General features: G+C 51.8%; 1 protein-coding gene across 1 annotated transcript; it reads right to left on the bottom strand.

Moving 5' to 3' along the window:
- Positions 1-30,564: 30,564 nt before the first annotated feature.
- LOC148220700 (olfactory receptor 14J1-like) lies at positions 30,565-31,497 on the bottom strand. Its single transcript, XM_088154808.1, has one exon. The coding sequence runs from the start codon at positions 31,495-31,497 to the stop codon at positions 30,565-30,567; it is 933 nt and encodes a 310-aa protein (XP_088010934.1).
- Between the last annotated feature and the right edge of the window lie 39,751 nt (positions 31,498-71,248).

Raw genomic sequence — 71,248 nt, forward strand, 5'->3', positions numbered from 1 at the left:
AACATCAGCAATTGACTTCATTTAGGTGGAGATGGACAGCATGTAGAGTTTTCTGCTGCAGAGCCACTCATGGGTGGGTAGCAACTGGTCTTGTGCTGCCACCGACAAAGATACTGATGGTGATATTAGTCCCTGTCTTGTCCCCTTCTAATAAGGTCGCCTATTCCCATCTAAAATTGTATAATACCATCCAGTATGTTGCTCTCTCCAGCTCTGTGGATGTCCTGGCACTCTGCTCTTGATAATACTTTGTCCATGAACTGTCATAGTTTGAAAAAATGACACACAGATGTGGGGGAAAAAAGTCAGCTTTGTTCGAGCAGAGACAGTCTGCCTGACCTGTATATTTGCTGTACACAGGAGAATTAGGAGGTCTGTAATGAGTAAGTGCTTTAAGAATGATTAATTTTGCTGAACATGGAAGCAAGCCACAAGCAGTTTCCTAGAGGGATTGTATTTGATTCTCAGCTGGATGTTTAAAGTTTCCTCCTGATAACAAATCAGAGCTTCTGCCTGTTGTTGAGCAGTTTTTTACTAATGAAACCAGTAGTAAAATAAACAAAACCCAACAACCCATCTCCCCTCCCTCCTGAAACAACAACAACAACAACAACAACAACAACAACAACAACAACAACAACAACAACAACGAAACAATCAACCCCCCCCCAAAAACCCCACCCAAAAACAGCAAAAAGAAAGAAAACAGGGAAGTGGAGGGGCAGCATCACCATCCATTGTCCTTTTCCCTGCTCCTCTCTGCTGTGCCTCCTCCAGGTGTGCATGGGCTTTTCACGATTCCCTTGGGACCCACACTGTCACTGGGGTCATTCTGGGGCTCTCAGGCAGCCATGGGTCAGAGCCCTTTTGGGGCTCTCCGATGGCCGTGGGGTAGCCCCATTCCAGTGTGGAACAGAGGCTGACTGAGGCTGCAGGGCAGGGGGTGAGCAGTGACCACCCCACCTACACAGAGCTTGCCCTGTTCCCCACCACTTCCCACTGGGCTGCTTTGAGCCAGTGCCAGCTGCTCCTCTGGTCTGCTACTCCACTTGGTCCAATTCAAGCAGTGAGACAATTAAACCAGTTTAACTAGATAATCCAATTAAACTTGTTCAATTTCATGAACCAATTAAACCAGTTAAACCGGTTATGAACTTATTGTCAAACCATTTAAATAATTTAAAATATTTAAACCAGTTGAGTTAGATCTGATTAGATAAATTAGATTAAATTACTTGAATTACATAAATTAGAGAAATCAATTAAACAAGTTGCATTAGACAATTCAGCCAGTTAAACCAGTTACACCAGCTAAAGGTGCCAGGCCCCAGGGGACTTTGCCCTGGACTCACCACCAGGAAGTCGCTTCCATTTTATAACCAGGAAGTTGGAATTTAGGATTTTTTTCAGCCAGGGGAGGGATTTCTCTGCTCCAGGACATTCCCAATCCCAGTGGAGACCCAGAAGGTGCTCAGAGGAGGAGACCACAGGCACGGAAGGGACTGATCTGCTGAGGAAGGTCAGAGGCTGGGGTGGATATTCTGGATCCAGGGAGACCCCAGTGCTGAGGAGACCCCAAACCCAAGGAGAAGATTTCACTGCTGACAAGACCCTGGGTCCAAAGAGACACCGAATCTGAGAAGATTCCAGATCCAAAGAGATTCTGGATCCAAGAAATTTCCAGAGACAAGAACAAGATTAAAGAGCTGAGAAGATTTTGAATCCAAGGAGACCCCAGAGCTGAGGAAAAGATCCTGGATCCAAGAAGAAGATTCTGGAACAAAGAGAGTCCAGATCTGAGAAGGAGACCTTGGAGTGAGAAGATTACGGATTCAAGGAGACTCCGGAGCTGAGAAAATTCTGTCTCCAAGGCCAAGATCCTAGAGGTGAGGAAACCCCAGATTAGAGGAGTAGATTCTGGCCCTGTGGAGCAGCCAATCCCGTGCCAGGATGTGGAAATTCTTGGAGCGGAGTGTGGAGATCCAGATATCTAACAAGACCCAAAATGTCACCTTGGAGAACCCCAGGTGAGAGGACAACATGGGAGGAACCCTGGGGTGCAGGGGGGAGGTTTGGGTGGGGTCATCATCCCTTGGTGGGAGCATCTCCCAGGGGTTGGTCCATCCCCTGCTGGTCTCCCAATGCTCTCACCATCTCCCAGTAGTCCCATCATTATCTCACATTGCTTCCAGCACCTCCCAGTGGTGGTGAGATTGTTTCCTACTGGTTCCACCACCTATCACTTGCTCCACCACGATCTCCCATCCTGCCCTGATCGCATCCCCCCCATTTCTCCTCCCCAGGACCTATTTCTACAGTGGGCACAGCTCCTTCCCCCCCAGCCCTTTCGTGCCCCCCGGCTCCTCTGACACCTGCCAGTTCTCCAGCCCCCCATTCCGTGGCTGTGTGGGAGTCCTGGTCTATGAGGCCAAGACCTTCACTGTGGCCATCTTCTTCTCCAACCCCCTGGACTACAACCTGTTCCCCATGGAGCTGGGCCTGGAGCTGTCCTTGGTCAAAGCTCACCTGGGCAGGTTGGAGGACACCTACACCCGCATGTCCCAGAGGGGGACTCCCCCAACCTACAACGGGACAACTGTGTGCTACTGTGTCACCCTGGACACCTGCCAGGACCCCGTCCAGGTGAGTGTTGGCCATGTCAAGGTGACAGCCACCATGTCCAACACACGGAGGTCCATTATCAGGGTGGTTCTGCAGGAAGAGGAGTGATCAGGGAAGGAAACCGGAGGGAAACTTCCATTCAAGGTGATAGTAAAAGAATTAATTTAATTTTTACTGTGCCTGTGAACTTTTAGCTGAGAAACAAGGCATGCAAAATCTGCTTTCCTAGCAAGAAAAAGAAGATAAGAAGAAGACATCTGGCTCAAGAATGTAGTAATAGACAAAAGAAGGACTGGATCTGGGAACTTGGGGTGGCTTTATGGTAATGGGTAAATTGTAATATGCACTTACTTGTAAAACTGTGTGTGCTCAAATGGTTAGGAGTATCCTTTGTGGGACCTCAGGCCTGAATAAATGATGCCTTCTTTAAACCAAATTAGTGTTAAGGAGTCTTATTCCAATACTTTGGAGATTTTGTGACAGTAAATTGGAGAGCCAGCCAGAAGATCAGCCTAGAGCTTCCATGAATCTACAGTCAACAGATCTCCAGCCAGCACCGAGGAATTTTCGGGGAGAACCTCAACTTTAGATCTTCAGGGACTCAAGGCAAGATCCCTGGGGTAAGTAAAGATATCATTTAAATTATTTTTCTTGGGGTTATTGACAAGGGATGCAAATCCCCACACAGAGTTATTGGTAAGGGGGTTTTGAGTCTCCCCTGACGGGGTTTGAGTCCCTGGGTAAGTTTATCTGGGGGAGATTTGTGCTCCCCACCTCAGGGAGTTCGAGTTTCCCCTCTCTAGGCTTCAAGTCCCCAAGAAGTATTAGGGGTTAGGAAGTATTAGAGCTTGTCCCTGGGAGGTATCAGGAGCTGATCAGGCCAAGATTGTAGTTTCATGAAAAATCATTGTTCTGCTGTCTGGTAGCATAGGCTGCCACATCTTGACTTGGACAGAAGAAGGAAGAGAGGAAAAAACAGACTCTCCCTTTACAACTGAATCCTGGCCTCGACTTTGTCTGGAGATGCCTTTGTGGTGAAGATTGGTTAATTCCTTTGCATTCCTCGTGTTCTTTGCATTCTTCTTGAACTCTGAGAGTTTCTTCATGAAAGAGTGGTGTGTTGATTTGAGTTTGCCATCATATCAATATGGGGATGCCTGTGATATAAAAATTAATTTGCAGAGAGAGTGTTGGAGTGTGATAGAGTGATTGCTGGTGTTTTGGAGCTGCTTTATTTTTGTGTGCATGGCTGAGATCGCATTTGTGGACTTGAAGCACCCTCTTTTGTCAGTTTTAGTGATTGTAGGTTTGGCAGTCCCCTTTCTTTTCCCCTTTCCTGCCTCCATTACAAACCTGGAAATACCGTTAGGACTTTCAGAGGTAATAGCCTGTATATTTGTAATTATTGAATATGAGGCCGCTTTCTTCTAAAGCTAAAGTGGGAGATGATATTCCAAATTCTCCATTGAAATGTGTGGGGTTAAATCTCCGGTGCTCTAGGCATCAATTCGTCAGGTTGTCTTCTTTAATGAGCCAAGCAGCTAATAGTTGCTATGAAGTTGTTTATTGCAAAGGCACATCAGTCTTGAAAGGCAGAGTCACAAGTGTTGAAGTCCATGCTAAAATTTTGGTGTGAAGTCCCCAACAGAAGCAGAAGCTGCTCCTGGTGGTCCCGGCAGGGCTGATGTTGGTGTGACAGCTCCTGTCTTCTTCTTGGGTGTTGATGATGGCAGTGAGGAGAGAGCAGGAGTAAAAGCAAAACAAAAAGCAAATGGCAAGAAGTGAAGCTCTCCCCAATGCATAAATTCTTATATAGAAACTTCCCAACAAGCTAAAGACACAAACTCGAACCACTACTACTTAACTGATTAGAATTCTAGTTCCTTAGCACACCAGGTTACGTATAAACTACACATATGGTCTATCTTGTTCTACCTGAAAAATGTCAGCAATATTCTTACTATAGTTTTATTGTGTCTAAAACTGTGTTCCTGGAGCCTCCATGGAAACAACTGGTATCTAGGACTATGTTTTTCAGCCTTCACTAGAACTTGCACTTCTACTCTGACATCTGAGACCTTTATTCACTAAAAGCACTTAAAACTTACTCTTAATTACTTACGTACTTGCTTACTTATTCTAAAACTTAAACTTACACCTCTATTTTATGTGTGAGTGGCTTACCATACTTCAGTCCATCCAAAGTTTTAATTCAATCCCTGCACTCTGATTTCTCTCTGAAGAATTCACAGAGACTCTTGATGTATAGACTTCAACAACATATATATTATTTATTCATATAATTTTCATATATTATATATATTTATAATCTATATAATTTATGCATCCTGTTTACTAGTATAAATTATATATATAAGGTAATTCAGGTTCTAGAACTAAATTTGGTTCAGAAAGGCCTGTGGTTGGGCTTGGATCCAGCCACACTGACTCCTCTCCAAGGATTTTAGACAGCCAGGTCCGAGTGCCCAGGATCCTTCTCTCTGGCCTGCAGTTTCAAAACCTCTGTGACAGAAGCAGAGCCCACGTGAGCCCCCGTGTCTGCACACAAGGGGCCATGGCAAGGCCTGGGAAGATGAGCAGATGCATCGGGGGCACGTGGCTGTGTGCAGGGATGCAGCCCAGCACAGCCTCTCTTACCTTCCTGCTGACAGGTGAACTTGAAGTGGCTGCAGAGGCCATCCAGAGCCATAAAGCAGCCTTGTCTGTCTTGAATGACTTGAAAAGATGTCCCAGCAGCTTCCCCAGGCCTGGGATCTGGATCTCTCCTCAGGCAGCACCTCTGTCCTCATTGTGACCAGCCTGGGGGAGGCAGGCAGAAGAGCAGAAGGGCTGAGGGTGGGCAGCTCAGGCTCTTAGCAGGAGCCAGGAGGGGACTGGCCACGACCCCGGGGTTATTCTGGACCACCTCACACCATGCTCAGGGGCTGTGGGGAATGGGTCCCTGCCGGTCAGGGCGATGGTGGAGTCAGCAGTCATGGAAACGCTGGGCTGCACTTTGAGAAGGACCTTAGAAAGCCAGGGCATCCTTCCCACTCCTCATGGGTCAGCAGGTGTTGGAGTTTGTGTCCCTTCCTTATGTCAAGGTCCCTCTCTGCTCAGCGGCACCAGCAGCACAGCGTGCACAGGGAGGATCTTGATCTTCGCTGCTGTTTTAGAGACTTCAGGATCAAGCTGGTCTGAGCTGCCAGGCAACGGATGGAGGCATCCTTCTCTCTTGCTTGCAGCATTTCAAGTTCTGCAACACAGAGAGAGCCCAGATGAGCCCCAGTGTGTGCAGAGACCCCCCTGGCTCCCCCGAGCCCTGGCTCCCCACTCACCCAAGAGGATCTCAGCCAGGGTGTCCTCACTCTGCTCTCTCAGGTGCCGCGCAGCCAGCCCTGGGCACAGAGCTCCATCAGCCCCTGCTCCCCAGCGTGCTCCCAGCAGCGTGGCCCCCGGCCCTGCCTGACCCCCTCAGCAGTCTGGGGGTGGCACTGGGCAAGGTGGCCACCAAAGCCCCTCACCTATGTGAGCACAGTGGGCACAGGGAGGCCGAGGCCCTGCCCATGGCAGCCCCAGGGCTGGGGGGACGGGGCCAGGCTGCCCCAAGAGGGACCCTGGGGACTGGGACTCACCAATGAGCCTGAGGGCCGCCTCTCGCATGGGGGCCTGAGGGCTCAGCAGGTAGGGCTGGCTGTCCCACACCAACCGTTCAGCCCTGCTCCTGTCCTTGGCCAGCTGCAGACAGCACAGGGCTGTGGGCATTTCTAGGAGGCCCCCAGGTGGCCACAGCAGCCCCTCCTGCCAGCACCCCTGTGTCTCACAGCCCTTCCCCATGCTGGGGCCATAGAGGGGACATGGGCCTGGAGGAGGCTGCTCTTCTTGAGACAGGGGCAAGGGTGCAGCTCCAGGCTTTGGGCCCAGCTGCAGAGCTCACAGCCCCAGCACAGTGTGCTGGCCAGTCCTCGCCCAGCCTGGGGCTCATCCTCACCAAGCACTCGCCCATCCTCCATGTCTGCTCTGTCTGTGCCAGGTGCTCGAGCTCTTTCCACTTGAGGAGCTCTGCTATAGCCAGGACGGCTTCCTTGGAGGCCTGTGGGTCAGAAGCTGGGAGGTGGCACCAGGGGCTGTGGAAGGAGGCCTCGCCACAATGCCCAAGAGCCCCAGGGGGTGTCAGCCTCCCCTCTCTGTATCAATGCCCAGCCTGGACATCGGTACCTTGGCCACACCAGGGGCCTGGTCACTCATGTGAAGGATAAGCCGGACCAGGGCCTTCCAGGAGTTCCTCCTCATGGCCTTCTTGTCCCTCCACACTGTTTTTCCCAGCACGTCTCTGAAGAGGCAGATGGAGCGCTCCCGTACACACTCTTCCTTCTGGTAGGAAGGAGGAAAGCTGAGCTTTGCACACAGCGGCTCCCTGCCCACGGCCAGGAGGGGCTGAGCTGAGGTGGCTGAGCTGAGGTGGCTGAGCTGAGGTGGCTGATGCTGCAGGGTCCCAGCCCAGAGAGGGCAGAAGCAGCTCTGGGCTGCAAGGCCCGGAATCCATCCCAGGAGAGCCCAGGGGAGCGGGGCCTGCTCCCAGTGCTGCTCGCAGGGCTGGGCTGTAGGGCAGGGGTCATTGCCCAGGGTCCCTCTGCGGGGCTCAGGCTCCCACATCAGCCTTACCTCATCAAAGAAGTGCCAGAGCTTCTGCACCACCTTCACAGCCATGGGGCTGGCCTCACTCTTCTTTAGCTGCCCCAGCACGTTATGGCAGGTGTCCATGGCCATCACTGAAATGTCCCAAGACCGATGCCAAAGGCATTTCAGAAGCTCGGGCACGAGGTCCTTCATTTTTCTTGCCTTTTTTGAAAACAGTTTCCATTCTGTGAGAACTCCTGTGGCTGGTTGGTCCCTAGGCAGCCCCAGGCCGCACCATGGCAGGCAGGGCATTTGGAGCAGTCACCCCAGCACCTGACTCCCAGCCCAGGCCGAGCCACCACCTTCCCTGAGACCTCAGAGTCCAGGTGCCACATGTCTGCCCCCCACAGCGGCCTGCTCACTGTCTCAGCTCTCTCTGACAGTGTCACCAGGGCCCTGAGCACCAGAGGGACCATTTCCCGTCTCGGAGACCTCAGAAGACTCAAGTTTTTGTACAATGGACCCACTTTGTTATCCAGCACATCACCATGGGCCAGCATCTGGAAGAAAGCAGAAAAGGGCATGGGCAGAGTTGGCAGGGTTCCCTTTGTACAACTGAGGGAAGGGCACGTGGGCCTTTCCAGATGACTCACAGACAAGAAAGCGAGGCAGGACTTCTGCTGCCGAGTGAAGATGTTCTTACGCAAGTCCTGCAGTTGGATTTGCAGCTCCTTCAGAACCTTCTCCAGAGTCTGGCGCACAGAGAACATGGCCTTCCACAGACAGACTTTGTCACTGCAAGGCACAGCGCTGTCAGCAGGGCTGCCCCGGCCACTGCAGCACAGCCTGGGCTGGCCCTGCTGCCCAGGGACCCTGCCCGGGCAGGTGGGCACGGCTGCCAGGGTGTTCCCCATGGGGCTGGGAGCAGCGAGCTGGCTCTGGGCTGCCTGGCCAGCTTTGGCTGCTGTGGGCCTGGGCTGGGAAGTGTGCTATGATGGAGGGCACTGCTCCCTTTGGTGATCCTGCAGTGTTCCTTGGCTCTGGCAGCCAGAGTGTCTCGGCTGTCTCTCCCCAGAGGGATGAAGCCCTCCAGACTCTCAGGGCCAGTACCTGATTCTTGGTGCAACGTCCAGAGCTGTTGCAACGACTCTCCCAGGCCACTTATTCGCCATCAGGGCAAGCAGTGAGTAAAAGCTGTGAGCTGCTGTTGTGTTTTTCTCATCGCAGTAGGCAAAGATGTGTCTCACAATCTTTGGCACCTGGAGGGAATACAGGTGAGGCTGGTGCTGCCACTGCAGTGCAGCCGTGTCTTGGGCTGCCCTGCCCATCCCTCTGTCAGGACCTAAAGGACGCAGTTAACTCATCTCAAAGCGCTGCCAAAGAAGGAAGTTCACATAAGATAAGCAACCACAGCAGGCACAGATGGCAAAAAGGGAGGCGTTAATTACAGGCCTGAACGGAGGATTGGAATTAGCACATTGGACAAAATGCCACTGTGCAGATTGTGGGAAAAGCTCAGACAGCAACCACAGCAGGACGCCACGCCTGGTGGGGCAGATCTGGGTTACCTGTCTGGACAAAAATTCCTACCCTGGCAAACTGTGGGAGAAGGAAGGAACTGCTTACAGAAGGCCAGCCCCAGTTGTGCCAAGAGCACAGGTGCCTTGTGGATACCCAGGACTCGGACAGATAGAAGTGGTACCTTGAGAACAGCTGGGGGAATCCCTGCCACCGTGAAGATCAGAAGGGCCAGTGCAATGTCACCATGTGCTGGTGACTGTCTGTGTTTGTAACCTGTGTTTGTGTGGTTGTCTCTCTTCTCCTTCCCCCCTCTCTCTACATCCCATTTATTCTTATATTTAATCTGCACTATTGACCTTGGCATATGGTCTTTTTCGTACCTTAACTTTGGTTTAGGCATCTTAAAATGACCAGATCCTAACATTATTTGGATGTCAGAAGTGGGATCCTAACACCCTCTCTGCTGCCTCAAGGTGGCTTCAGGAGCCTCACACAGCTGGCTTTGGGAGGGCAGGAGGCAGGAACCTGACAGGGCTCAAGGGCAGGGCAATCCAGCCCCAGGCCACTTACATCCATCAGCCACAGCTCAGGGGATTTCATGGCCACCTCCAGAAACTCCGTTGGAGCTTTCTTGTCCAAGAGGCTGGAGCGTCCCAAGATCTCGATGGCTGCAAGGACAACGCCTGTCCTCTCAGCAGGCCTGAGGTATCTCCCAAAGGCCTGTGGCAGGAAGGAAGGGATCAGAGGCCAGTGCCAGCCAGTGTCCCGAGGTGCTGCTTGGCTGGGCAGTGTCAGCAGCCCTGGCCAGAGGTGCTGGGCAGTGCTGGCAGCAGTGGCCACAGGGAAGCTGGCAGCAGTGGCCACAGTCCCCATGCAGGGGAGGATGAGGATGGCCCCGGGGCAGGGAGGAGGGCTGGGCTCTCGGGCATGGGGCGCAGGCCCTGCAGAGACCCAGGGCTCGCTGGTGGCCAGCAGGGCTGGGGAGCTGCTGCTGCTGCCTGGACACCACAGTGTTCCCTGCTCGGGGACAGTGGGAACCTTCTCACCAGGGACAGCCCCACTGGTTCTGCACCCTTTGCACACACAAATGCCCTGCTGATGCCACAGGTGAGAGTCCCAGCAAGGGGGAAGGCTCCTTACCTTAACTGTCCAGGTGCTGGGCGTATTCAACAAGGAGATGGTCTCAGATTTCCAGTGTGCTGGGGACTGGGCATGGCCCTCTGGCAGTGTGGCATCTAAAGAGAGGGGAAACACAGACCCATAGGTGAGTCACAGCCACTGGGCCATCAGGGGACCCCACCCTGACAAGAGTTGGGATGCAGGAATGGCTGGGGAGCAGTTGGTCACGGGAAGAGGTGCTGGGCACTGGTGGCAAGGGGGACCTGTCTCCAGTGTCTGTACCCACTGCTGCTGGCTCGGGAAGCTCTGAGCCCCTGGAGCTCTGCATGCAGCCCCCAGTTACACCGTGGCTGCTGGACTGGTCAGGGGAAGGGCTGGCAGGGCTGGAATGTGGCAGGGTGGGACATGAGCTTGGCAGAGGCCATGGGGAAGGGGCAGAGTGGGGCTGAGTCCTGCACGGAGGAGCAGCTCAGCTACACAGAACCATCCAGAGCCTGGCAGGAGCAGAGGGGACAGCAGCACTGGGGACATGATGGCACCTGCACCAAGGACAACAAGGGGCTGTCACAAGGCCCAGGAAGACGAGCAGGTGTATCTGGGGATGTGGCCGTGCATGGGATGCAGCCCACCACAGCTTCTCTGACCTTTCTGATGACAGATGAATGTGAAGAGAGAGCAGAGACTATCCAGAGCCATAGAGCTTGTCCTTTCTGTCCTGAAGGACTTGAACAGGAGATGTCCCAGCAGCTTCCCAAGGACTGGGATCTGGATCTCTCCACAGGCAGCAGCACTGTCCTCATTTTGACCAGCCTGGGGGAGGCAGGCAGAAGAGAAGGGCTGAGGGTGGGCAGCTGAGGCCTTGCTGGCATCTCAGAGCTGTGGCTGTACCCCAGCAAAGGGAAGGGGAAATGGCCTGGCTGGAGGGTAGCAGGTCCTTACCAGCACATGGGAAGAGGAGTGGGCAAGCAATTGGCTCAGCTGCCTAACCCTGCCCATGACCCTCTCCTGCACTGCCACTCTGTCAATGTAGTCCAGCAGCTCCTGGGAAGAGAGAAGAGAGCAGCTGCAGGTGAGCCCCTCAAGCACACACCCACTCCAGCAGCAGCAGGAGCTTGGCCCCGCTCCTGAGACACACTTGCACCGTCCCTCCAGGCTTCCTGTGCCCTCAAGCAAAGCCTGCCAGGGGGCTCCTGCCTCTGGGCCACCCCCTGCTTCCCCAGGGCAGCTGGGCACCCTCCCTGCAGCGTGCTCTGCCTGCAGGCACTGGGGGTGTCCTGGTTCTGGCTGGGACTGGGTTCCTTTGGCAGGAGGCAGGACAAGACTGGACACAACCCCGGGCTCCTTCCTCTCCAGAGTGAGGAACAGCCCCCTGACCCCCGACTCTGTGCACGGGCCAGACCTCCAAGATGTGCTGAAGAATCCAGATGATTTTGGAGGCAGGAGAGCTGAGCACCATCACCTCCAGCATGGTGTCCATGGAATGCAGAGTCTGCAAGGATGACACAGAGCAGTGGCTGTGATTCTGCTGTCCCTCCCATCCCCAGAAGACTGATCTGAACTCCCAGGGTGAGGGGAGGGACACAGGAGCAGGCTTTGTGCTGGGGGCAGAGCAGCCAGCATTGCTGGATGTGGCTGGCGCCTGGCAAGGGATGAAGGGATGAGGGTAGGAAAGTGAAGCTTAGACAATGGCCTGCCCCGGATCTTTGGTGCTAAGGCAGCATGGGGTGGCCAGGAGCAGCCCAGAGGGACTGGAGGCTCCTCCAGTTCATGCAGCACTTACCGAAGAAAAGAGGGTTGCTTCCAGTCTCTGCATTTCCCTCTTTGGAGGAAGGAAAAAGATGCTGTCAAAGCAGAGTCTTAAGAGTTTTCTCTTCTTCTCCAGCACTGCCCCGATGGTGCTGCAAAGAGAGAGGGGCCCCGTTGGACACTGGTGCTGGGAGCAGGGCCTCAAGGTCTCCTGCAGCTCTGGGGCAGGGCTGCCAGCAGGGATGGGCAGGTGGGCACGGAGCATTGGGAGGGCTCTGCAGGCCCTTGGGCCAGTACCTCAGTCCAGCGAGGGCGAGCATGGCGAGCTGCCGCACCTGGGTACAGATCTCGTACTTGGGCTCCAATTTCAGCAGCACCTGCAGGGCACAGCTGGGCTGGAACCTGGCAGCTGCCAGCACCCACAGCCAGCAGAGCTTTGCCCTGCCCGAGTGGAGCCCTCACAGGCTGTGGGGGTCCTTGCCCCCTTCCCCAGAGCGCTGCGTGCCTCCTCACCTGGATCATCTGTCCCAGCTCGTATCTGCTACAGAAATCATTCAGGACCTGGGAGAAGCCACTGTCCTCGACATCTCTGCACAGGGTGCAGATGCTTTCAAGGAACTTCAGCTTCAGGTCATTGTCCTGGAGCTGGGGGACAGAGACAATGGGGCAGCGTGAAGTGAGGAGAGCCAGGCAGCGGGACCAGAGCCCTGGGCTGCAGAGCCCTGTGGGAGCAGCTGCTCGGCAGAGCCAGCACCCCTGACCAGGCACAGCCACCACCCAACGGGCCTTGGCTACCTGCTCGGGGCTGCTGACAAAGGCCTGGATGAAGTCCATGGCTCCCTGTACATGAACAGGTACCCAGCTGGCATCTAATGGAGGGGGAGAGAAGTGTTATAAGTACGTATTATGTACTTTTCACAAATATTCAAATGGATGAATGGAAAATGAATTTAAATGAAAACTTTGCTGAATTAATATCGTTTCTTTTAGTTCTGCTATTAAAAAAACCTTAGAAACAGTAGTGTGATAAATATTTTTCTTGGACTTGAACATGGTGATGTAAAAGCTTTTGTTCATATAACTGACAGAGAATGATAAAAAGATAATCAGGAAATTCTTCACATTCTTGGATTATCCTGTCTGGATGAGGACGGGGTGACGAACACCAGAACTCCAGGGAAAGGGTTTATTGATCACCGTTATTAAGGAGTGCACCAACAAGAAGGAGCCACAAGGAAAAAAATTAAAAAGTGAAAATGCTGATCTTCAGGTTGGGGGTGGATTTTGAATAATGCATGAAAGGTCTATGAATATGTGAGTTATGGTGTGTTCTTGGTGGAATGCCAAGCACCCGACACTTGTAACCTTTTGCTTTATTGTCTCTTACTGTCTTTTATTAAACTTATTAGAATCTACCAGGAAACGGAACCTAGTTTTTCACAGAAGGGAGAGCTGCAGAGGCTGCTGTGACAGGACAGAGCAGAGGAAGGAGCAGGAGCTGGGGCCCCTCTGCTGTCCCCCTCCTCAGCAGAGCCTGTGCCAGGGCAGGTGTCCTACCCTGAGCAGCCCTGGCACTCCAGCATCACTCCCAGCCCTGCAAGCCCCGCTGCCCTTGTGCCAGGGAAACCTGATCCCAGCACGGGGACCCAGCCCTGCCCAGTCCCACAGGGCCCCTCACTCACTGGGCTGCAGTGGCTGCACCAAGGTCACCTCGGGGGGCTCCGCTGCAGAGCTGCTCTCCTGAGGAGCCGCCACCTCCTCCCAGGCCACCCTGGGCTTTCTTGGAGGCCTCTTCTCCATCTTATGGAACAGAGAAAATGTATAAAGATCGGTAAGGGGAAGGCTGGGTGAAATATCTGTCTGCCTTCTGCGGGACAAGATGTGAGCTGTGCTCGCAGGCTTGTCGCCAGCTGCGTGCTCCCGTCCTGTCCCGTCGCTGTCCTGCCGGACACTGCAGCCTGGGGGCTGGGTCCATGCCAACAAAGCCTGGGGGCTGTTGCCAGGGGCAGGTGGCAGGTCACAGGGAGCCCTTTGTGACACCCCGGTTATCCCCAGTGTGATGCTCCCACTGAAACATTCCAAACCACGCACTGCTCCCTTCTCCCACTCTCCCTCCCCTTCCCTCTGCTGGGGGATGGAGAAGAGAACTGCAGGCAAAAAAATGAAAGGTCACAGGTTGAGTTAAGAACAATTTACTAAAAGCAGCAATGAAACAAAGCGAGAGCCCTGAGCTGCCGAACCTCATGGAGGACAAAGGAGCCCAAGGCCGGGCAGCTGGTCTGTGTTACTGTGGCCACCTCTCTCAGAAAGGCATCTCCTTGCCTTTTTCCCTTTTCTCCAGTTCTGCCTGTAGGTATTGGAGTTAGAAAGTCACAGCCCACCTGCAGAGTGAGGACCACTTGCCACCAGTTCAAGGGCTGCTCCTTGTGCTTGGTGTGCCCTCCCCAAGGGATGGGCACAGGGCAGGGTGGCATGTGTCCCAGCACGGCCCTGTCTAGCAATGGCCAGTGTCTAGAAATGCTGTAAGAAGATGCATTTACACTCAAGTTCAAGCCTCCCAGCTGGAGCTGGTGGGATGCTCTCCAGCCACAGATGGATGTGGTTCAGTTCCTCTGGTTGAGAGGGGCTGCATTTTTGCCCTTTTTGGAGTTTTCTTCTCTCTTATCAAGCAGGAAGGGCTGCTGTGAATGACACAAGGTTACAGAATTGTTTAAGTTTATAAATATATGCACACACATATATTTAATATAGATATATATGCAGAGGTTGTTCAGATAATACTGTATCTTTGCAAAAAAAGAATGAAAACCCTGAGGTTTGAAAAACAAGTTCTATTTTAAAAAATGAACAGTTTTCTTCCAGCACAAGCCTTCTTCTTGCCTGTGGGGAACAGGGGAGTGAAGGGAGAGCAGGATATCTTCAAGTGAGGATGTGACCTGGATGTGCTAATCCCAGGAGTTATTTGTGAAATTAGTGTGGCTTTGGAATCCTCAGGCAGGCCCCACAGTCTGCCATGCCAAGTGGCTTTTCCTTCCTGGGCAGTTCAGGGAACAGTGAGAGGGTGTGGGGAGGGCTGGCAAAGAGGGCAGGGCACCAGGCCATAGGAGGGGTGGGGCTGCTGTGTCTGGGACCAGGAGCAAGGCAGGATGCCTGCATGGTGATGGAGGGGGTAACATCTGGTGCCCAGAAAAAGGCATATGACCAACATTGAACTCGTAAACTTCCATGTCAAAATGGGCTCTTGGAGGAACTGGAGCTGTTTTCCCTGGGTAGTTTGATCAACTGCATGGAAGGGGGAAGGATGAAGAATTTGGGCAGCGTTTGAGCCAAAATGGCATTTTGCCACTTCTGATTTCCTCCCAGCTTCTGCAGAGGGGTGACAGCTCCATCCCTGCAAACCACTCCCTTTTGCAAGGCACACGCAGACCTTGCTGGAAGCTCAGGGTTCGTGAAGAGGCTGCTGCAGTTGGCAACAGGAGCTGCTGTTGAATTTTTCACCTTGCTTAACCCCCCATCCCAAATGCCACCAAGAGGAAGGACAGAAAAAGATTTCCATGGAAGAAGGGAGGACAAAAGCTTGGAAAAGGATGAAAGAAATGCTCTGATGATGATGGTAATAACAAGAAAAAGATTTATTTTTGGCAGCAAATGAACACCTGCTGCCCTCCAGCCCTCCCAGATGGGCAGGTCCAGGGGTGACGTTTCCATGGCATGAGGTGCTGGGAGCCTGGGGAGAGAAACCAGAAAGCCACGGTCAGTCACAGAAGGCTCCTGTCCCCCCTGTCCCACCAGGGCCTGTGCGTGGGCCAGGCTGCTGGCTGGGCCCAGAGCCCAAACCTCCCAACCCATTCTCCCATTTTTAGAGGAGAGCAGCAGGGCAGGCCACGCTCCACCTCTTCTGCTTAAGCACGGCACAGCAACCTCCTCAGCAGCTGCAAGAGCGAGTTTCTCATGTGCCCACTCCCATCTGCCCCTGTGCCATCTGTGCTGTGGAGCTGGGTACCCACCTCTGCAGAGCTGCTGCCAGGAGAGGAGCTGATCCCACACAAGGTCCTCGTCCTTCTTGAGGGGGATGTCCCTGCACACCGTGGCTGCCCCGGGTAGTGTTGGCACTGCCATGGAGTGCGTCCAGTGCCGGCACTTCCCCACCCGGTCTGGGCACCGGGTGCAATCTTCCTGGAAAAAACAAAGAACAATTGCATGAAAGTCAATTCAAAACGAGACCTGGAAACACGGCTATCAATGTTTCACGGGCCTGGGGAGGGTCTGACCGCTCCATGCAAGAATTAAACATCACCACAGGTGGGGAAAAACCCCACCTTTCCTGCCTGTAAGCCCACCCCTTCCTCAAGGGCCTGAAAAGCAGACCAGCTGGGGCATGGCTTTGGAACCCACCTTCCTCTGCTGCCCCCCATCCTCATGGATGGATGCTTTTGTCAGGCAGGCTGCCCCCACCCCAGCCCGCACCAGGCTGGCTGGCAGAAGCCATCGGCGAGGCCAGGAGCCGGCTCCCCTGGCACAACATCCGTGCCCTGTCCCGCCAAAAAGCAGCTGAGCGGGCGGCACAAAGATGAATATTCCCCATTGCCAACGAGCGAGGAACCTCCGGCGCGTGGCCAGGCCGAGCCCTGGCATGCCTGGGAGCACGAGCATCCCCCCGCCCCTGCACCGCCTGGGGACTCATCTTGATTTCGTCGGGGCACAGAGCCTGTCCTGTCCTCCAGGAAGGGGCCGCAGCCAAAGCCCGTGGGCTTTGCCCCGCCAGCGGCCAGCTCGAGGATGGTGCTCTCCGGCTCCGCGTCGTGCTCCAGAAGAACACGCCAGCTGTGCCTCGGCTTGTGGGGACATCACGATGCCATTGAGCTGCAGGGGGATGTTTCCCCTTTTCCAGTCTGTGGAGACTTCACTGCACTGTGCCACCACTTCTCCAATAGGACGGGGAGCCCTGACCTGCTCCCTCCACAACTCGCCGGGGACCCACGGAAGCGTCTCCTCGGCCGCGCTCTCTGCTCCGTGCCACGGCCACAGGGAAACGCTCTGGGGTTTGCTCTGAGCACCATGAAACACGAGCAACTGGCACTTGCTGGGCTCCTGGATCCTACTGTGCAGAGGGATAGATCTCTGCTGTCTCCTGGGCCAGCTGGGGGTCCTGTAGCCAAGAATGCTCAAAAAGGTCTTCCAGGCATGGCCTGTCTGCGGGGTCCATGGATAAACACCACCTGATCAGGTGCTGGCACTCTGCAGAGAGAAACCAGAAACCGCTGGTCACCTCCTGTCCAGGCTCTCCCAGATTCCACAGTGCCCACCCCACACTAGGAGTGCTCGGAGCTGCACCCAAAGCTTCCCATCCATCCTCCCTTATGGAGCAGAACAGTACACATGCCACCTCCTCTGCCTAAACCCAGGAGATCAACCTCCACCCTAGCTGCAAGAGCAGGACCCTTATATGCCAGAGGCCATCTCTCAAGCCCATTCTTGCTCCCATGCCTTGAAGGCATATCCCCACCTTGAGACACCCGGGGTGGCAAGAAGAACTTGCCCTGGACAATGTCCTCAGGGGTTTTGAAAGGAAGGAGCCCGCAGACCAGGTCATAGAGCAGGATGCCCAGGGACAGATGGTGGCTGGTTGGCCATGGTAGCAGCCGAAGAGGATCCACTCTGGCGGGTTGTACTGCGGAGTTCCTATGGGACACGGGCACAGCTCATGAGGCCGATGCTGCTCCCTCCCTCCCAGCCAGCTCTACAACAGCCAGCCCCTGCCCCCGCCAAAAAACAACTTGGCTGCAGCCGGCTGAAGAAGGATTCTCCCTCCCTCCCTCCGTGTTCCCCTGTGGCAGCAAAGGGGAGAACCTTCCCTGCCCAGCTGTGCCCCGGCTTTGGGCTCACCTGCCATGTGGGTGTAGAACGTGTCCTGGAGGATGGTGCCGCAGCCAAAGTCAATGAGCTTCGCCTCGCCCGTGGCCAGGTCAACGAGGATGTTCTCGGCCTTGATGTCGTGGTGCAGGACGCCGCGGCTGGTGCAGTGCCGCACGGCCTGCAGCACCTGGCAGAACAGCCCCCGCGCCACGGGCTCTGGCAGGAACCCCCCGCGTCCAGCAAGTGCCACAGGTCCCGACAGCGCTCCGGACGCTCCATGACCAGCGCGAAGCCGTCGGGCAGCTCAAACCAGTCCAGGAGCCGCACGACGCCGCGGAAGCCAGAGCACGACACCATCCAGAGCAGCACCAGCTCCAGTGGCACCAGGGTGCCGTTTGTGCTGCGGGGGGACCGCGATGCCGTCAGCGGGGCCGATGCTGCGCCGCGCCTTCGGCACCCCCTGCCCGGCGCCACCGCAGCTCGCATTGCCCGGCCCGGGACGCTGCGCGGCCCCCGCTCACTCCACGCTCGCTCCCCTCGCAGTGTCCCGGCTCCCACCCTGCCGGGCCTGGCCTCAGCCCCGCCCGGCACGCCCCGCCGGCTGCTCCCGCTGGCCCCGCTCACTCACCAGCCGTGCCCACTCCCAGATGCGATCCCGGCCCACTCGCTTGATGGCCACCTGCAAGCCAAGACAAGCGGCGGGCTGAGCTTGCCGTCAGTCGATCCTCCCTTCCCCGCTCCGAGCCGGCCCCGTCTCTTACCGGGGCGCCGTCGGCGAGCCGGGTCCCGGCGTAAACGCTGCCGCAGCCGCCCCTCCCCAGCAGCGGGCCCTCCCGGTAGAGCTGCTCCAGGGGAGGCTTCTCCGCCCGTACGGACGGCACCGCGCTCTCGGCATTCTGTCCGGGGCACCCACTCGCGCCGGGCGCTGCTGCTTGTCGAGCCGCCCCGGGCTCCGGCGGCTCGGGGCCGGCGGCCGAGCTGACGGGCGGCGGGGCTCGCACCCGGGAAGCTGCCGGCGACGGGGCGGGAGCCGGGCGGCTGCGGGGCGGCTCCGGGCGGAACCGCGGGAGGGGCCTCGTTCGGGGCCGGGGCCGGGCCAGGGCCCGCGGCAGGCGGAGCCAAAAGGCGATGATGCTCCAGCACCACCACCACCAGCAGAGTGAGGAGCTCCTGCAGAGGCTCTTCAAAAGGCGCCGCAGCCAGTGCGGACAGAGGCGGGCAGGGGCCCGGCTCGCCCATGGGCGCCTTGTGGGGCGCGGCATGAGCCAGGCTGGGAGAGGCGGAGCACGGACAGGACGGGACAGGAGTAGAGGGAGTGTGAAAGGGAGAAGAAGACGGAGAGTGAGTCGGAAGTCGAACGGAAAACCAATCGAGAGAAGCGCTGCTGCTGCCGCTGCTGCCGCTGCTGCGGAGCCTCCGGAGCGAGCCCAGCGGAGGAGCGGCCGCGCGCCCCGAGGAACGAAACAAAGAAGTAAAAAACGAAGCTAATTCGAATTAGAGAAATAACCAAATAAAGCAATGCAGGAATAAAGAAGACTGTCGGCTTGTGGCTTTCTTCTTTGGGTGAGACGAAGCATTTCGTGGGGGAAGAATTGCCTCTTCTTACAGTTTTGCCAGTGTGGACAGGAGCAGAGCATTTAAATTTCAAGCAGAAAAGAGAAATCGTGTCAGTATCATCATCTCTTTTCATTCTCTGTTGAGACAGTTGCAGGCTGCCAAAAGACATCATCTGCAATGTGGAACTTGGTCCCAAGTTTCTTTTTCTGCCAGAGGATGAGGAGGGGAGGCATCCCAGAATCATGGAGTCATGGCATGGTTTGGCTGGGAAGGGACCTGAAAGATCACATCGCTGCAGCCCCCTGCTGTGGCTGGGAACCCCTTGCTCTAGACCGGCTTGTCTGGAGCTCCATCCAGCCTGGCCTCGTACACTGTCAGGGATGGGGCATCCACAGATTGATTCTCTGGGCCACGTGTTCCAGGAAAGTCTTTTTTTCTGAATTCCTCTTTTAAATCTACTCTCTTTCAGTTTGAATCCATACTGTCTTGTGCTGTCTCTGCCTGCCCTTCTAAAAATCCCTGTCCGGCTTTCTTGTAGGTTGCCATCAGGTACTGGAAGGCCACAGTTCAGTAAAGCCTAAGCCTCAGTGTCTTTTCCAGGCTGAAGAAGCCCAGCTGTCTCAGGCTTTCCTTGCAGGAGAGCTGCTCCAGCCCTCGCAGCATCTCGCTGTCCCTCCTGGGCACCTGCTCCAGCGCGTCCCTGTCCTTGCGGGCCGTGCTGGGGAGCCCAGCAGAGCCGGACGCGGCCCTGCAGGTGCAGCGACAGCGGCTGCAGGAGACACGGCCCTGACAGCGGCTGCAGGAGCCGGCAATTGGCGAGTGGCCGCCCGCTCCGCAGAGAGCCGGGGCGCGGGGCACGGCAGGAGTTTTAGGCACGGAACTGGGTTATGGGGTGCTGTGAGCTCGCGGGGGATGGCAGGAGATGAATTCCCAGAAGTGGCTGTAACGGGCATCGATGGGGTTGGGAGCATTCAGGGGATCTGGGGACGTTCTTGGGGGTCCCAAGTGGGCTCTGAGGGGGCACTTAGGGATCCTGGAGGGTCTGGGGGACACGTATGGGCCACTACGTCTTTGTTCTGGGCTTTGATTTTTTTACTGACTATATTCTTTATAGATCACACACTGGTCTCTGCCCAGCCGGGCTGGGCCTTGTCTAGGTGCTCTTTGTCCACTCTTTCTTTTTTCCTTTCACTTATAACAGCTGCATGCTCCCTCTTTTCTTCTTTCCTGTTCCTAAAGACTCTCCATGCCTCATCGACCGGAGTCTCTGAGTCCCTCCCATCCAGTCCCCGTATCTTTTGAAGTTTCCATCTTATGTGCCCCGTAGGTTGCCCCAGGAATAAACTGACTGGCTGCTGTGTCCCTGTGTCAGACCCAGGCTCCAGTGGTGTGTGGCAGCGCATTGCATCCCTTCATCGATTGAGGAATTCCCATGGTGGCTCAGAAGGCCCCTGCTTAATTTCATACAATGCTGACCAATTTATAGTTTTGGGAATGGCCTTTTCCATCCCCTTTACGACCCACTCCTGATAGCTTTCCAACTTTTTAATTCTGCTGATTTGTTTGGGTCCCACTGTGGATTTTGGAGTGGGAAATAATCTTTAACATCCAATTGTTGGATTTTATGATAATCTTCTGTCAAATCCCCTGCTGTTTTTATAAGTAATAGTCTTTCTGTCTTGGTCAGTGCATCCAATAATAATTGCCTATTGTTCCAGTCTGGATTATGTTGTTTTATTATATATCACAGATGGTTAGCCGTGCTAACTGGATCACTGCGGTAATTTTTAGCAATGTTTTCCCATTCCTCCAGGTCGATTGAGGAGAAGGGAGATTTAACCAATACCCTTTCTCCCTCTGGTCCCCCTGCCTCTCACAGAGGTGCCTGGAATATGTGTGTCTGCTGTCTAGTCCGGTGTGCAATTGGAGGGGATGAATGGGCTGGGGCTGATGGTACCTCTGGGTCTGCATCCTCATCCTCATCCCCTTCTTGTCTTATGTGTGGAGACCTGAGCAAATCGTCTGACAGATCTTGTTCCTGGGCCACAGTTTGGTAAACTTGATCAGATTTTGTGCACCTTTGCCCTGTGCTACACTCTGAACAACACTGCTTAAGTTTTCCTCTCTTAGTCTTATTCTCCTTCTCTAAGGCCAATACCAGAGGGTCAGATGGAGCCCAGAGCCCACAATCCCTCTGCCATTCAGGCAGAGAGAAAAACATATCTGCATATGCTACCTTTGTCCACTTCCTTTCTCTCCTGAGAAACAGCAATATTTCCAATGTGCAACAATACAGCCTAATGGACTGGCCTTAGGGATTTCTTTACTTTGTCCTGTTCCCATTATCTTCTCCTTTTTGTCTTGTCTTGTTTTCACCCAAACTTTTCCTCATACAGTTTTACTGTTCTTTCCCAGTTTTCTTCCCACACACAACCCAATTCACAGGCACCCAGTCTCACTTTTCACACACGCTAGCTTCAGAATTTTAGATTCAACATTGACTTGATGAGGATAGTTTTCCAATTTACACTTGGGGCATACGCCCGGCTGGTTACTAGAGCAACAATACCAATATATTTCACAATCTCCACACTGTAATAAAACCCACTCCAAATGCCAACCCCTTGATCCTCTGAAGGCTCTAAATCTCCCACAAAGACAAGCTATTCTGTTCACCTCCTCTGGAATACCCAGAGTCTCTACTGCAGGTTGTTCCCAGGGCAGGGCTCCCAATTTCCCTGCAGAGGTACCGTATATCCCACCTAGACAGACCCGTTTGTTCCCTTTGTCTATCCAGTGAATTATTGGAACAACAAATTTCCTGGGATCAAGTCCAGACCACTGCTGAGGAGACACTCCTTCAATCTGTCTGTACACGGTTAAAACAAATGCTAACCACTCTGTGTTCAAGCACAACACTCCTCTGTTCACACTTGCACTCCCCCACACTGGCCCCAGTCGCTTCTCTTTTCTCCGGCCGCCTCAGTCGCCCGAGGTCGGAAACGCGGATAGAGCTCCGCACTCGCTCCGTACCAGAGGTACATCTCACCCCCTCACTCACTGACACACTCAACGACCCAACGTGTCTGGACTTGGCAGTCACACAAAAAGCAGCAAAAACAAGGGTTCACTCGACTCACCCCCAGAGTCACTAGCGGGCTGCTCTATCAGCTCAGTGAGACCCCTCCGTCGGCCGCGCCATCGGCCAGGATCGATCCCTCTCCTTCTGTCTCTGCCCCCCCGGCCGGCTGCTTGCAAGCCCACCGGGACTGTGCTGAGTGTCAGACGTCTCTGTACGACTCACCAGCAGCCCTGTTATAGATATTTAATACAGACCGTTTTATCCACACTGCCAGCAGGTCGTTGTCTGTCTCATGGAATGCAGGAGATCATCCTGAGGGAGTGGAAACTCATGGAACCAAGTGCCCACTGTTTTACAGCAGGGCCTCGTGGAATGCTGGAGACCATTGTGCTGCAAAGGAAATGCAGGGCACAAAGGCTCCACTGTGACTCAGCAGGGCCTCATGGAATCCAAGAGACCTTTGTGATGGAATGGAAACACATGGAACCAAGGCTCTGTTGTGACAAACCTAGGCCTGATGGAACCAAGGAGACCACTGTGGTGCAATGGAATCTCAAGGAACCAAGGGTCAATTGTCAGCGCATCAGGTTCTCATAAAGCTAAGGAGAACATTGTGACACAGTAGAATCTCATGGAACCAAGGTCCCATTGTGACAAAGCGCAGCCTGATGGAAACCTGGTGCCACTGGGACATCTCCAGCCTTGGAGGAAGCAAGTGTCCATTGTGACACAGCCTAGTGAATCCCAGGAGAGCCCAGTGAGGCCATCAAATCTTGGGGATCCAAGTTTCAATTTTAAACACAGTGGAGCCTCATGGAACCCAGGAGAGCATTGTAACTCCATGGAGTCACATGGAGGATAATGTCCACTGTTTCATGTTGCAGCCTCTTGGAGCACTGGAAACCATTCTGACACCATGAAAAACTGTGGGAAAAGAGGCTCTCTAGGGACACAGCAGGGCTTCATGGAATGCAAGAGACCATTGTGATGGAGTGGAAACTCATGGAATCAAGTGTCCACTGTTTCATGGTGCGACCTCATGGAACCAAGGAAACCATTGTAGTCCAATTGAATCTCAAAGAAACAAGGGTCAGTTGTCAACTTATTACTGATAAGTAAACCTTTCCAAAAGGAAGGCCTTGTAAAATCATGGCTCAAGCCTGTCACTTTGGCTAAGTAGAAAAGGACTGTGGGAAAGAGACTCAGCTGAATTAGGGATAGAAAAACGTTTCATAATCATTGCATGTTCACGTTGTTGTATGTGGTGTTTGATTGAATTACGTTTGTTATGTGTTAAAACTATGTAACTGATAATGGGCTAAATGCTTTAAAAGGTTAAAAGTTGCCTGGTTTTTGCAATAAAGCGTTTCTCCTTTGCAGCTGCCTGGGGACTCTGCATAACTACAGACCTTCACCCTCATCAGCCCATTGACCAAGTGGGGCCTCATGGCACACAGGTGCCACTGGGACATTGCCAGGCCTAGTGGGAACAAGGCTCCATTATTGTACAGCAGGGCCTCAGGGCACCCAGGAGAGCACTGTGACACAATGGGATCTCATGGAAGCAAGTGTCCATTGTGACACAGCAGTGCCTCAGGGCACCCAGGAGAGCACTGTGACACAATGGGACCTCATGGAAGCAAGTGTCCATTGTGACACAGCAGGGCCTCAGGGCACCCAGGAGAGCACTGTGACACAAGGCAGTCTGGGGAACACAAGTGTCACCTACAAACACAGTGGGGCCTCATAGAAGCCAGGTGCCACTTGGATACTGCCAGGGCACGTGGAACTCAGTGTCCATTGTGACACAGCACAGCCTCATGGACATGGACACAGCAGACCATTGGGACAACCTGGAACCTCACGGATCCAAGGCTCTACATTGACAACGTGGAGCCTCATGGGACACAGGTGCCTCTGGGACACTGCCAGCTCTTGTGGGATCCAGTGTCCATTGTGACACAGCACAGCCTCATGGAAACATGGGGACCATGGTGACACAATGGAATCTCATGGAAGCAAGTGTCAATTGTGAACACGGCACAGCCTCATGGAACCCAGGGCAAGTGGGACCGTGCCATGGCTCATGGAAACAAGGGGCCATTGTGACACAGCAGGGCCTCTTGGAACCCAGGAGAACATTGTGAGCAATGGAATCTGATGGAGCCAAGTGTCAATTGTCAAAACAGAGAGACCTCATGGAACCCAAGTGACCATTATGACTCCATGGAATCTCATGGAACAAACTGTCAGGTGTAACACAGCAGGGTGTCATGGAACACAGGTGCCATTGGGACATTTCCAAGGCTCATGCAAGCATCCACTGTGGCAGAGCCAAGAGTAATGGAACACAGGAGAACATTGTTACCCAATGGAATCTCATGGAACCAAGTGTCCACTGTTTCACAGTGCAGCCTTATGGAGTGGTGGAGACCATTGTGTTGCAATGGAATATCCTTAGACTGTTGTGACAAACCTGGGCTTTATGAAACCAAGGAGACCACTGTGATGCAATTGAATCTCAAGGAACCAAGGGTCAATTGTGAAAACATCAGGTTCTCAGGAAAATAAGGAGAACATTGTGACACAGTGGAATCTTGTGGAACCAAGTCTTTATTCTGACTGTGGGGCCGAGTAGGAGACAGGTGCCATGGGGACATTGTCAGCTCTTGTGGGATCCAGTGTCCATTGAGACACAGGGCAGGTCATGGAAATACAAGGAGTGTTCTGAGGCAATGAAACCAAGGTCAATTCTGACAGAGAGAGGTCACATGGAACACAAGGGCCACGGAAATATTGCCAGGCCTAGTAGAAACAAGACACCACTGTGGCAGAAAAAGGCCTCATGTGATCTAGGAGAGCACTGTGAAACAATGGAATCTCATGGAAGCAAGTGTCCATTGTGACATGGCAGGGCCTCATGGAACCCCCTGGGACATTGCCAAGGCTTGTGCAAGCAAGGCTCCACTGTGACAAAGGACATCCTCATGGCACCCAGGAGACCATTGTGGCACAATGGATTCTCATGGAACCAAGAATCCATTGGGACAAACCGTGGCCTGATGGAAACCTGGTGCCACTGGGACATCTCCAGCCTTGGAGGAAGCAAGTGTCCATTGTGACACAGCACAGCCTCGTGAATCACAGGAGAGCACAGTGACACCTTGGAATCTTGGGGAACCAAGTGTCAATTGTAAACACAGCGGGGACTCATGGACGCCAGGAGAACATTGTGACCCAATAGAATCTCATGGAACCAAGTCTGAATTGTTGCAAAGAGGGACCTCATGGAAACCACTGTGACACCGTGGAAACACTTGGAAGCAAATGTCCACTGTTTCATGTTGCACAAATGAACAAGTTAGAGCTCTGGAGACCATTGCGACACAATGGAAACATGTGGAACAAAGGGTCCCTAGTGACACTGCAGGGCCTCATGGAATGCAAGAGACCACTCTGATGGAATAGAAATGCATGGATTCAAGTGTCCACTGTTTCACATTGCGACCTCATGGAACCAAGGAGACCATTGTGGTACAATGGAATCTCAAGGAAACACGAGTTTATTGTCAACCTATTACTGATGACTAAAACTCCATGTTGGATTCCTGAGCTGTGGACCCACTCAAAACAGGCTCCTCCATAAGGTTCAGCCAGGGGGTTTTGTCACCCTGGCCTTGGTTCAAATCTTGCAGCCCCAGCCATGGTGGCCCAGCCCCTGTGCAGGCCCAGCCCAGGACAGGAGCATTGCGGGTGGGAACGGCCCCTCTGCCGTGGTGCCCACAACAGCCCTGGGGCTCTGTGCCCCATGGCCTCCCTGCTGGGCAGCCTCTGCCAGCTCCTGCACAGCCCGTGGCACCTGTGGGCCTGCACTGACAGCCCTGCCCTGGGCTCTGCCGGGCTCTGGGCCAGCACAGAGGCCAGGCAGGGCTGGCCATGGCCAGGAACAGGCCCTGAGCTCTGCAGGAGGATGGAGCTGGGCCACAGCCAAACTCAGCCCAGGGCAAACCTGGGCTCAGCAGCCAGGGCTGGCAAGGGCTGGGGACAGAGGCTGGCGGTGACAAATGTCCTGGACCCCCTCCCTGCTCTGTGCATGCCACCAAGGGCACAGAGCAGCCTCCTCTCTGGGCCACTTGCCTGTTTGCAATGCCTTCCCCAGGCGCTGGCCCTGCCCCACAAGGCCTGGGCTGAGTCGTGCCCCTGCCCGCTCAGCCAGGCTGAGATGGACACTGCTGCTTTCTCTGGCAGGCTCTCTCAGGCCAGCCCAGCTCCCTGCAAGCTGTGCCAGCTGCCCTGAGCTCTGTGCAGCACCAAGGGCCTCTCCCCAGCACAGCCCAGCGGGCTCTGGCCCCACAGCTCTGCTCAGGCCAGGGGGCTCTGGGCAGTGGCCCCACGGCCTCAGCCCCTGCCAAAGGCACAGCAGCAGCTGCAGCTCAGAGAGGACTCAGCCCCAGCCATGGGGGAAGGTGCTTGGCCAAGGCAAAAGGAGGCTCCCTGGGTGCCCTGCTCCCCTCTCCCTGAGCTCCTGAGAGCTCTGCAGCCCCTCCTGCCATCCCATCTGCCCAGGCCAGCACAACAGCCCTGGCCTTGGGGCCCTCCAGAGCTGCTCCTGCTCCAGGCCCCATCCCAGAGCTGGGGCAGCCAGAAAGCTGTGCCCATTTCTGTTTATCCCTGCTCTGATGAGGATGGTTCCTCAGATACTTGGAGGTTGCTGATGAATTTTCCTACTCCAGAGGCTTCTTCTTTCTTGAGCTCTTCAGTTCACAAATTCAGTGACAAAGACAAACTTTTGTTCAAAACACCCAAACAAGAAAAGTCCCTGGGAATAATTTACGTTATCAATTCTTCTGTGGTTAATTAGACAGATTTCAGAAGTGTATTCCAAGTGACTATACTATATTGAAAACAGTGCAGAGAGAACAGTTTGTCCTGTAAAGATTTCTTTTCCTGTTTCTAGATGGATATATACAATGTCCCAATTATATTGACCCTCAGAAGCCGTCTAATGCAGTTTGTATAGATATGAAAATCAAGACCCGTCATGGCTGACAATCAATCACACTTTGTCCTCACCCCCTCCCCAGCATTTCCCTCATCCAAAAACTGTGACTCCTATGGATCAGGAATGGTGTGGCCAGCAGGAGCAGGGCAGTGACTCTTCTCCTGTGCTCAGCACTGGTTGGGCAGCACCTCGAATGCTGTGTCCAGTTCTGGGCCCCCAATTTAGGAAGGACATGGAGGGGCTGGAGCGTGTCCAGAGATGGACAACAAGGTTGGTGAGGGGTCTGGAACACAAATCCTGTGAGGAGTGCCTGAGGGAGCTGGAGTTGTTTATCCTGGAGGAGGCTCCGGCAAGACCCCATCACTCCCTAAAACTCCCTGACAGGAGGGTGCAGCCAGGTGGATGTTGGGGTCTATTCCCAGAGAAGAGTGAAAGGATAAGAGGACACAGCCTTAAAGCTGCACCAAGGGGATGTTTAGGCTGGACATTAGGAAATTAGGAAAAAGGGTGGTTGGGCATTGGAATGGGCTGCCCAGGGAGGTGGGTGAGTCACCATCCCTGGAAGTGTTTCAGGATAGACTGGATGTAGCACTGAGTGCCATGGTCTGTGTGACAAGATGGTGTTGGGTCACAGGTTGGACTTGATGCTCTCTAAGGTCTTTTCCAGCCTGGGTGATTCTGTGATGATTGTGACACTGCAGGGCCCTGGGGCAGCAAGGGGCCATTGTGACACTGCAGGGCCCTGGGGAACCAAGGGGCCATTGTGACACTGTGGGGCCTCATGGGACTGAAAGGACCATAGTGACACTGTGTACGACATGGCACCACAGAGCCAAGGGGCCACTGTGACACTGTGGGGCCACATGGAAGCAAGGAGTCCATTGTGAGAGTCTGGGTCCTGGTGGAACCACAGAGGCCATTGTGACACTGCAGGGCCCATGGAACCAAGGGGCCAGTGTTGATCCTCAGGGACTCCTGGAATGAAGGAAACATGTTTGACACCATGGTGACCCTTGGGACCAAGAGTCCATTGTGACACTGGAACCAAGGAGAGCATTACTGCACTGTGAGACCTCATGGAACCAAGGATCCATTGTGACACTGCAGGGCCCAAGGATCCATGGGACTTTGTGACACCCTGGGGTCCCATGGAACCAAAGAGACATTGTGACACTGGGAGGCCTCATGGAATCATGGAGACTATTGTAACTATCCAGGAGCTCAAGGAACCATGGTGACATGAAGTTGGCAGGCATAGTGGATGTTCTGGAGGGTTGGAGGGCTCTGCACAGGGACCTGGACAGGCTGGATCCAGGACCCAAATCCAACAAGGTGAGGTTTAACAAGACCAAGTGCTGGGCCCTGCAATTTGGCTACAACAAGCCCTGCAGTGCTACAGGCTGGGGACAGAGTGGCTGGACAGCAGCCAGGCAGAAAGGGACCTGGGGGCACTGATGGACAGCAGGCTGGACATGAGCCAGCAGTGTGCCCAGGTGGCCAAGAAGGACAATGGCTCCTGGCCTGGATCAGGAATGGTGTGGCCAGCAGGAGCAGGGCAGTGATTCTTCCCCTGTATTCAGTAGTGGTTGGGCAGAGCCTCGAGTGTTGTGGCTGGTTCCAGGTCCCCCAATTTAGGAAGGACATGGAGGGTCTGGAGAGTGTCCAGAGAAGGGCACCAAGGCTGGTGAGGGGTCTGGAGCACAAGTCCTGTGAGGAGTGGCTGAGGTTGCTGGGGATGTTTATCCTGGAAAAGAGGAGGCTCCGGGAGACAAGGTGGTGTCAGGCCACAGGTTGGACTTGATGATCTCCAGGATCTTTTCCAGCCTTGCTGATTCTGTGATTCTCTGAAACCACCCTTGGAGCAGGTGCAGGATGAGCCCTGGGCCTCCTCTTCACAAGGTCCAGCAGCCCAGGTCCCTCAGCTTCTCCACACAGGCCCCAAAGCCCATCCTGCCAGTTTTGCAGAGCCTCTCCAGCCCCTCCTCATTGCCCAGAACAGAGAGCCCCACACCCAGACACAGCAGCCCAGATGTGCCCCCCTGGCCTGTGGTGCCTCTGGCAAGGGAGCAGCACGAGGCACTGCAGGACCCTGCAGACAATTCCTGAAGCACTTGGAGGATGATCCTGCTCCCCACGGGATGTTCCCATGGTGCCAACTGAGGAACTGAAATGGGGAGTGGGGCCAGAGAGGAAAGGAAAACAGGGATGGACTGTTTGCAGAGGAGGTGATAGGATGAGCAAGAGGAAGAAATCTGCACAAAGAAAGAGTAAAGAAAGCAAAGGTGAAGCAAAGGAAATGTTCAGGGCAGTTTGGGGATGGCTGCCAGGCAGCCCTGCCTCTGAGCAACAACATCTGCATTAGGACAGGAAACTCACAGCTCATGGGAACAAACTTTCTGGCTGACTTCAGAGGCCACAACAAACCCGAGTGGTTTCCCTGCCATCCCCCAGCCCTTGCTGGCCCCAGGGGCTGATGGCATTTGTGCTCACTCAGCTCCATGTCCCCACAGCAGCACCATGGGGGTGCTGACCCTGCTGTGTGCAATGCAAACAGGGGCTCCTGAGCCAGTGCTGCCGTGTGTGTGCCTGCAAGGATGCGGCTCCTGTGTGAGCTGGGGGAGAGGCCAGGGCTGCAGAGGGGGGATGTTGTTGGCAGGTGCATGAGGATGCTCTGGGATGCCGCCCTGGGGTGTCCAGTGCAGTGGGGATGGATCAGCCCCTGCTCTGCTGCTCCTTGCCAGGGTGTCCCACTTGCAGGGACCTTGCAGAGCACCAGCCATGCTGTTTGCCCCCAGCCTGCCCACGGCCAGCCTGGGGCTGCTCCCGGGGCTTTTCTGTGCTCAGCATTGGGCTGGCCAAGTGTTGTGGAGAGAGCCTGGCCAAGGAGCCTGGAGCCCCCAGGCCCTGCCCTGAGGCGTCAGCGCTGCCCCAGCAGTGCCCATGGCCTGTCCCTGCTGCAGCCCCGGCACTGCCACCCCCAGGGCTGTGCCTGGCCCCGAGAGCACTCAGGCCCTGCAGCAACACGAGGGCCAGGAGGGCAGTGGGGCAGTGGCACGGGAGCAGCACTGGCAACACCAAGTGCTGCTGCTGCTGCTGGGCACAGCTGCTGTGCCAGCACTGATCTGCCCCAGCTCTGCACACAGACATTGCTGCTGCAGCTCCAGAGAAGGGAACAAAAAGGGCATCTCTGGATAAAACTTTGCTGTAAGATTCTTTAGTTCATTTAATGCCATAGAGGGTACAGCTCCTCATTGACACTGTGGGTCACAGTAAAGGTGGAAAAATTTTAAATTAAATATGGCACAAGCAATGGCAGTTCTTTGTGGAATATATTGAAAAACTAAAACAAAGAAAAAGAAAGAACAAACCAACAACCAAACCAACAAGAATAATCAAATATGACTTCGATTACAAGTGATTGCATAAATTGGCCAGCAGTTTAATGTTCCTGAAAACATCCAGTCATCAGTGTCCACACTGCAGCCTTGAGCTCCTGGTTCCTGAGGCTGTAGATGAGAGGGTTCAGGGCTGGAGGAACCACTGAGTACAGAACTGACAGGGACAAATCCAGGGACGGGGAGGAGATGGATGGGGGCTTCAGGTTCGCAAACACTGCAGTGCTGAGGAACAGGGAGAGCACAGCCAGGTGAGGGAGGCAGGTGGAAAAGGCTTTGTGCCGTCCCTGCTCTGAGGGGATCCTCAGCACAGCCCTGAAGATCTTCACATAGGAGAAAACAATGAACACAAAACAACCGAGTCCTAAACAGGCAGTAACAGCAAGAAGCCCAAGTTCCCTGTGGCTAGAGTGTGAGCAGGAGAGTTTGAGGATCTGGGGGATTTCACAGAAGAACTGACCCAGGACATTGCCCTTGCACAAGGGCAGGGAAAATGTATTGGTTGTGTGCAGCAGAGCACTGAGAAAGGCACTGGCCCAGGCAGCTGCTGCCATGTGGGCACAAGCTCTGCTGCCCAGGAGGGTCCCGTAGTGCAGGGGTTTGCAGATGGACACGTAGCGGTCGTAGCACATGATGGTCAGGAGGAAATACTCTGCTCCAAGGAAGAACAGAAAGAAAAAGAGCTGAGCTGCACATCCTGAGTAGGAGATGTGTCTGGTGTCCCAGAGGGAATTGTGCATGGCTTTGGGGACAGTGGTGCAGATGAAGCCCAGGTCGCTGAGGGCCAAGTTGAGCAGGAAGAAGAACATGGGGGTGTGCAGGTGGTGGCCACAGGCTACGGCGCTGATGATGAGGCCGTTGGCCAGGAGGGCAGCCAGGGAGATGGCCAGGAAGAGGCAGAAGTGCAGGAGCTGCAGCTGCCGCGAGTCTGCCAATGCCAGCAGGAGGAAGTGGCTGATGGAGCTGCTGTTGGACATTTGCTGGGTCTCGGCATGGGGATCTGTAAGAAGAGTAATCATGGAATAGTTCAGTTTGGAGAGGACTTGAAATATCCCAGCCCAGCTTGGTGGCACTTTCCCCCACTGCCTGCCCAGGGCTCTGCTGCCTGGAGCTGTCCCTGCCAGCAGCTGCTTCCCAGTGCCCAGGGCTGGGCCCTGCCAGTGCTGCCAGAGACCAGCCCAGCCCTGGGGGCTCAGCTCTGCCCTGCAGATCCCTCCCAGCACAGGACACTGCCCAGGGCCAGCTCTTCCTCTGCAGTCTCTGTTGGCAACGTCACAGCAACCCTGAGGAGGCTGGAAACGTCACACTAATGCTGCATGTAAGGGACCTTTTGCTGATCTCTGTGACTGACTGCTTTATTAAGATCTGAGAAATAAATTTCTTATTTCTCCCTACCTGAACTTAGAGATAAATATCTATATGCAATTTCCCATCTAGGCAACCCAGAGCAGTAGGCTAAAGAAGCAGAATTTTCCTTTTTATGTAGCTCCTGAAATGCTGTGCTCCCTATATAATCTACTTGGAAATGTTCTGGAGTTAAATGTCATGCTGGGAGCAGTCCTGAACAATGCAGCATCCTCAACACACAAGGACAACACTTCCAAGCATTACCAGCTGTCTCCTTCCACCCAGACCTTGTCCCCCAGTGCTGGGAGCAGCTGCCAGGGCTGGCTGAGAGCTGTCCCTGGCAGGCAGCAGAGTCCCTGCCCCAGCACAGCGCCCTGGGCTGCAGGACCCTGCTCTGCACGACAGCCCTGGGCACCCCTGGCTGCTCTACACAAGAGATCATCAGAGAATGTACTCACAGAGTCTGCAGGCATTGGGATGTTCCAGCTTTAGGAGATCACTGCAGGAGCTGCAGCTGCATTGTCCTGCAGCCAGAGGCTTCCTGTGTCAAGGGCTGGGAGTGATTCTGCCCCAGGCACTTCTGAGCATCTTCCCAGCCCTGACTGATTGAAGCTCTCTGTGCCTCTGTGCTGTGCCTGGGGTGGCTGCAGGCAGTGCCCCAGCCCTGCTGGGCTGGGAGAAGAGCTGCTCATCAAGACAAATGTGTTTTTGAAGCTCTTCTTGGTTTCCAGGAGCACCTTCTGTGCCAGGAGCCCAGCCCAGCTCATCAGCACAGACACAGCACAAGGACTTTAATGACCCTCTTGGGGTTTGTGCTGAGGCCCTGAACATCAGTCCCTGAGAGGGAGCTGAAGAAACCTCTCAAGAACTCCAAGTCAGAATCAAACTCCAAAATTTCCTAAAGTTTTAATGGGCCCCACTGAGGGATATGACTGAGAAAGTGTCCCCAGGTTCGTTAGAGCAGGAAATTGGAGGCAGAGATGACAGGTGGGGACAAAGAGAAGCCAAGTCTTGGTGCCCTGGGGCACAGCAGGGTCTGTGCCACCAAGGGCTGGGAGGAGACACCTTGTCCTGAGCCACTGGGGCCTCCTGGCACAGCCCCAGCAAGGCTGGGCACTGGCACCCCTTGTCCTGCCCTCAGCATCCCCCCACATGCCAGTGGCCTCAGGGATCTGCTGGGACGAGTCCCTGGGGAGCCTTGGTCAGGAATGGCCCTGGGGGGCTCCTTCATGCTCCCAGGGACTGCAGGATTTTCAGAGGACTTTGGGTTTTGCTTTTGCCTTGGAGTCTCTGAGAGCTTTGTGCAATCATGGCCTCCAATTATCAGCTTTAATTAGTCTCTTGAGAGGCTTTGTCAGTAACAACACTCAGTGGGGCTCATTAATGCTTCAAGGTTCTTCAGTTTTTTAAGGTACTTTCCTTTTCCTTTCTTCTCTGAGTCTTTGAGAGAGTTTTGGGCAATCATGGCCTCCAATTCTCTCCTCCAAGGAGTCCATGTGGAGCCTGTGTTGGACCCATTAATGCTTTGAGACACTTTGGGTTTTTCTTCTGACTTGGACTCCTGGAAAGATTTGTATAATCTCCTCGCAGGCCCTGATGTTCAAGGGCTCAGCACCAAAGACACCAGGGAGTTCATTGGGATCAAGCAAGTCCTGACAAACCATGGCTCTGCCTTCATTTCCCTCTGGTCTAGGGCAGTTAATGAAAAATGTTTCCTACTATAGTTATGGAGAAATACTTCAAACAGCTTCTAGGAGATATTTAGTAATATTCTAGTGGGTATATTTTATTACATTTCTGTTTAGAGCAGATGTGATTGCAGCATTCTGTGATTGATATTGATCCAGGGTCTCTCCTCAGGAGGTCTGACCTGCTCAGAGAAGCTGTGTCTTGAGGTGTGACCTAGTTTGAACAACCTTGCTGCACATTGCCCAACCCCATCCTGTCTGTCCTCACTCACCTGGGACCTGCTTTGCTTGGAGAGCTAGCTGTACACAGCCAAAGAGGATATTTTCCTTTTCTAATTTTTTTTTAATAATCTAAAGCTCTTTAATTTCCCCATTGAAAATAGACACCTTTCTTTAGTGTGTGCCAGCCCAAGGAGGTTTCTCTTCCCCAGGGCAGAGATATTCAAGGAATCTTAGAGATCTTTGGAGTCCTTGGTTCCACAAAGCATTGCTGTGTCACCATGGACTCTTGGTTCTGTGAGGTTCTGTAATGGCACAATGGATGTTTGGTTCCATGGGGACCCACAGTGTCACAGTGGTCTCCTTTTTCCTGTGGCACCCAGCAGCAAACCCCACTGCCAGGGCCAAATGCCTGGGAAGAAGGAGGAGGGGATATTTGGAGTGATGGTTTTTGTCTTCCCAGGGCACAGTGACGTGGGGTGGGGCCCTGCTGTCCTGGAGATGGCTGAACACCGGCCTGCCCATGGCAGGGCTGAGAGACAACAACCTCTGTGCATGGAACTACAACAGCAGAGAGGTTGTCACAATCCACTATTAATACAGAGTGGGGGGCGTGATGGTTCGTTTGATCTCAGAGGTGCAAACAGGCAAATAGCAAGGGACAAAATCAGTTTATTCAACAACAGCAATGCATTTTTATTAAATGCCAACAACTCAGTTGCGATAGAGGGGAGAGATACAGGAAACAAAGTATAGAGAGAGAAAAAGAAGGGGATGGGAAAATAGCTACCAACAGACGAGATGGATGTCCCCATGGACCAGCCAATGGACGAGTCTTCATCCATGGGGAGATCTCAAGGGTCTGCTCCAGAGGGTTGCTCTTTTATAGTCCTTCTCCAAAGCAAGTGGCCTCTGGCCAAGAGGTGGGGAGATTTATGGACCATTGTGTGGTGCTGCAGGAGACAAGTGCCATTGGGCAGTACATGCAGTCTCCAGTTGGTACAACACAATCTCTGGTTGGTGCCATGACAGCACAGTCCAGTGAACACAATACACCAGCACACAGTCACCTGACAAGCATCCATCGTGGCCAGGCCAGGAAACCATTGTCCAGAGTCAGCCTGGGTGGGGGTCCTCAAGGTCTCCTTGCAACGGTTGAGAGGCAAAATCGAGGGAAACTTCAGACCAACCCTTACACAGGTCAGGCTGAAGGGTGGGCTTAAAAGACTGTCACCAGCACAGGAAATATCAATGTGAGAGGAAAGATGTTTACTAATGTCTTTACAAATCATTTGGTGGGTGAAGGGATGGGTGTTAAGGTCTCTGAAATTGGTCATAGCATTTCTACTGACTTTGGGCAGCAGGTTTGTTACCGGGCCCAACCAGCTTGGCTCCTGACACAGACAAGGGTTTTCACTGGTTTATACTGATTTTTACCCATTTTCCTTGTTTGTAGAGGTCCATACTGTTTTTTTCTTGTCTATACTGGTTTGTACTGGTTACTACTGGTTTGCATTACACAGTTGGTTACTGTTTTTTACTGGTTTTTGCCACTTATACTGGTCCATACTGCTCCATACTGGTCCTTACTGGTCTGTACTCGTTTATACAGGTGTCAGGGTGCCATCAGAGCTGTCGTTCATGGGGCAGTGCCTGGGGGTGAACCCCAAATCCTACGGGGTGTGGCACCACCAGGGCTGGGTGCTTGGCCGCGCTGCAGCGCCCCCTGCTGGCCGGGAGGACCTGGCACTGTGCGAGCACCTCCTGGTGGCCAACCCTGCAACTGCGAGTGGGTTGTACTGGTTTGTACTGGTTTGTGCTGGGATGGGGTGCTGGGGTGTTACTGGTTTGTACTGGGTTATACTGAGAAAGGGAGCAGGGGTGTGTGAGTGCCCCCTGCTGGGGGGGAGGACCTGGTGGCCAACTCTGAGTTATACTGGGTATACTGGTTTATATTGGGATGGGGTGCTGAGGGTCACTGGGTTGTAATGGTTTATACTGGGTTATACAGGGATATTCTGGATTTTACTGGGTTAAACTGGGGTGTACTGGGTTATACCAGGACGGGGCCTGGGGATGCTTGGCACTCCACTGGGAGCAACTTCCGGGGATGCTGGCCTTACTGATTTATACTGGGATGGGGCTTGGGACCTACTGGGAGTGACTTCAGGTTGTGCTGGCCTTACTGGTTTATACTGGTAGCTGCTGCCATGGACTCAGGGGCTCAGGGGTGGCTCCCAGTGCTTACTGGTTTATACTGGTGCCCTCCCAGTATAAACCTGGGAGCCCCAGGACCACACTAGGAGCCCCTAGACTACACTGGGAATGGGTTTGGGTGCATGAGGCCTTACTGGTTTATACTGGGAGCTGCTGCCATCAGCCTCAGGAGCTTGGGGGTGGCTCTCAGTGCTTACTGGTTTATACTGGTGCCTTCTCAGTCCACACCTGAGAACACCAGTGGGTGCTGACAGCCAGGCAGAACCCCAAGTTTGAGCTGGCCTATGTGGGATCTTTCTGGGCCGTGACTTCTCCAACTTCTCGGCCTGGCACCACCGCCTGGGGCTGCCAGTGCCTGCCAGGAGCTCCAGCAATGGAGAGGTGAGGATACTGCCCTCTGAAAAGCTGAAGGAAGGTGAAGGATTCCCCAGAAAAATTCCCACAATTCTGTTGGATCCCCAAAATTTTCCAGCCCCTCCCTCACCTAAACTGGGAGCTGGTGGGTTCTGTTGGGTTGAATGGGTGACCTGGTGTTCCTAAATCTCTCTTGACTTCTATGGGTAAGTCTGGTGCCCTAAATCCCTGTTGATTTTAATGGGTAGACCTGAACTTCCACACACCTGGATATTCAGATATTTGGGTGCCCCCTTTGCCACCCCAGAGCTGGAGCTGGTGCAGAACGCCGCTTTCACTGACTCCAGAGTCCAAAGTGCCTGGGTGTACCTGCACTGCATGCTCTCCCGAGGTAACTTGGGGATCCCTCCCACCCCTAGGGCCCACACCTGGAGTTTTGGGGTGCCCCCTGAATGTTGGGGTGCCCCTTGACAGCCTCCCAGCTGCTGAGGGTCATCTGTGTCCAGGTTGACCAGGAGGATGCAATAGTGGTCATCATCTTCTCTCATGGCCAGTCAGGACACTTGGGTGCCCCAAGCATCACCTGGGTACACCTGGGTATACCTGGGTATTCCCAAAAATCTCCTGGATCCCCCCAGAAATCACCTGGGTACACTGGGGTGTCCCCAGATATCACTTGGATATCCCCAGAAATCACCTGGGTATACCTGGGTACCCCTAAAATATCCTGGATCACCCCAAAAATCACCTGGGTACACCTGGGTACCCCTTGGACACCTGGATCCAAACCCAAAACCCATGTGATTCCCAAAAACCAGTGTCCCTAAATCCTCATTGCTTTGACTGGGTAGACCTGGTGTCCCTGAATACCCATTGACTTCAATGGGGTACACCTGGTGTCCTGTTGATCCCTAATTATATACACTAATCTTTACCAGTGGTCCCAGTTATGCCCCAGTGCTCCCAGTATCCCCAATGCCCCCCCCCCCTTATCTGCTCCCAGGAATAGCTCCTAGTTTGACTAATTTGCCCTCCCATTTCTCCCAGTGCTCCCAGTTTGCCCGTTTCCTCCTTTCTAGTGCTTCCAGTTCCCCCTCAGTAGTTCCAGTTCCTCTCCCTTAGCCCTTCCCAGTGCTCCCAGCTTAACCAGTAGCCCTTCCTGATCAAGCCCTATCAATGGGTAGACCTGGGGTCCCTAAATCCACAAAAGACTTCCATAGGTTAGACCTGGTGTCCCTCAGTTCCCATTGACTTCAAGGGATAGACCTGATGTCGCAAAATGTTTGGTTGTAAAAATGCCAATTTTGGGTTCAGAATTCCCAGATTTTGAGCTGAAAATGGAGATTTTTGGGCTTACCTGGAGGCACAGCCCCAGCACAGGCCCCAGGTGTGGGATCAGGGATTCAGAACCGGCTTCCAGGAATTCATCCAGGACTTCCAGAGCATCAGCACCATGATACTGGAGTGGAAATTCCTGGAATTCAGCCCATTTCCCCCAAATTTCCCCACTTTAGAACCAAATTTCCACAAAATCCACATTGACTTTAATGGAAAGACCTGGTGTCCCCATATCCCCTTTGATTTTAATGGGTAATCCTGATGTCCAAAAAATCCCTATTGGGAGATTAATATTATGAGGGATGGGGAATCTTAGAGACATTGTAAAAGAGGGTTTATTGCTTTATTGCATCCGTCTCATAGAAGGCTGTGACACTAAAAGTGTTACATCCAATGCCATAATATCAGAACCTGCTGCATTCTTAGTTACAATGCCTTATGTTAGTTCTTTAGCCAATTAAATACTTCTATGAAATTTGCAAGTGTCTTTTCATACCAATCATTAATTGCTTTGCTTCCCATGGCTTTGCTGCATTGCGTCATTTTTCAGCCAATCATATAACACTTCACAAACTTACATTGACACATCTTAAGTTTCTAACTAAATTATAAATAACAGTTTTTATTACTAAATTTTAAAATCTTTTACTATCTTACTTAATAGACTGCTTTGCTTACGTAATAGATATTTCTGTTTGCTGAAAACATATTTCCACTTAAACTACAAACTTAAATTCTTGTTTCATGTCTGTTTCACTTTAATGCTCTAATTCTCCAAGCTTTCTCCAAGGTCTTAGATCAAACCCTGTATCCATCTCTATCTCTGAGCCTGTATGCCCAAGGCCCTGAGAGCTCTCCGTGCCTGCATTTCCCACACTGCAGTATCCCAATGGACCCTTGGTTCCATGGGGACTCACAATAGCCGAAGGGTCTCCTTGGTTCCACAAGATCCTGCAGATCCCCTTGATTCAACGAGGCCTCAAAGTGTCATCATGGCCTCCAGGATTCCATGAGGCCCCACAGTGTCACAATGGACCTTTGGTTCCATGGGGCTGCAAAGTGTCACAACAGTCTCCATGACTCCATGAGATCCCACAGTGTCACTATGGCTCCCTGGTTCCATGGAGCCTGACAGTGTCACTATGGATTCCTTGGTTTCATAAGGCCCTGAAATGCCACAATGGTCTTTTTGTTTCACAAAGCCTCAAATTGTAAAAATTTGAGGCCTCCGTGGTTTCATGAGGTCTTGCTGTGTCACAATGGTCTCCTTGGCTCTGCAGTGTCAGAATGCCCCCTCGGTCCCTTGGAGCTCACAGGGTCACTCTTGTGTCCTTGGTTCCATGAGGCCCTGCAGTGCCACAATGGTGCTTTGGTTCCACGTGGCCTCAAAGTGTCATCATGGTCTCCATGGTTCCATGAGACTCTGCAGTGCCACCATGGTCTCCTTGGTTCCACGATTTCAGAATGGCCCCTTTGTCCCATGGAGCCCCAGAGTCACTGTGGTCCCCTTGATTCCATGAGGTCCTGCCATGCTACAGTGGCCCCAATGGCTACAATGGTCTCCAGTGAGACTCTCTACAACCACCTGAACAGAGGCTGTAGTCAGGTGGGGGTCAGTCTCTTCTCCCAGGCAACCACTGATAGAACAAGAGGACACAGTCTGAAGATGAGCCAAGGATAGATTAGGTTTGATATCATGAAAAAATTCTTCACAGAAAGAGTGATTGGGCACTGAAATCTTCTGCCCAGGGAGGTGCTGGAGTCACTGTCTGTGGCGACATTTAAAAAAAGACTAGATGTGGCACTCAGAGCCACTGTTTAGTGTTGCGGTTCAGCTTTTAATTTATATGTTGTAGAAGTTGTTATATCCCTTGTTCGTAATGGTTTTTCCCTTGGTTGTTACCCCTGGTTCAATGTACAATGGTTTTGCCCTTTCCCGCCGGTACCCCTGTCCATCACCCTAAGCCCCGCCCATTCTTCTAGCGCTTTCCCTGCCAGTTTTTCTAATCCACTCCCAAGCCCTTGTCAATCCCTCTTGGCCCTTCCTATTGTTCTAGCACCTTCCGTGTTTGTTATTCCATCTTAAGTATATGATTTGATGCCATGTATAAGTCCCCGCCTATGTTTCCCCCTATTGGTTGCATGTATAATTAGTCCCGCCTTATGTTACACCCCTAAACTGTTGTGATTGGTTGCTGTATCGTACCCTCCCCTGTGGGAGGTCCCCTATTTAAGTTGCTGCACACCTGTGTTCCTCGCCTTTTTGGGTTCCCTTCCCTCGTGTCCAGTTCTCCTCTCACCTTCCCAATAAAACCTACCCTGGAACCTTGAAAGGTCTCCCTCTCGTTCCTTTGCTTCTCCCCACATGTTGGAAGTGGCCAAAGGCAGCTTGGAGCCCTAGCTCCACTCCTGGTTCTGGGAACCTGGGAGGTAGCCCACTCGTGACGCCGGCAGTCAGCAGAGCTAGCTGGCTTGTCAGGGTTCGGGTGGTCAAGGCTGCCGCGTCAGTTTAGTTGATGAGTTGATGTTAGATCATAGGCTGGACTTGATGATCTCAGAGGACTTTTCCAACCCTGTTCATTCTGTGATTCCTTTTCATAATAGTCTCCATTGTTCCACAAGGCCCTGCAATGCCACAGTGGACCTTTGGTTTCATGAGTCCCCACAGTGTAACAATGGGCCCTTGGTTCCATGAGGTTCCTCAGTGTCACAATGGTCTCCTTGGATCCACAGTGTCACAATGGCCCCTTGGTCACAATGGACTTCTGGTTCCATGAGCTTTCATACTCTCAGAAACAGTTCTGCAGTGTCACTGTGATGAATATGATTCATGCTAATTAAATTGTAACTATATTAGCAAAATTGTATTTAGATCAATAGAAGACAATTGTTACAGAGTAAGGGGGGAGATGGGTGAGACAGGACAAAGGACATCTTCCAGATGTTGGGAGTCAGAGAAGGATATTGGAAGGGAGTCGAAGAAGGAGGTTGGAAGGGAATAGTAAAAGGATGTAGGTCTGACAAGCAGCATCTAGAAATAGAGTCTCAACCTTGAAATGGGCCAAAATGGGACAATTCCAGGCATGGGACTTAATTAGAGTCTTGCTATGGAAAACATCTGCTCAGTCACACAGTGCGCCTGCGCTACCTGCAGGTCCCACCTCGGTCACTGATGAAGATGATGAGCCTTCATTGGAAATAAGACCCTCAAAATGATGAGAGACCCCTAACCATTAGTAGAGCCAGCGCTGTACACATAGTGACAGAGATTTAAGGAATAGAAACTCGGAGGAGTTTTCTAGAAACTTCTGTAGCCTACAGTCAATAAGTGGGATTGTTAGCCTGGATGCTTTGGTACGAGAGGAATGGGAGCCACTCCCTGTGCCCCTGGTCATTTTTGCTTATGCTTTATACAAACCTCCATTATACTAAATTACTTATTCTCAAATTTTACTTATCCTGAAATATATGTATTCAATACCTTGATTGTATTCATCTCCAATATTTTGATTGTATTAATCTTGAATACTTTAATTGTATCCATTTATAATTGTTACTATTACAAATTTGCTGGTACATTTAATCCCAGTGCTTGATAAATTGGAAAAATAGAGAATCATTCATTACACGGGGACAGCCTGGGAAGGTGCCCCAGGGCAATTGTCCCACACCAGCCCCTGCAATCACCACACCCAGCACTGGCCTCTCCCCCAGCTGCAGGAGGTTGTTTGTCCCTGCATGGAGGGACACCGAGTGACCAGGCCAGCAGAGCACGTTTGCTCTGTATGAGGAGATTTCAGCAGTGCATCGTGTGTGTGTGGGGAGATGAACCCGAGTGAGCACAAACACCATCATCACCACTCGGGGGTGGCACATTTCTGCTGGCACAAAGAGTGCCTTGAGGCCACTACACTCTGGGAAACCACCTGAATTCATTACTGGGCTGTGGTTAGGATTGCATAGAAAGAAACATCCCAGGCAGGGAGGGTCCAGGAAAAAATGCTCAGGACATCCATGGACTGCACAGAGATACTTTGCAGTGAGATCTCTGGGGAGAAATCAGAGCTGCCTCTCTTCTGTACCATCCCGAGGACCTGGACAGGGCTGTCCCTGGAACTGAGGGATCTAGAAAAGGCCCTTGGTGTCAGGGATGTTGAGAAGGCTAGGAAGTGTCATTGTGGGATCTCTCTCAAACCCCTTGGAAAGGGCAGAGCCATCCCAGAGGGTCCTGGGCACTTGGGAAGGGCAGACATGGAACCAGTCTGCAAATAGGGCAGGGAGGGGCACTGGGACAGTCACAGACTGGTCAGGCTCAGCAGGGAAGGGCAGGTGGCAAATCCTCCTGCAGCCATTCCAGGCACTGGCAGCACAAGGCAGGGATTGCAGAACCCCCGTGGGAGGGAAAAGAAGGGGATGTTGTGTGCCCAGACTTTAGCCAGGCCTGGAACATGATCTGCTGTGCTCTCCTCAGAGCCAGATTGGAGAGAGCTGGGCTGCAGGAGAGGAACATGGGGTGGGTGGGAATTTGGCTGAACAATCAGGGTCAAATGTCATCCATGGCACAGAGTCCTCTGGGCAGCCACTCCCTGGTGACATCCCTCAGTGACCAGCCCTTGACCACCAGTGTAGAACATTTCTATTATCTCTACAATAGTATGAAATATATTTTCCATTTCTTTTGTGGATGCTGCCAATTTGCAGGGAGTCTGAAACCAAGCTCATCTAGTTAATGCTGATTGCAAAATGCAATTGGGCAAGATGACTGAGTTGGATAAATTTGTCTTGCCATTAGGTGCCAAGCAGTCAACAAGGAAAGGCAGAAAAGATTTAGGCATCAGAAGAAAGGCAGTTCAAAAGGGGAAAAACCAAACCCAACAAAAAAATCTAAAGCAAAACCCACCCACAATAACACAAAAACCCCACAAACAAACCAACCACAAAAAGCAAAGTCCACAAAGAGAAGAAACAGAAATCCACAGGAAATCTCCTATCAACAGAAAATGTTTAACCATCTTGTGGCAGGAAAATATTCTGGATGTGTTGGTGCTGTTCTGGAAGAAAAATATCTTTAAAAATAAATCAGTCCCCTACACCCCTTGCTCCTCGCTTCTCCCAGTTTATTTCTGATCATGGTGTGACATGGAATGGAAAATCCCTTGGGTCAGTCCAGCCCAGCTGTCCCATCCCTTTTCCCTCAGGAACACTTGCCCACCCCAAGACCATGGGTTGGAGGGGGTTGCAGACACGCCTCATCTGTGGCAAGCACTGTGACAAGGACAGGAGAACAGAACAACATTTCTTCTTGTCAAGGACAGTAGAACAGAACTGAACAGCCTTATAGAAACAGATCAAGGATGTAGATGAGGCAAAGAGAAGTCACACAAACGCAAGTAGGATGGCAGCTCAGCTCTGCAAGGCTGATAAAGCAGAAGTTACACAAAACAATAATATTGCCCTTACCCAAAAGCGGGGGTGGAGGAACAGCCACCTAAAAAGGACACTGGATGTTTAAGACAGAGCCCAAAGGACCATATAAGGTATGTTAAGGGGTGCAATTATAGCAAATCAAGTCAAAAGAAGTGGGGATAGCTAATGAATATGTAATCAGTGTGTGATAAAAATTCTGTTCATTTGATGCTCAGTGCACTCGGATGGAGGAAGGATCACCCAAGTGACCACCATGCTGTAACAAAGAATACCTGCTTTCAGATATTCAAAATTGTGTTTAAAAGTTTCTATCATATGGGTTTCAGTATCAGTGGTGTTCCTGACTCCATAATGCCCCTTGCACAGTTTAACAATGGACCCTTGGTTCCATTTGGGTCTGTACTGTCAAAATGGCCTCCATGGTTCTGCACTGCCACAATGCTCTCCTTGGTTCCACAAGGCCTTGGTGTGTCACAACAGCCCCTTGGTTCCATGAACTGCCATAGTGTCACCACGGTCTCTTGGATCTGCAGTATCACGATGGACAATTGGTTACAAGCAGCCCTGCAGTGTCACAGTGAATATTTGGTTCCATGGGTCCCCACAGTGTCACCATGGCCCCTTGGTTCCACGAGGCCTCGCTGTAGAACAATGACCCCTCAGTTCCATGAGGTTTTGTACAGTCAATGCTCTCCTTGGGTCCACAGTGTGAAAATGGCTGCTTGGTTCTATGAGGCTCCTCAGTGTCACAGTGGTGTCCTTGGTTCCTTGAGGCTCTGCAGTGTCACAGTGTCCCAACATTTCCATGAGCTGCTGTCCTATCAACCATGTCCTTTATTCCAGTGAGGCCCCACAGTGTCACCATGGCCCCTTGGATCCATGAGGTTCCATAGCCTAACATGGTTTTCTTGATTCCAAGAGGTTCTGCTGTGTCACACTGGACTCTTTGTTCCATGAGGTTCTATAGCGTCACCATGGTCTCCTGGGATCCACATTGTCACAATGGACAATTGGTTCCATGGGACCCTGATGTGTCACAATAAGCCCTCAGTGCCATGAGGTTCTGGAGTGTCACAGTGGTGTCCCTGGTTCAACATGGATTTGGAATGTCACAATATCTGCTTGGTTCCATGAGCTTCCATAGTGTCACAAAGGTCTCCTTGTTTCTTCTGTGTCATAGTGGACCCTCAGTTCCATAAGGTTCCTAAATGTCACAGGTCTCCTAGGTTCCATGTGGCCCTGCTGTGTCACCACAGCCCCTTGGTTCCAGGAGTTTCTGTGCTGTCAACAGTGGTTCCTTTGTTCCAATCAGGCACCGCTGTGTCACACTGGACCCTGGCTTCCATGAAGTTCTTCAGTGTCACAGTGGCCCCTTGGATCCATGCGGTCCCATAGTGTCACCATGGCCTCCTTGGATCTGCATTGTCATAAGGGACCATTGGTTCCATGTGGCCTGGCTGTGTCACAGTGATGTGGATTCCGTAATTGCCTTCAGCGTCACAATGGAGCCTTGTTTCTGTGAGGCTCTCAACTGTCACAATTGTCTCCTTGGTTCCATCAGCCCCCGCTGTGTCACAAGGGTCTCCTTGGCTCCATGAGGATACAAAAGCTTTGAATAAACACTGAGCAACACCTGCCTCACAAACCTGGGAACATCTGTCTGTATTGAAAAGAGGGGTTAAAGGTGAGAATGGCACCAGCAGCTTCCATCCACAACAGAGACCAGGGAAAGAACAGGGACAGAGAATTCAGCTGAAAGACTCAGAGAATTCTGCTTACAGAGATCATTTCTGGTTACTCTGTCCCTTGTAGAAAGGTGATATAATTCCAGGCAGCCTGTACTGAGCATGTGGTTCCTCAGTGGGGTTTTTTGTTCAGAAAACCTGCTCAGGCTTTTCCATTCTATCCTCATAAGCAGGAAAATTTCTCCTGGGCCTGTGTGCAGGCAGAGCCCTGAGGAGAGCAGATGGGACATGGTGCAATGGGCTGGGACACCCAGCTGCAGAGCTCAGGGGACAAGGTTCTGCTGCAGGGCACAGGGATGTCAGTCCCAGGTGGGAGATGTCAGACATGGTGAGGCTGGGCTTGGGGAGCAGCTTGTCCAAACAGGGTCAGCAGGCAAGGGGCTCATTCTTCTGTGGGCCCAGACCTCCTAAGGAGACATTCAGCATCAAGACAACTTGGAGAATGATTCAATTACCTCTTCTCTGAGCTGAAAAGTAAAAAAAAATTCCATTGATTAAAACCAAAAAATCATGAGGTGCACTTTAAAATCTTCCTCATTAACAGAACTCTAAACTGACTCCAAACAGCTGCACAAGCCCTGGAGACTTGAAGAGAATTGAAGGAAGACAAGGAGCTCCTGAGGACTTTCTGTATTTTGATCAGTCCCCTGGTGGATTTGAGGCTGAGTCCAAGACTCTTAGGCACTGAGAGAAGGTTGAAGAAGCTGCTCCAGGAGTCAGAAGCAAAACTCCAAGTCCCTTGGAGCATCACTGGCCCCACTGAGGGCAGGGAGTGCCAAAGGCTCCCCAGGGAGTGGTGAGAGCAGATCCTTGAGGCCAGGATTGCAGGAGCCCGAGGCTGTGAGCAGGGAACTGCAATGCTGAGCAAGGCCTGGGCTGGTTGGAGGAAGCAGAAAGGCCAAGGCCTGAGCCCAGGCCTGGGCCAGCAGGGCCTGTCCCTCACAGGTGGCTCGGGGCTGTTCCTGGGGCAGTGGGATGGGAGAGGCAGCAAGGACAAATGTCATCAAGCTGTGTGACACTCCAGATGCTCATGGAACCAAGGGCCAGTGTGACACAGCAGAGCCTGATGGAAACAAGAGGCCATGGTGAGCCTGCAGGGCTGGAACACCCCAGAACACTGAAATGCTGGCGGTGACCAAAGGTTCCTTTGCTTGAGTTTGGTACAAAGGAGGAACCCCAGCCAGATATTCTCAAGAGGTCAAAATGACATAAAAATTTTGCTGGCAAAGTATAGAAAATCAAGGAACTTTGGAAAAGGATTTAATACAACATCTAGTCAACATAAAACACTTATCATAGCAGTAACTTCATTAACTTTTCCCATTTTACCTTAGAAACATTTAAACACTTAAGATGTTGAGGTACCCAAAAGTCTTCTATATAAAGAGCATTAGAAGAAAAGAGAGAGACAGAAAGACAGAAGCTCTATAGAAAGACACACACATGGCTCCCAACCCCGGGGTTCCAGTGTGGGTGAGACACAGACCCCAAGAGCAGGCAGGGTATGGACCATGGGCTGAGCACCTGCTCCGTGTTTTAAGCCCCTGGGTCTTCGTGGGCCTCCCCCAGGTGGGACTTGTGATTGCTGGGGCAATCAGAGCCTGGGTCAGCACCACCCCACTGTGTGACTGATTGACAGCTCATCCCCAGGTGTCTGGGACATTGATGTCATCCAGCCTCTGACAGCGACCATGGTGACACTGCAGAACCTCATGGAACCATGGGTCAGTTGTGACAATGCGGGCCCAAGGACACCATGGTGACACCATGGAACCTCATGGAACCAAAGAGACCATTGTGACACTCTGGTGCCTCATGGAATCAGGGCGACCAGTGTGAAAATCAGGACCCCTATGGAACCAAGGGTCAGTGATGAAGCTGTGGGGCCTGTAGAACCAAGGAACCATTGTGACACAGTGGGGCCACATGGAGCCCAGGGACCATGGTGACACTGCAAGAAATTATGGAAGCACAGGGCCAATGTGAAGCAAGGAGAATATTGTGACACTAGAGGGACTCATGGAATCAAGGAGATCATGGTGACACTGTGAGGCCACCATGGAACCAAGGGACCATGTAACAGGTCTGGCTGGTGTCACGATCCACTATTAATACAGAGCAGGGGTCATGATGGTTCGTTTGATCTCAGAGGTGCAAACAGGCAAAATGCAGGGGACAAAATCAGTTTATTCAACAACAGCAATGCATTTTTATTAAATGCCAACAACTCAGTTGTGATAGAGGGGAGAGATATAGGAAACAAAGTAGAGAGAGAGAAAAAGAAAAAGAAGGGGATGGGAAAATAGCTACCAACAGACGAGAGGGACATGCTCACAGGCCAGCCAATAGATGAGTCTTCACCCCTGGGGAGATCTCAAAGGGTGTTTTCCAGAGGGTTGCTCTTTTATAGTCCTTCTCCAAAGCGAGTGGCTTCTGGCCAAAAAAGTGGGAAGATTTATGGACCATTGTGTGGTGCTGTGGGAGACAGGTGCAGTTGGGCAGTACATGCAGTCTCCAGTTGGTACAACACAATCTCTGGTTGGTGCAACACAATCTCTGGTTGGTGCCACGACAGCACGGTCCAGTGAACACAATACACCAGCACACAGTCACGAGCACCCACCTTGGCCAGGCCAGGAAACCATTGTCCAGAGTCAGCCTGGGTGGGGGTCCTCAAGGTCTCCTTGTGACCGTTGGGAGGCAAAATCGAGGGGAACTTGGGACTGACCCTTACACCACCCCGTGACTCACAATCATCATCAAGAGCGCCCTTTTGTAGAGTTGTGGTGAAGTCTTCAGTTGTGGCATCTTCAGGACTCATCCAAGTTGGTAGCATGTCCCAGAAAACAGAAACACAAAAGTAGGAAAAAAAAAAAAAAGGGAAAGGAAAAGGAAAAGGAGAAAAAGAGGAAAACAAACCCAATCAATTATATTCAACTTTTCATTGCTAAAAAATTTAAACAATTTGTTCAATTCTTTAATTTTTCAATTTTTTTATTAGAAATAAATCAAATTTTCATTACAAAAAAGTAAATTTTTGATTGAACAATTTTAATTACAATTAAAAGATAATCAATTTTAGTTAAAAATCATATTTTATCCTATTTAGAATCTTGTTTCAATAACCCTAGGGATGTCAACAGTGAGCAATCTGGATACATCTATCACAGATGACAATTGTGCTAACCATTTCATTATTCTCCAAGTCATAATGTATAGAATTACTGATAAAACAAAACCAATTAAAACCAAAATCATAAGAACAATGATGGGATGACACAATTTGTTCAGACACCTGTAGCAGTAGGTGACCACTCAAATAGAGTATCCCAGCACCTGTGTTCAGCATCTGTCTTTACCCTTTCCAAAACACGATGTATTTTTTCCACATTGTGATGAACAGCTATTAGAGTTTTCTGTCCGTTTTTCTTGATCTTCTCCAAAATTTCAATCAGATCTTGGTGGAGCAACAATTGCTTCACCAGAGAGAGGTTCATTCCAATTGGAGTGGGCAATAGATGGTGGATCAGTGTGTAATTTGACTGCAAAACAAGGTAAGAAGTAACTGGGGCTACATAGGAGAAATCACAGCCTGCAATTCTAGTAAAGTTACAGACACAAAAGTTTGAATGATTTTTAGTATTCACTACCAAAATTTCTATAAAAATACTATCACAAACAGTTCTAAAGCATGCACATCCATTGCCTACATATACTAGTACTGTTTCAGGAATCTCATTTGGATGAATTTCAAAGTTACAAATATTCTGTTCTGTGTCCAAGCACATATCTTGAGCTCTGATTGCATTACTTTCACAGATAAACCCTTGTTGTTCCAGGACAATGCAAGTTTCCAAATTGACAGTTTGCCATTTCTCACTAATTTGATGGGCCCATTCCCTGTGCTCGAAAGGATAGAGAATGGCTCCATCATGGTTCAACCCTAATGCAATGATGGGGAATATTGAATGCACTGAAGCATTGTGTATTGTCAGTACAAAGGCTGTGGCTGTGTTTGTGCTGGGGTCATAGGTAAAATTTACTAAGTTCCACCAGGACTGGAATTCTCTTTCAAAATCGGTGTCACTGTCCCAGACTATTTTTTGAATTTCAGTGGGAAAAGTGCCTTCCTCACCTTCTCTTATAATTGAAGCAGCAACCAACTGCATCCACAACTGGGCCTGGATACAGCTGAGAGCCAGAGAGATGTTATTTTGTGTAGCACAAATTGCATCGATTATCAATTTGTGGTCATTCACATTCACCTTTTCCCAGTTTGGCAATATGTTTGATAACAACCACTGTTGGGTTCCCAAAGCTGTTAAGGATGATTGCAGGGGCTGCTGTAATTTGGTTACATCTCCAGCTGTGGTAGCCAATTTATTCATTAGTACTTCTGAATCGATGCTATTCAAAATTCCCAATCCTGTTCCCACAACACCGGTTATGTCTCTTGCCATTCGTTTTTTAGAAGGATTCTGTATCATAACCAGGTTGTCCATCCCTCAAAAGAAGTCTGCAGAAAGGGTGAACAAGCTGGCTGAACTTCTGGGACATTATTTTGCATCAGCAATTTGATTTGTTTGAGAGACCATGCCAGATTAAACAATATTTGTTGTTGGCCAGTTTTTCTAATTACATATGGTCCAAATTGAAAAATCGTAGGACTCAACACAACCGGTGGTTGGGTGGTAGGTGTTACAACATTAACATCAAGTTCCCCCCAGTATTTTGTATTGTTTTTACCACACATGATTTTATAGGAAAATTGTATAGCAGTTAAGTTTAGCCAACAATTCTAATTTTGAATTTCACAATTTAAAACATGGCCATAAAGTCCTGTGCCATAACTGTATGCAGGTTCAATGAGGGATTCAGTAATTAATTCACATGTTATCGTGATATCATCACCTTGTGTTACTATAAAGGGAGGAAAAACATTGTTTTTGTCATCCAGCACTAAGGGGGTGCTTCTTCATGTCCCTTGGTGTTCTTCTGTGAAAAGTAAACACAACAGAGTCTGCCTCCAGGAGGAAGGAGATTAAAATGATGGAACCATCCAGCGTGTAGTGCAGACTGGAATTCTGTTAACTTCCCAATCATTTTGCTGCTGAAAAGGAAGCCACTCTGTACCTCCTTTAAACACAGCATAGGAGTCAGTGTAGATGTAAACAAGAGAGGTATTCTGTACCTCAAGTTGGAAAACACTCCAAACAACTGTCAGCTCCCCAGCCTGAGAGCTGCCTTCTCCCTCAGGAATAATTCGTTCACCAGCAGAAGTGGGGAGGGCTACTGCCCTGTATTTCCACACCTTTCCCTCTCGTTTGGCAGAAGCATCAGTGAACCAAGAATTTGCTGATTGTTCAGGGGAGAAAGGAGTGGCCACTTTAATTACCAAGGCAGGTTTGTCATGGCTATTAGCCAAGCTCTCAGTTTCTTCTATTGCCAGATTTTTTACAGCTCTTTCTATTACTGAGAAGATGTTACAGTCATGTTTTTTCTGGGCATACCACTGCCTAACTGAGGATCTCTGGGCCACCCCGTGAGGTGGAGGGGTCTCAATAGTGACTGTGATGTATTTTCTCCAGAACACCAATAATTCTAGAGCCTGTTGGAGATCTTTCCTGGATTCAGGCAATTTAATTTGATCTAAGGAGGTTAGGGTATCAGGTGGAATGCATGTCATACCTCCTTTCCACCAAATTCCCAGGAGCTTCACTTCCTGAGAAGGTTTTTGAATTTTCTCTGTGGGAATTTGTAAGTCAAGGCTTTCCAGATGAGAGATTATTTTTTGTTGGGTATCCCCCACTACTTTTATTTCATCCCCTCCCACCAGAATATCATCAATGTATTGATAGACAGCTACATTGTCAGGTTTGGGTACCTTTTCTAATTCCTGGGCTAAAGCGTGGTGAGCCAAAGCAGGGGAATATTTATGCCCCTGGGAAAGCCCAGGGCAGGTGAACTGCTTTGGCTCCACTCCCAGACCCTGTGGAGGAGATTGATTTGGTACATTGTTCAGAACTTGTGGAGAAGTTTGCTCTGGTACACTGCCCAGAACCTGTGGAGAAGGTTGCTCGGGGGGTGCATCGTTGATATAATCATATTCTATTTTAATCCCAGGTTTCAAGTTGGGGCAGCAGTGTTCCCCACAATTTTTCATCAAAGTTAGGTCTTTTGGAGAGTATATTGGATTAATGTGAACAGCTTCCTTCTCCTGTGTTTCTTTTGGTGTTACACCCTGCTTTGAATTGTTGGCACGTTCTTCTCTTAAGGCAGCTTTTAACAAATTATTTTCATCTAGCAACAAATGGTTCTCATTCCTTTCTTGATCTAATTGTTTTTGCAAAATTTGAACAAGATTTTGTAGAGAGTCTATAATTGTCCTTTCCTCACTTCTTCGCTTAGAGGAAGTTTCTATATTGGCCGTAAGACAAGCTCCCAAAACTGAGCAGAGTATGGTTTTATTTTTGCCCAGTTTCAACTTGGATTCTTGTTGCAAAGAACATATTCTATCAATCACATTCTCCACATTAAACCAATTTTTGTTCGCCCATTCCTCCCCACCTTGGGACGGTCTGGTGCTATACTTAGCTAATAGAGCATAAAATGCAGCTTTATCTGTTACAGTGGAATTCTCAGTCATTTTGTGAAGGGATAAGTAAAAACCACAACAGGGAGGTCTATTGCTTAAGTTACCACACACAACGAAACAGCTTTCGCTGTGTGCCCCCCTTCGCTTCCCTGTGCGGGAGAAGAGACCAAACTACTTGGGAGGCACTCCTTAGTTACAAAACACCAGGATGTCTCTTCACTGCACCAAGTAGTCAAACATCATAAAACAACAACAACAACAACAACAGTGTCCCGCCTTTAGCACCAGTAGATCTTTTGTGAAATTCTGACGACAGAGCCCTCGAGTCTGGGGATGCTCCACACCAAGGTGTCTGCAGTCTGTGGGAAATCAGAAAAACCCCTGTCCTAGGGTGATGTTATGGTGTCTCTATCTCCAATCGTGTGTCCTGATTATGTTTGGTATTATGTCCTGTGCTTCCAGGACTGAGTCTGAGAGTGAAGCTTTGTTTTGTCTTGTTATCAGCCGGCTCACCTCCCCCATGGTCTATGTTTAGGAGAGGTTTTAGCTCGGCTTGCTTGCTTGCTTGCTTGCTTGCTTGCTTGCTTGCCTGCTTGCTTGCCTGCTTGCTCGCTTCTGCCTTTTTCTTTCCTTCGCTTTGCCCTTGCTTTCTGCTTATTAGTTAGTTCAGCTAGGCAGTCCAACTTTTTCCCTGGACTGTTTTCTCTTCCACCCCGTCCCCTCCCTCTCCTGGATACCATCTGAACGGACGGGGACCTGGGAACCCCAAGAAACACCGGGAGGCTACACTTTGTCACCTGCAGCAGTCATCCCCAGCGCCAGAGACTGATAACTGAGCGACCACTCGCCAGAGAGACTGAGTTTGTCATCCCTTCAGAACGGTGAAAGAGTTTTTTTTGTCAGCTGGTGTTGTCTTTTTTTCCCTGTGCTGGGGAGTGTCTTGCTTGTTAAATAAACAGGTTTTTTCTCCCACTCTTCTCCGAGGAAATTCTTCCCGAACCCGGTGGGGTGGGGGGGGGAGGAGTCGTGGGGTTTGCTGTTTGGGGGCTCCTTCTGGAGGTTTTCCCCCAAATTTGCCCAAAACCAGGACAAATAAATTGGCGCCCAACTCGAGGCTCGAGAAAGTGGGAAAAAACCCTGTTCTAATAATAATAATTTGGTTCAAATTCTTTTGTGTTGGTATAGAGCAGTTATTGACTATGTTGTTGGAATTCATGTCTTTTGGGGTGGAGGCCTGCATGGGATTTTGGTCCCTAGGGTTTTTTGAAGTCTTAATACCTTTGTGGTCCCTGGGTTTATTTGCTTATCCAGAAATAGCTCCGGTATTGTCCCTAATGCGTAGTTTCTGTAGCAGAGGGGCATTGACCAAAATATCCATCGGGCTGGGCTTGGTTTTAATGGCCTGCAGGAGATTTATAAAGGTGCTGGAATCTGTTCCAGGAATGTATGGTTCTTGGTTGTGGTTGTGCACTCAGTTTGTTAGAGGAGAAGCAGGGGAGGAGGCTTTTCAGCCTTTGTTCTCCTTCTCCTCTGAATTTGTTACATCCTTATTAGAGAATGTTCAGTTCCCCCTGAGTGTTAAAGAGACCATCTTTCTGGTGTTTAATATAGTAAGCTTTCTCTATACAGTCTGCAGTTTCTCTAGAATGAGAGCTGAGATTTCTAGAGGGGCTGAGACGCTTGACCCCAGAGTAGAGCCAGGCGTGAGGCATCCTGAATGGTGTGGGAAATGGGAGGATATGGGCCAAATCTTAAAGGAATTTTCTGACCCTACATCCTGGGATTTTCCATGTGAACAAATTCAGAACCCAGCTGAGGTAGCAAAGTACCTGAAAGAGAAGTGCCATGGTAATTCTAAGGAGAAGAAGATCATTGCAGTGAGCTGGGCCCTGGCATATGCTTACCGTACCCTGCTAGATACTGTAGGGCAGCAGACAGAGGAAGGGGGACAGGCAGATAAATCAGCCACTATCCCAGTCACTCAGGCTGCAGCCAACACCCCAGGCTCGAGGCCAACAACTACACCAGACAGTGAGCCTAAGCCAGCAGCTAAACCTGTCAGTAAGCCTCAACCAATGGCTGTTGCTACCAGCACGAGAAGTGGAAAGTGCACAGACAAGACTGATCGACCAGTGGATGATGATGATGATGATGCAGGAGAAGGACCCTCGACGCCTCCTGACATAAAACCAGGAGTCAAAGCAACTGGTAAAAGATCAGAGGCCAATATTGAGTCTTTTTCCCTAAAGGACCTCCGTGGCCTAAGAAAGGATTACACCCGACGACCTGATGAGTCTATAATTAGTTGGTTGGTCCGTCTTTGGGATGCTGCAGGCGAGGCTACAATTCTGGATGGCACTGAAGCCAGGCATTTGGGATCCCTGTCACATGATCCTGTCATCGACCAAGGAATGATGAGAGGGCCTAACCCTCACAGCCTCTGGGCACGGGTCCTGGACAGTGTAGCACAAAGATACCTGTGTGCAGATGATCTTTATATGCAGCAGACCCACTGGAAGACGATAGAACAAGGGATCCAACGCCTGAGAGAAATGGCAGTGGCAGAGATTATCTTCTCAGATGACATAACAACTAGGAATCCACACTTGGTACCATGTACATCTGTGATGTGGCGAAAACTTGTACGACTTGGGCCCCATGAATATGCTTCTGCTTTAGCAATAATGAAGCGGGACGAGAGGGATGAGACCGTGCTTGATATGGCAAAGAAGCTCCGAGCATATGCAGATGCTGTGCATGGCCCAACACATGCCAGAATTGCAGCTGTGGAAACACGTCTGCAGAAATTAGAAGACAAGATAGAGGAGAATCATAAAAGACTCAGGGAGGAGATTAAAGAGGACCTTCTCCAAATCTCAGCAGTACAAATTAGAGGCCCTGGTATCCAACGCAGACGTTCCCCTGATGGGGAGAGGAGGTACACCCCACGAGCTGAGCTGTGGTTCTTCCTACGTGATTGCGGAGAAAACATGAGGAGATGGGATGGAAAATCTACTGCTGCTCTGGCACAACGGGTGCGTGAATTGAAGGAAGGCAAGACCCAAAGAGGAAGTTCCACCAAAAGGAGAGCAGCTCCAGTTGCCCGTAGCCAAGCTGCCAAGTATGATGATGATGATATATCTGATCCCCTTGAAGGAACCTCTAAGACATATGCCCAAGGAAAGAAGGATAAACAGGCTTAGAGGGGCCCTGCCTCTAGCCAGGGAGAGGCGAGGGAAAATCGTGTCTTCTGGACTGTGTGGATTCGTTGGCCTGGCACATCGGAACCACAAAAGTATAAAGCTTTGGTTGATACTGGTGCCCAATGCACATTAGTCCCATCAAGATATGTGGGGGCAGAATCTGTTTCTATTGCTGGTGTGACAGGTGGATCACAGGACTTTACCTTGGTGGAAGCTGATGTGAGCTTGACTGGACATGAATGGAAAAAACATCCTATTGTGACTGGCCCAGAGGCCCCATGCATTTTGGGCATAGATTACCTCCGAAGGGGGTATTTTAAAGATCCAAAAGGATTCAGGTGGGCATTTGGGATAGCAGCTGTGGTGACAGAGGGCATCCAGCAATTGAACACCTTGTCTGGACTGTCTGAGAATCCAAGTACTGTAGGACTTCTGAAAGGAGAAGAGCAAAAGGTACCAATTGCCACTTCCATAGTGCATCGCCGACAATACAGAACAACTCGAGATGCTGTGGTTCCCATCCATAAAATGATCCGTGAGCTGGAGAGCCAAGGGGTGGTCAGCAAAACCCACTCACCCTTCAACAGCCCCATCTGGCCTGTACGTAAATCTGAAGGAGAATGGAGACAAAGTCCCAGTGGCACATATCAGAGGTTTGTTAGGGAAGGCAGTTTGGATCAATTCTGCCCCGAGTACAGACAAACCCATTCGTGGGATTGTCTTTGCTCAAGGACCAGGTTGTACATGGTGGGTAATGCAGAGAGATGGAACAACACGATGTGTGCCTCAGGGAGATCTGATTGTGGGGTGAGGCAGCATGAGACAGAAGGAAATATGTAAGTGTCAAAGGTCTGAGCAAGTGAGATGGAAGAAAATGTGTCCGAATAAGTGAAAGATGGAAATTTCTACTTCCTGAAGTTTTTACATGCTGTTTAGTATGTTCACGATATGGAGATAAGGGGTGGAATGTCCTAGGGTGATGTTATGGTGTCTCTATCTCCAATCGTGTGTCCTGATTATGTTTGGTATTATGTCCTGTGCTTCCAGGACTGAGTCTGAGAGTGAAGCTTTGTTTTGTCTTGTTATCAGCCGGCTCACCTCCCCCATGGTCTATGTTTAGGAGAGGTTTTAGCTCGGCTTGCTTGCTTGCTTGCTTGCTTGCTTGCTTGCTTGCCTGCTTGCTTGCCTGCTTGCTCGCTTCTGCCTTTTTCTTTCCTTCGCTTTGCCCTTGCTTTCTGCTTATTAGTTAGTTCAGCTAGGCAGTCCAACTTTTTCCCTGGACTGTTTTCTCTTCCACCCCGTCCCCTCCCTCTCCTGGATACCATCTGAACGGACGGGGACCTGGGAACCCCAAGAAACACCGGGAGGCTACACTTTGTCACCTGCAGCAGTCATCCCCAGCGCCAGAGACTGATAACTGAGCGACCACTCGCCAGAGAGACTGAGTTTGTCATCCCTTCAGAACGGTGAAAGAGTTTTTTTTGTCAGCTGGTGTTGTCTTTTTTTCCCTGTGCTGGGGAGTGTCTTGCTTGTTAAATAAACAGGTTTTTTCTCCCACTCTTCTCCGAGGAAATTCTTCCCGAACCCGGTGGGGTGGGGGGGGGAGGAGTCGTGGGGTTTGCTGTTTGGGGGCTCCTTCTGGAGGTTTTCCCCCAAATTTGCCCAAAACCAGGACAACCCCCCTTGCTTTCTAGACAGGCTCACCCATTCAAGGTGGCCAGCTAGGTGCGGCTGGAGTAAGACTTCCTTCCCCTGATACAGATTACACACAACCTTGCATCCCTTCTGTCTGCCTGAATATCCTGTCTGTGACGCCAATTTAATGTCACAATCCGCTGTTAATACAGAGCGGGGGTCGTGATGGTTCGTTTGATCCCAGAGGTGCAAACAGGCAAAATGCAGGGGAAAAAATCAGCTTATTCAACAACAGCAATGCATTTTTATTAAATGCCAACAACTCAATTGCGATAGAGGGGAGAGATATAGCAAAGAAAGTAGAGAGAGAAAAAAAAGGGGATGGGAAAATTGCTACCAACAGACGAGACAGACGTACTCATGGGCCAGCCAATAGATGAGTCTTCATCCGTGGGGAGATCTCAAGGGTCTTCCCCAGAGGGTCTCTTTTTTATAGTCCTTCTCCAAAGCAAGTGGCTTCTGGCCAAGACGTGGGAGATTTATGGACCATTGTGAGGGTTGCTCCAATAAACAGGTGTACAGAACCTGCTGCTCCAGCTAGTGCCTGCTCCAGAGCAGTGTACCATGAAGCACAGCGAGCACCTGCACACAGTCCCTTGGCAAGCATCCACCTTGGTCAGGCCACAAAATCATTGTCCAGAGTCAGCCTGGGTGGGGTCCTCGGGGTCTTCTTGTGACGGTCGGGAGGCAAAAATGAGGGAAACTTGGGAGTGACCCTTACAAGGGGGAGGAGAGAGCCAGTGTGTGCAGCCCTGGGCACGGCCCCGAGAGCAGGGGCCGGGGGACAGGGCCTTTTACAGGGAAGGAGGAGAGGGAACCTCCCAAAGGGGGAGCGACACCTCCTCCGTTCTCAGGCCTGTGAGGTGCCATGGCAAACCAAAGGCCAGGGAGCTGCCTCGGAAGGTGACAGCATCAAAGATCACGGACACACAGCCTGGCAGCAGAGTCACAACAGGTCTTGTTTGATGCTTTCCAGGATTGGGACTAGCCGAGATCGACTCTTGGCTACAACAGAGTCAGACAGCTCTTACTCAAACGACTCTGAGGAGGAAGAGGAGGATGAGGAAACGGACGAGATTATTGCTGCCTTAAACAGGTGGAGGAGGGGAAGGATAGCAAGAAAAGCCCTCAGAGAGCGTAGCCCAATTGCTCACTGCACTAGATCAAAAAGGGAGAGAGACAGAGAACCAGTTTTGCAAGCCCCTTTACGACAGGCAGTCGGTAATCAGGGGCCAGTATATGTGAAAGTACCATACTCCCTTATAGAGTTAGAGCAGTGGAAAACTACCATGGGAAAATATAAAGAGAAGCCAAATAAAGTGGCAAAATTGGTGGAGCAGGCCATTAACTCACAAAACCCTGACTGGGCAGACTTAAACTCCATTGGTTGGATACATTACTCGCCCCCACTGAGAGACAAATGGTCAATAAAGCCATCATAACCTCAGTGGAGGGGAGCACAGCCAGTGGATTGCTTCAAAGTACTGTCACTCAGATATTTCCCCTTGAGAATCCTGGGTGGGATCCAAAAATACCAGAACATATCACGAGGCTAAAACGATATCAAAGTCTTGTGGTATATGGGTTAAAACATGGAGTACCTAAAGCTATAAATTGGTCAAAGCTTTATGAAGTAAGACAAAATGATGATGAATCACCATCTGATTTTTTGAACAAGTTAAGAGAAACTGCTATCAAATATACTGATCTAGACCCTGAATCAGCTGATGGTAAAGCACATCTGGTTTTGTTGTTTATGGGTCAGGCCTCAAATGATATAAGAAGGAAGCTGCAAAAGATAGAGGGGTCCGAGATATGGAGAGACTGCTAGAGGTTGCCTGGAAAGTGTTTTGAGACAGAGGTTCAACTGAAAGAGTTAAATCCCAACCTAGTAAGAAGGCAACTCAGGAAAAGTCACCCAACAAAGCTTCCCCTACACAGAAGGACCAGTGTGCATACTGTAGAAAGTGGGGGCATTGGAAAAAGGACTGTCTAGTGTTAAAAGAAAAATCCTCAGTTCCCCAACTCTCAGTAGCACAAACCTCAAGTGGCTCAGGCTCTGAGGGATGGTGACCAAGGGCTATTCCCCGAGCAGAGCCTTTGATTATAACTAAGCTGGGGAAAGTTGACATCAAGTAATTTTTGTAGATTCTGGAGCAGCACATTCTATGTTAAATACCTTAGAAGGGAAACTGAGTCACGACACTGTACATGTTATTGGGGTGACTGGGGTAAGGGAAACACAGTTTTTCTTCTACCTTTGGAATTCAAATTGGAGAAGCATCAATTCCTTTACCTGCCTAACTCACCAAAACCATTGCTGGGGAGAAGAATTGGAAGCTTAGAAGCTTGTAACCAGACTGTGTTTAGTAACTTAAATACATGTATTTGTAATGTAACTACAATTAGGGACTGTGGTTTTGTGTATAAACACAAACACTTGTAAAAGAAATGTTACAGCATGCAAATCTGCAGCAGCTGGCAGAAAATGCCAAGGCCAAAGCTAAAAAGATCCTAATAACAGTTCAGCATGATGGTAAAGTTATAAAACAGGGAATGGAACAAATTAGGAGGGCAGGAGAACACCACTGGTGGGAAGTTCCTTTTGGCTGGTTCCCCATGGCCACTGGCATTTTCAACGAGCTGCTGCACCCCATTGTAGCTACACTGTGAATGCAAATTTGTGTGCTTTGGTAGCCACTTGTTGCTGGATGAGGCAGGTGAAACTCTGCTTTGATAACCAGGTGAAAGGAGCAGGGCTGGCCAAGACCCTCATGAAATAATCAGGGGCAAGCCTGGGTTGGCCTCTGTGTTTGCCACCAAGAAGATCTCATGGCTCCACTGTTGGCTGCAACCCAGCAGGTGTTGGGTGGAGGGGACACACGCCATGCCAGACCTTGATGAAAGGGAGGGGAAGACAGGCCAACCAGCCTGCAGTTAGTCTGAACCAACCTGCTCAAGTCAGGGCACCTAGAACTGATTGCCCAGAACTGCATTCAGCTGGACTTGGACCATCTCCACACATGGAGACCCCACAACCTCTCCAAGCAAATATGTTTGATTGTTTGATTGAAGAAAAAGTTAACATATGGTAGACCATGTAAAACCCCACATATTCCAGGTGAAATTAATTCACATGAAGAGGAAACGCGATTTACAGGGTTATTTAATGGCTCTAAGTTTCACTTTGCAGAAGCTCCAAAAGCTTCAGAGTTACATCGTGCTATCCAGACCCACAGGACTGGACACCCCTGCACATCTGTTCCAGCCTGGAGACTGGGTCTATGTGAAGTGGTGGGACAGTGATCCTCTGCAAGCCAAGTGGAAAGAACAATTTAAAGTCCTGCTGACTACCTTCACTCTAGGCAAAGTTGCTGGCAGAGGACCCTGGATTCACTACTCCAGAATTAAGAAAGCTTCAGCTTCTGAACAACTGTAACAACAAAGACTGGTGGAAATCATCGTTTTTCTTCTGGGTCTAATTTCTTTTATATAACATTTGATTGTGTAAGATATTGTTCTTGTTAGAGGTTCATTATTATTAGGTTTATGTTTACGTTTATGATTAAGTATGTATTTACTACTAGGTATTTATTTAATGTTAGGTATTTATTATTATTGGTCACTTATCTGTAATTAAAGACTTGTTGTTAGTAATATTTAGAATAGAGACTCGACAAGGTAGAGGCCTTGTCGAGCCTCTAAAGGGGGGAAATGATGCCTTCACTTTTAAGTTTTCCTATTCTCCTTGGATGTGCTTTTCTGATGTGCTAGGGTGATGAAGACAAAACAGTCCTATTCCAGTTAAGAACTCAAGGACAGTTTCTCCAGACTTCAGGCCCTAAGCACAAACAACATGGAAACGTGGAGAGTGGGTTAATGTAAATGAACCAAAACCTATAAAAGTGTAAGATTTTGTGACCAAGCCCTCCTTTGCTTCCATCTTGGAGCCATCCAGGCAGGGGTCACACCTGTAGCACTCATACTGCTAGGGTGTGGCTTTTGGAGGCCTTTTGTGGCCTCTCAATAAATACCCATTTTATTCCCCTGAACTCTGTGTGTAGCCTCTGTTCCAGCTCCTCAAGGCATCAGAGCAGAGCAGCATTTAGAAGCAGTTTCAGGATTTCTAGGCAGGAAGTGGAGCTGACAACCACCTGCATCTGTGCTGCTGTGCTGGGAGTCTCTTCCCTCCACCTCTGCTCACAGGCACTGCCCTGCAGAGACAGACAAGGGCTCAGGAAGCACCTGGGTCACACAGGGCACAGCAGGACACTTTATTTTACTTCAATGCACAGTGATCATGGCTCCTTACTGTCTCTGCTTAACACAAGCCCACTAGATACTGATGTAGCAATACTGTGACTAATGGCATCCCTTTATGGAAAATATTATCAAAAGTTAAAAAAAAAAAAAGAGGAAAAGTAGAGCACACTAATTAGAATAGCAAAAAAGACACATGGCACAAAGCAGTCTGGGTAGCCTGTAATGAGTTCCATTCTTAATGTCATGCAGACAGGCACTTTATTGTTTCTGGAAAGCAGTAATAAAATACACCCTTAAAAACTGGAATGGATATTTCTTACACGGTCTTTGAAATATTTCTCCATAACTGGAGAAAGAAACCTTCCTCATGAACTGCACCAGACCAGAGGGAAGCCAAGGCAGAGCCATGGTTTGTCAGGACTTGCTTGACCCCAATCAGCCCCGTGGTCAGCATTTGCTGCTGAGCCCTTGAAGCTCAGGGCCTAAGAGGAGATTGCACAAACCCTTCCAGGAGTCCAATTCAGAAGAACCTTTCAGCTGCTGCACATCCCTGTGCCTTGGGCTGGCCCAGACTTCTTCTGGGGGATGTGTTGTACCACAGCCCTGCCCTGGGAGAGAGATTCCTTTCTCCTTGTTTCCAGTCTGGGCCTCCCCAGCTGCCCTTGGCATTAATTGTTTCTTTCTCTGGGTATTCTCTACGATGTCAAAAGGATCCATCATCTCTGAAACTGCCTGTCAATCCCTCTCAGGGCTCTCCTCTGCTCTCCTCAGTCTCCAGCCCACTGAGCACAGAGCTCCTTTGACCACTATAAAGTGGTCATGTGCTTGAGGCCATGGGCACCTGGACATGAATGACAGTTCTTGTCTGTAGGAAGGAAAGCACAGAAGCCCAGGGTTTTGAAGGCAGATGAGAGGCAGTCACCAGAGGCCAAGGCAAGCCAGACCTGTTTGTCTTAGTCTGGGAGCAAACCTTGCAGAGATGGAATTTGGGAGGCCAAATCCCAGTTCTGTCCATGGGCGTCGTGACAAGAAGGACAGTTCTTTTCCATAGGAAGGAAAGTGGGGAGCCCCAGGGTTTCAAAGGCAATGAGAGCTGGCCCTCAGGAAGCCAAGGGAACCTACACAGTCCTGGCAGCTTTTGTCTGGGAGCTATCCTTGCATTGATAGGGAATTTTAGAGGCAGACTCCCAATTTTGGCCGTGGATGCCTGCACTTGAAAGATGATTCTTCCATGGGAAGAGAAGGTTCAGGGGGTGTCCCTGGGGCACGCGGGGCTTGGCACGGGCGCGAGCAGGGAACGGAAAAACGGACACGGGGACAAACGGCCCCAGGGCTTCAGTTGCAGCGGCAGCAGCGGCAGCGGCGGCAGCGGCAGCAGCAAAACAAACAATTTTATCGACTCTCTGTTTCCCCTGTCCCTCTCCCGCTGTCCCACACCCTCTCCCTCAGTCCCGCACCCTCTCTCCCTTTCCCGGTGTCTCCCTCTTCTCCCCGTTCCAGGCCGGGCCATGCCCCTGGCCCGCCCCCGGCCGGGGCTGCTCCGTCCCCGGCCCCGGCCCCGTCCCCGGCCCCGGGCGTCCCGCCTGGGTCTCGCCTTCGCCTGGCTCTGGGCGTGCTGCCGGTGGCGCTGCTGGGCGGGCATCAGTGCCTGGGGCTGGGGCGGCATCGCCGCCCTTTGGCTCCACCTGGCCCGAGCCCGGCCCCGGCCCCAACGTGGGATCCGGCCCCGGCCCCGAGCCCGGCCCCGGCCCCGGCTCCTCCCGGGGCCCGCGGAGGACACACGCGGCGCGGCCGCTCCCGCCGCCTGCGCTGCGGCTCCCCCGGCCCGAGCTCCGCCGCTCGGCAGCGCGGCCGCCGGCCCCGAGCCGCCGCTGTCCCGTTCCGCAGAGAGAACGCCTGGGGCTGCCCGGCCCGGGGCGGCTGAGGGGCGCTCGGGGGCCGTTCCTGGCCCCGGGCCGAGCGCTGACAGCCGCGTCTCGCCGGCAGGGAAGGCCCAGGTGGGCCTGAAGGAGCGGTACCGGGTGGGTTCGCTGCTGGGGCGCGGCGGCTTCGGCAGCGTCTGGGCGGCGACGCGGCTCTCGGACGGCGCCCCGGTGAGTGGCGGGGCCGGCGGCGGGCACAGGAGGAGGGGGCGCAGGGGGAGGAGGATGGGGCTCGGCGGAGCTGGCGGCGAGCTCAGCCCGCTGTTGGCCTTGGCTTGCAGGTGGCCATCAAAAGGGTGCCACGGAACCGCGTCCGGCACTGGGGCGAGCTGGTGAGTGAGCGGGACCAGCGGGAGAAGCCGGGACGTGCCGGGCGGGGATGAGCCGAGGGCCGGCAGAGTGGAAGCCGTCAGGACCCTCGAGGGAGAGCGGGCGTGGGGCCAGCTGAGCATCCCGGGCTGCATGAGGGCTTCCCGAGCCCTGGCACGGCATCAGCCCCGCTGACGGCATCGTGGTCTTCCCGCAGCCCGACGGCACCAGCGCACCCCTGGAGATCGTGCTGCTGGACAAGGTGTCCACCGGCTTCCCTGGTGTCATCCAGCTGCTGGAGTGGCTCGAGCTCCCCAACAACATCGTGATGGTGCTGGAGCGCCCGGAGCGGTGTCAGGACCTGCAGCATTTCATTCGGGCACGGGGGTTCCTGTCCGAGGAGGTGGCGCGGGAGCTGTTCCGCCAGGTGCTGGAGGCCGTGCGGCACTGCACCAGCTGCGGGGTCCTGCACAGGGACATCAAGCCACAGAATGTCCTGGTTGACCTGGCCACCGGGCAGGCAAAATTGATCGACTTTGGCTGTGGCACCTACCTGCAGGACACAGCCTACACTCACTTTGCAGGTAAGCCTACACAGCGGTGTGCTCCCAGTCCCAGCATCTCCTGGCCCAACATCTCCTGGCCCAGCCTGGGTGTGGCCGTGGGGATTCTCCCTTTTGCTGCCAATCATGGCACTGAGCCTTCATCCGAGTTGCTTTTGAGCTGGGGCAAGTGGAGGGCCAGCTTCCAGCCTTGTTGGCAGCCTTTGCCAGCCACTCTGCCCAGGACTGGGGCTGGGCCACCCAGCCCGACAGAAACACTTGTGGGTGGGGTTGGCAGAGAGGGGGGCCAGAACCTGTGCACCAGCTGGTTTGGTGTGCAGATGAGAAAGGGCTTGGACTGCTGTGCTCACCTTGTTTGCCTTGGCCTCATAATGTGTTTTGGGCCATGCAGGCAGGGAGGATGAAAGCATGGATTTTCCCCTCCACTGAGTGGGTTTTACCTTGTCATGGTCAGGCCTTGCCAGGGCTTCAGCTGCCCTCTTCCAATACCAGTGGCTTCTTTTCCAACCACATGTTTGTACACAAGTCCCAGGTGCTGCAGAGAGGACAGCAGGTCACACCATGTGCCACTGGGGCAGCTCCCACATGCCCAAGGATGCTGGGACCAGGCTCTGGGAGCAGCAGCATCCCCCTGATAAACGCCATCTGTATTCCATAGGAACCCTGTCCTACAGCCCCCCGGAATGGACCAAGTTTGGCTGGTACTATGGCAAGCCAGCTACCATCTGGTCCCTGGGCATCCTGCTGCACCAGATGGTCTGCGGGGAGCACCCTTTCAGGAGGGGCCAGAACATCAGCTGGGACCATCAGCTCTCACTGCCACAACGGCTCTCTCAAGGTGGATCCTCATCTCTGGGCACGGGGGTAATACCAGTGCTGGGAGACAGCAGCAGGCTCGTGAGCATCCTGCTCTGGCAGCTGCTGAGGGGCTGGCACATGTCCTGCTCTCCTCCAAAACAAAGAACTGATGGGAAGGTTTAGGCCCAGCTGTGAGCACATGCAGCATGGCCTGGGCATGGGAAGAGTGGGGCAAAGCGGACTGGAGACTTCTCCAACTGACCAGCAGTTTCTGTTTTCTCTCCCCAGCGTGCCAAGGTCTAATCAGGAGGTGTTTATCCATGCTCGACACGGAAAGGCCCTCATTAGAAGATATGATCAGTGATCCTTGGATGCAGAATATTCATCTGCCATAGAAGAAAGGAGAGAGCCACAGGCACGCTTTGATGCAGGCTCCTGGTAAGTTACATCTCCACAGATGCCCTGGCAATCAGAAGCAAAGAACCCCAGACGTTTTTGTCCTGCCTGTGTCACTGCACGGGGGTCATCAGATGGGAACACACAGCCCTTGTGCTGGAGCTGAGCTGCTCTGCCCAGCACTGGTGGCCCCCATCGGAGCTGGTTTGGCTTGTCCTGGTTCACTGGCAGCTGGGGCCCTGGGCAGAACACTGACAGCCTGGTCTCACCCCCAGGGAAGGAGAAGGAGCCCCTGGAGCAGCTGTACCAGGGGGGGCTGCTGCTGCTGCTGGGGACAGCAAGGAAGACATCAAGGATGACAGCCTCTTCCTCCACCTGGCCACCGGCAAGCTGAAGATGATGGACTTGGATTCTGGCACCTTCTTCAAAGCCAGGCTCCACAGCGAATTTGCAGATGAGTCCAGACCCAGGGGGATGCTCCCAGATTTGGGCATTGCACAGCTTGGCCGGGAACCAAAGGTTCCCCCTTTGCTGGGGAGGATAAAACGGATTCTTCCGTCGGCTGCCAAGCTGCTTTTTGGCAGGGCTGGGGGGATGGGCTGGGCTGGGTACGAAATGGGAGTTGGCTCCTGGCCCTGCCAACAGCCCCCAGCACCCACCGTGCCCTGGGCTGGGGCTGGAGCTGGGGCAGCCAGCCTGACACAAACAAAGCCCATGGCAGGAGCAGAGGTGGGACTCCAGAACTGTGCATGGCTGCTTTGCTTTGCAGGCAAGGAAGGGCTTGGGCTGCTCCACTGCCCTTGTTTGCTTTGAGATCACCATTACTATTGGGGGCAGTGCAGGGGGAAGGGAAAAACCATGGGCTTCCCTCACCCCTGAGTTATTTTTTCCCTGGCATGTAGAGGTTGGGCCTTCCTCCAGCCCCTGACAGAGATAAGATTTTTACCTTTTCTCGTGTCTCCCATTTTTGTCTGTAATCTATTTTCATTCATTTGTCGTTTGTTTCTCTAAAGGAAGCGTTCTAGGTGGTGTCCAGTGTGGATCAGGAAGTGCTTGGGCCCAGCTGCAGCGTGGATGGGCCGTGTCCTTGGAGAAGGCTGAGGACATCGTTTGGGACCAGCTTTTCTTCGGGCAGCGATGGCGTGAGGCGGGTCCCCGTCTCCTTGGCAGGGTGAGATAAGAGCTTTTGGGAGATGGCAGCGAGCACAGGAGCATCCTGCTGTGGCAGCTGCTGAGGGGCTGGATGTGCCATGGCTGGCTGCAGGCTGGGCACAGTCCTGCCCTCCTGCTCTGTGCCCAAGGCAGCAATGATGGGCAGCTTTGGGCACCGCTCTGGGCACGGCCAGCACGGCCTGGGCACGGCGGGAGCTGGGACAAGGGGGACAGGAGCCTTCAGCTGACGGGCGGTTTCTGGTTTCTCTCCTTGCAGCCGGGCTCTGCGGATGCTGAGGCTGCTCTGGGCTCTGCCAGGGCTCAGCTGCAGCTCAGCACCGGGCCGGAATCAGCCAAAGGAGAAATGGTGTGACCTGCAGCACAGACTTGCTTGAGCATTTCGGGAAATGCAGCTCAAGTTTGCAGAGCGTACACCTGCAGGGCAAAACATGACACCCCCCAAAAATTAAACTTGTTCCATACCTTCTGAAATGAAATCAATCTGGGATGACCCCAAATGACATTTTTCAGCTTGCTCAAGCTGTAGCTCAGCCCTTCTCTGAACAGTTCTCTCCCCCACCTGCCTTTTACTTCACAGCTGTTCCCTCCTTTCCCCCAGGGAGTTCCCAGCCCATCGCAGTCTCCATCACACTGGTGCCTTGCTCGATGCCCCTCACCACGAGGGAGGCCGAGCCCAAGGCTTAGGGACTCATCCTGTCACTGGCTGAAGAGCAGCAATGTCTCAGAGGCCTGATGAGATTTTAGTGTCATTCAGAGCTGCTCTCCAGCCCTCAGCTCTCCTCACTGCTGAGTTCCCACTCCCTTATCCTCATCCTTCCAGCAGGATGAGCTCTGTGACTCCCCTTGAGCCTCCCCACTCCTCCCAGCCCACCCACCCAGCTCAGTTAGGCTTAAGCTGAAGCTTCTTTGTTTCCCCTGGCACTTCAGTCCAGTCCCCTCTGCAGGGAGCCCCAGCCCCAGAGCACAGCACACAACAGTGCGGTCCGGGCTGGACCAGCTCCCCTCCAGCCCTGGCTTGGCTGTTTGTGGCAGCTGAATGCTCCCTGTTTGCAGCTGTCACTGCAGGATGGCCCCAGGGCAGAGCCCAGCCAGGCTCCCACTGCATCCCCTGAAGCTTGGGGCACACGGTGGTCCCAGGGCTGAGCTTCATGGGGAGCACCCAGAGCTGTGGCTTGCAGGCAGTGTTTGCAAGTGTTGTGTTCTCATCTCCTGCAGCCTGTGGGGAAAACAACCTGTGCTGCAGCTCAGCACTGCCCCTCTGGGCAGGGACAAGGCTGAAGGGCTTTCCCATTCCAGAGGAGCCAGCATTGAGCCTTGGTAGGGTCTGGCATGGCTGGAGCTGGGTCTGGTTCCCGTTTGGGACTCGCTACCCACTCACCCCCACTGCCCTCCCTCCCCCGTGGGCAGAAGGGTCTGTCTGTGCCAGGGGCTCTTGGATGTCTCTGTATCCATGGACAGAAGGGTTTATCTATGCCAGGGGCTCTTGGATGTCTCTGTGTCCATGGTCAGAAGGGTCTGTCTGTGCCAGGGGCTCTTGTATGTCTCTGTATCCATGGACAGAAGGGTCTGTCTGTGCCAGGGGCTCTTGGATGTCTCTGTATCCATGGACAGAAGGGTCTGTCTGTGCCAGGGGCTCTTGGATGTCTCTGTGTCCATGGTCAGAAAGGTCTGTCTCTGCATGGGTTTCCATAATGTCTTTGTACCCATGGATATGGAATAACCACAGAGAGTGAAAGTGTCTGTCACATTGCTTGCACACTCTTTCCTTTCTATACAAGACAAATCCATGCACACCTCCACGTATGGATATATTAAAAGGATAGGGCTGGATAGAGATTTCCCACAGAGCTCTAACTTCGGCATGACTCACCTTGTAAGGCAGCGGCCAGAGGATTTTTTTTCCCAGCTCTGTGTGAGTAGGTGTCCAAGAGATGAAGGGAGCAGCATTTAGAAGCAGTTTCAGGATTTCTAGGCAGGAAGTGGAGTTGACAGCCATCTGCATCTGTGCTGCTGTGCTGGGAGTCTGGGCACATCTGACTGACAGGGCAGCACTTCAGACTAGAAAAGCCCCGTCTCAAATTTTAGTGGCAGCATCTCCTGACATTTCCCTTCTTGGGGGAGTGTGGAGATTCCTCCCTGGAGTGGAGACTCCCCTCAGGGTCACTGCTTGAGGCTGAGCTAAAGAGATTTGCCCAGGGTCGTTGGTCTGGGGCAGTGACACCCATCTCTACTTAATTCTGCTTTGATCAAATTGCTTCCTAGAGCACTATATTAAAATAGATGTTACAGCTCCCGTACTGTGGAGTAAATAATTTGATTAAGACCTTTGTGTCTAATCATGATCATAATCAATCATATCTCTATGTATATAAATACTTCTGATTTGCCATCTTTAATGCTGAGGGACAAAGTTGTACAAAGTTTCGATTCCACCTGTATAATCCTTTAACATAAATCCTTGACAAAGTCTGAGGCTGGGATTGGATCCAGGCACTCCCAGACTCCCCTCACAGAAGGAGTTTAGAAAGCCTGGAGGTCCTGGTTTGGGGCAGCTTGGGGGTGTAATTGGGGTGTTGGGGGTCCTTTCTGCACCTCGTGACCCAACAGGAGCTTCTCTAATAAACTTTGTGTGAACTCCCACTGTGCCCATGACAGGAACCCCTGTGAGTGTCTGTGACATCCCAGCCCTTTGGCAGCCTGGGCACTCCTGGGATGTCACCCTGGAACCCCTGTGAGTGTCTGTGACATCCCGGCCCTTTGGCAGCCTGGGCACTCCTGGGATGTCACCCTGGAACCCCTGTGAGTGTCTGTGACATCCCGGCTCTGTGGCAGCCTGGGCACTCCTGGGATGTCACCCTGGAACCCCTGTGAGTGTCGGTGCCCTCACTGTTGTTTAGGAGCCCAGGGATGTCCCCACTGCACTCCTGCCACTGCCTGTGACAAATTGGCTCCTTGGCAGGGCAGAGACACCTCTGTTGTCACTCTGGAGCCCTGTGACTGTCACCTCATGAGCCTTAGGAAGATTAAGCACCCCTGGGATGTCCCCATGGAACCCCTGTGACTGAGTGTGACCAAACAGATCTTTAGGAGCCCAGAGACCCCTCAGATGTCCCCATGGAGCCCCTGAGCCTGCACGTGAGCTCACAGCTCTTGAGCAGCCTGGAAACCCCTGGAATCTGTTCATTCCTGCTCTGCTGAGGATGGAACAACAGCAACTTGGAGGTTCTCTAATGAATTTTAACTGTCCAGAGACTTGTTCAGTCTTCAGCTCTTCAGTTCAGGAATTCAGTGACAAAGGCTCATTAATATTGCAAAACACCTTAACAAGACAAGAGTCTGGGAATAATTTAATTTAAAGTCTTCAATTATTTTCTGGTTAATTATGCAGATTTCAAAAGTGTATTCAAAGAGAATATGCTATATATTTTTTTTTTAATCCGGGTTTTTTTGGTCCTATTTAGTTTTGTTTTCCTGTGTATAGATTAATATCAGCAATTTCCAGTTGATATTGATCCCAAGCACCTCCTCATGCAGTCTGAATAGAGATGAAAATCAAGACCCTTTATGGCTGACAATCAGCCACACTCTGTCCCTACCCCCACCCCACCATTTCCCCCATCCAGCCTCTGGCACTCAGAGCAGCCCTGTGCAAATCTGAGCTTCCTCCCCTCCAGGCTGTGCCTGCAGCTTTCAGCTCCTTGGCACCAACTCCCACCTGCTTTCCTTGGAGAAGGAGCTGCCTGAGACACAGAGGGATGTTCATTTATGGTCAGCAAACAATACCAAAGGCAGGAACAGCTCCATAAAAATCAGAAGTCCAGCCCAAGGAGTGCTGGGCAGTGGAGCCACATCCAGGGGTGTCCCCAGGGCTCAGGATTGAGGCCAGGGCAGTTCAATCTCTTTATTGCTGATGTGGACGAGGCCATGGAGGGCACCCTCAGTCAGTGTCCAGGTGAGCCCAAGCTGGCTGGGAGTGTGGCTGTGCTGCAGGGCAGGAAGCTCTGCAGAGGGATCTGGACAGGCTGGAGCCATGGGCCCAGGACAATTGGATGAGGTTCACCAAGGCCAAGGGCTGGCTCCTGCCCTGGGCTCACAACCACCCCAAATCCCTGGCTGTGCCCTGCCCCTGATCCCCACAGCCTGTCCTGTTTCCTTCATCCCTGCATTGCCAGGGACTTTGTGGGCCAAGGGAGCTCTGCTGTGGGGATGGAGGGAGGTGCAAGTGCCAGCACTGCAGTGGGAACCACAACTCATCAGGTTTGTGTCCTTTGGGGGTCAGCAACTGGTGTGGTTCAGATATACAGATAATTCCAATTCATGGCCAACATAAAAAAATGTACCAATTATATAATTTAATAAACGTCAGAATTCTTTCCTCAGCTCTGTGCAATGTCAACGCAATATCTGATATGTCCACCATGCATAAGAAATTTCCATAAAAGAACAGTTTTAGACACAGATATTAGAAAGGATGATTCTGTGATAGATTTCAACAGAATTAAGATAATGGCTAATGTGGAATTACAAGAGAGCAACTGGAGGAGGAAATCTGGGAGCAATGGCAAGGCCATAGGACCAGCTGGTCTAGGCAAGAAATGTCCTTAGACATGATCATTTAAACAGGAGAGGTGGAAACACCCAAATGAAGAGGGACATGAAATATTAGACAGAATAGTGGTAACACAAGTAGAGGGGAAGAGCAGTATTTCTTATCCTGCCATCAGTATTCTTCCAGGAAATTTCTGTTCTCTCTGGTGGTAAAACTTTGACATTTCTTAAAGTACTCAAATGCCCCAGCTAATGAGATGTGCTCGTGCACCTTGAAAGCTGCAGGTCCCCTACAGCCCCAGAGGGCTCCTGTCCCATAAACATCTGCTCCAGCCCATTCCAAAATCAAGAGCAGCATCGTCCCAGGATCATTACGGAGCTGAGGTTGGAAGGGATCTCAGGGAGTCTGCAGCCCAACGTGTCAGAAACTGGGTCAGACCAAGTGATTCAAACCTTGATTTGGTGTGGATTGGAAAATCCCAAAGGCCAGGGATGAGGCAGCATCTCAGAACCTCTCTGAGCCCATGGGAACAAAGGTTTTCCACATGTCCTGTCTGATGTCCCCTCATTCCCCTTCCACCCATTGACTTTTGTCCCCTCCATCCCCCCAGTGCAGAGCCTGGCTCTGTGTTCTCCATCAGCTCCTGGGTGGCTCTGCCAGGCTGGCATGAGGAGCCCCTCAGCCTTCCCTGCTCCAGGCTGGACAAGCCCAGCTCCCTCAGCCTCTCCTCTCAGCCAAAGGGCTCCAGCCCCACCTTGGAGGCCCTTCCCTCACCCTGCTCCAGCTGCCAGACATCTTTCCTGCCCTGGGGAGCCCAAACCAGGCCCCAGTGACCTGGATAATCCACGTCCTTGATGTCCTGGTCACACAGCCGTGGCCCCTTGTCCCCGTGTCAGGCTCTGGGCTAAAGGACTCTGAGCCCACGGT

This window comes from Sturnus vulgaris, chromosome 32, assembly GCF_052056855.1.
Source record: "Sturnus vulgaris isolate bStuVul1 chromosome 32, bStuVul1.hap1, whole genome shotgun sequence".
Classification (NCBI taxonomy): Eukaryota; Metazoa; Chordata; class Aves; order Passeriformes; family Sturnidae; genus Sturnus; species Sturnus vulgaris.

What these genes read in the sequence shown, in the direction of transcription:
- LOC148220700 (XM_088154808.1), bottom strand. Translation starts at nt 31,497, where the DNA reads ATGTCCAACAGCAGCTCCATCAGCCACTTCCTCCTGCTGGCATTGGCA.